The sequence below is a fragment of the Aplysia californica genome, unplaced genomic scaffold (genome assembly GCF_000002075.1).
Source record: "Aplysia californica isolate F4 #8 unplaced genomic scaffold, AplCal3.0 scaffold00060, whole genome shotgun sequence".
Lineage (NCBI taxonomy): Eukaryota > Metazoa > Mollusca > Gastropoda > Aplysiida > Aplysiidae > Aplysia > Aplysia californica.
In genome coordinates, this window is record NW_004797330.1 from 749,667 (window position 1) to 821,755 (window position 72,089).

At 39.8% G+C, this 72,089-nt stretch overlaps 4 protein-coding genes across 8 annotated transcripts in view; 3 read left to right on the top strand and 1 right to left on the bottom strand.

Annotated features, from left to right (window-relative positions):
• LOC101851713 (splicing factor 3B subunit 3) overlaps positions 1–12,997 on the top strand; it is a 36,532-nt gene extending 23,535 nt beyond the window's left edge. Inside the window, exons 20-28 of one of the 2 annotated variants that reach the window (XM_005093231.3) lie at positions 2,730–2,935; positions 3,173–3,290; positions 3,828–3,992; positions 5,912–6,124; positions 7,087–7,185; positions 8,940–9,083; positions 9,905–10,009; positions 10,391–10,489; positions 12,182–12,997. In XM_005093231.3, the coding sequence (XP_005093288.1) occupies positions 2,730–2,935; positions 3,173–3,290; positions 3,828–3,992; positions 5,912–6,124; positions 7,087–7,185; positions 8,940–9,083; positions 9,905–10,009; positions 10,391–10,489; positions 12,182–12,226 (1,194 nt within the window). In that variant the 3' untranslated portion in view covers positions 12,227–12,997. The remainder of the gene's footprint in view (positions 1–2,729; positions 2,936–3,172; positions 3,291–3,827; positions 3,993–5,911; positions 6,125–7,086; positions 7,186–8,939; positions 9,084–9,904; positions 10,010–10,390; positions 10,490–12,181) is intronic. The other variant, XM_035968449.1, reaches the window with a different exon arrangement.
• Positions 12,998–23,412: 10,415 nt separating this feature from the next.
• On the top strand, positions 23,413–28,916 carry LOC101851928 (histidine triad nucleotide-binding protein 1). Its single transcript, XM_005093232.3, has 3 exons — positions 23,413–23,549; positions 26,566–26,670; positions 27,977–28,916. Exons 1-3 carry the CDS (start codon positions 23,439–23,441, stop codon positions 28,139–28,141), a joined length of 381 nt encoding a protein of 126 aa, XP_005093289.1. The 5' UTR covers positions 23,413–23,438; the 3' UTR covers positions 28,142–28,916.
• A 10,139-nt stretch (positions 28,917–39,055) lies between these two features.
• On the top strand, positions 39,056–48,650 carry LOC101852158 (EKC/KEOPS complex subunit TP53RK). The gene is made up of 2 exons (XM_005093233.3): positions 39,056–39,502; positions 46,624–48,650. Exons 1-2 carry the CDS (start codon positions 39,316–39,318, stop codon positions 47,115–47,117), a joined length of 681 nt encoding a protein of 226 aa, XP_005093290.1. The 5' UTR covers positions 39,056–39,315; the 3' UTR covers positions 47,118–48,650.
• Positions 48,651–61,798: 13,148 nt separating this feature from the next.
• LOC101852390 overlaps positions 61,799–72,089 on the bottom strand; it is a 13,653-nt gene continuing 3,362 nt past the window's right edge. For 2 of the 4 annotated variants that reach the window (XM_005093236.3, XM_005093237.3), the window contains exons 2-4: positions 68,882–68,987; positions 66,039–66,179; positions 61,799–62,994 (exon numbers count right to left, since the gene is read on the bottom strand). In XM_005093236.3, the coding sequence (XP_005093293.1) occupies positions 62,723–62,994; positions 66,039–66,179; positions 68,882–68,948 (480 nt within the window). In that variant the 5' untranslated portion in view covers positions 68,949–68,987 and the 3' untranslated portion in view covers positions 61,799–62,722. Of the gene's footprint in view, positions 62,995–66,038; positions 66,180–68,881; positions 68,995–72,089 lie in introns of all 4 variants that reach the window. The other 2 variants (XM_005093234.3, XM_005093235.3) reach the window with 1 other exon arrangement.

Sequence of the window (72,089 nt, forward strand, 5' to 3'; positions counted from 1 at the left end):
TAAGGTTAGATTTTTGTGCAGTCATGGATGATGAACATTCTTTCTCTCATCTGAGTGAAGTATGAAGACACTGAATGGTACTACTTTCTGAGTGACTGCTCAATCTCTTTTCATTTATAAAATGACAATGCAACTGATGAGGATCAGTTTAGATAAACAAGGTTTCAACTTTTCCTTGCTTTTGTTTCTCCTCAACATTTGACAACAACGCAAATATGTTTTTCTTTCTTATATTCAGAGTAATTAAATTTTAAAAATTGTTCAATTTGCCTGTTGGGAATCCAATATACTGTCAATCAAATGATGGATATGAAACCAGATAATTTGATATCAGATTTTGTTGCTTTACAGTTTGTTTCAAAGTGGACTCCCCACAAAACTGTTGCAATTTCCTTATTGCACTGTCTGTTCTTGTACTGCGTTATCATAGCTGCCACTTTTCTGCTAAATAATGGAAACTCCGCTTCATCTAGCTTTTCCCGCTACTTTCCCCCTTCCTCGGCTGGATCGTTCTCTGTCGCAAATTGCAATACTTTTTTTTTTACACATCATGGAAAACACAACCTGGTGTGAGACGAAAATGCACCTTGCGCATGTCCGCCCGTAGCTTCTTCCGTTCTGTGCCTAGTGCTAATTTCACATTGTTTATTGCGGAGCAACAGTGTCGATCGAGTATCGGGACGATAGCGTGCGGAGTTGTCTTTGAAACTGCAGAAAATTAGAGAGAAATTGATGCAGAATTAAAAAATAAATGGAGTTGGATTGAGAAAGGAGCAGACGGTGTGGGACTTCAAAGGTTCATAAGAAAATGGAACAAGCTGGGTGCGGCACTTTGCATTTGGTGCGATATAAAGAAATCTCGTAGTAAAGTGGCAAAGGCGCCTCCTTAATCCAATACTGCTCTACATCGTTGCACAAGTCGAAAGTGAAAGAAATATTTGTATGAGACACTAGCTGGCAACAAACACTGGATTTTTAGTCAATAAACTGGGTCAAATTCTTGTTAGTGGACCTAGTGTCTCGGGGGGGGGGGGGGTGCTTTTTTTTTTTTTTTTTTTAAATACATTTTAATTCAGTATGGTTAACAGATATGACAGTTTTCCATTCCAAAAACATAGATGTTCCAATATATTGCCTCTGGATCTCACTAGTTTTACTCCGACCTTCGGAGAGGGCACGTACTCCTTCGCGTGAATTTCCTCCTTTTTTTAAATTCCTAAGTGGCAGCTATGATTATGATCTGAATTAAATAAAGCAAAGGAAGAATTGTGATCAATGAATTTTTCAAGTGTCATTTTTATTATTTTTTGTGCAGTCATGAATGATGAACATTCTTTCTCTCATCTGAGTGAAGTATGAAGACACTGTATGGTACTACTTTCTGAATGACTGCGTAATCTCTTTTCATTTATAAGAATAACAAGGCAGCTGACTTGGATCAGTTAAGATGAACTAGGTTTCAGCATTTCCTTGATTTTGCTTCTTCTCAACAAAAATGTTTTTTTCTATTTTTAGCATAATTACATATTTGTTCAATTTTCATTTTGAAAATCCAGTTTCCTTTTACAAGTTGCAATGAGCAATTTCCATAATTGCACTGTCTGTTCTTGTGCTACATTATGATCTGACGTAAATAAAGCTAAGGAAGAATTGTGGTCAATGAATTTTCCAAATGCCATTTTTATTATTTTTTGTGCAGTCATGGATGATGAACATTCTTTCTCTCATCTGAGTGAAGTATGAAGACACTCTATGGTACTAATTTCTGAATGACTGCTTAATCTCTTTTCATTTATAAGAATAACAAAGCAGCTGACTGGGATCAGTTAAGATGAACTGGGTTTCAACATTTCCTTGATTTTGCTTCTGCTCAACAATTTAAAAAAATTTTTTTTTGCTTATTTATATATTTGTTAAATTTTCCTTTTAAGAATCCAATATACTGTCAATCAAGTGGTGGAAATGAAATGAAAGAGTTAATTGTATTTTAAAATGTGCTTTTCTCTTTTGAACTGAACTGTTAATATCAAAGGAATGTTACTTACTACGTGTTGGGGAATAGTCAAGAAGTAATGATTTCATGTTATGGTGTGTTCACTATTTGTTTCAAATTAGAGAAATAACTGGCATTTTTTTTTTCTCATCATTTCTTTACAGCATTTCTATGAATAGAATGACAAACATGCTGTAAAGTCATTTTGTTTATGTGCAGTCATGAATGATGAACATTCTTTCTCTCATCTGAGTGATGTATGAAGACACTCTATGGTACTACTTTCTGAATGACTGCATGCATTCCTTTATGTTGAAACAAATCCCAGTTATATAGATAAAGATCAGTCAGTTTAACGAAATCATTTGAATGAGTTTATCAATATTCTGGACAGAAAAGAGGAAACTGACCCGATGCAGAGCTGTCGATTTGTGATCTTTAGTTCAATACTTTCTTGTGCCCAACAAAACCCCTTCAATTACATGTAGTTGTGTGTCTCTCTCTCACTCTCTTCTCCCCCCCCCCCCCCCCCCCCCGGAAGAAATATCGCAGTACAACCTTTTTTTGAATAGGTGCACCCAAATGGCAAGGTTAACACTCACATATTAACTACCCTGTCATCTCATTATTTTTTCTTCCTTCAGTGTTTTGTTTTGTATGTGCCTAGTGAAGTTCAAATGTTAATTGGATTTTTAAATATTTTGTTTCTAATTTTTTACTTTTATGATCTATGCAGGAATTGATTGAAGCTGCAGATGAAGATGAGAGAGAATTGGCAGCAGAAATGGCAGCACAGTTTTTGAATGAAGACCGACCAGAGACCATATTTGGGGCCCCTAAAGCAGGCCTGGGTATGTGGGCATCAGCTGTGAGAGTGTTGAACCCCATCACTGGGGAGAACTTGGAGAAGATTTCACTGGACCAGAACGAGGCAGCTCACAGGTAGGACATGGTTCCGCTTCTCTATCCTGTCATTTTATGTATTTTAGACTAACAACAGATTCTGCTTAATCAGTCAAAATATTTCTTGTCAGTGTAATATATTGGACTTGGTTCATTGAGTTTCTTCTGAAGAACTTGGTGCATAATAGAAAAATAAACTTTTAACTATTTAAGTTGAATGTGTAAAGGGTAATGGTGTGAAATATTTTAACACGTTTTCTTTTCTCTTTTTTTCAGTGTTGCCTTGATCAAATTCGCCAACAGACCAGATGACACATTCCTCATTGTTGGCATTGCCAAAGACTTGGTGCTTAACCCAAGGTCTATAAGTGGTGGTGAACTGCTCACATATCAAGTAAGTTTGCTTGTTTTATTGTTTGGAAGCTAAAATTTAGTGGAGAAAAATGTCCATCAGATCTAAAGCATGCAGTAAACAATAATGTAAATTTTGTTATGCAAACGCCAGAGATTTATTTCTTCAGTTGAGTATTTTTGTGCCCTTAATTAGCGTTTTCTGTAAAATTCACATATAAAAGTGTTTTTGAATGAACATACAAGAAAATAAGGTGTTGAGCCTAAAAACAATAATTCAAAAAAATGTCCGAACTGGCCGAAAATAGCTAATTTCTCTGATTTCATTATTTTGACGAGCGCTTGATTTCACTTTGATGTCTCACATATATTCTAACACTTTGCAAATTTGATGTGTGGTACCTAAAACAAGCAGCTTGAGAGTAGGCACATGTGCACACAACTTTTGATTAAACTGCTGTGGTGAAAAATTTGGGGGGTGTTCTTTGAATATCTATACAGTCCTATGGAAGGTGCACAAATAGAATATCTCTAATAATTGTGGAACTGTATCATGTGTGTGTGCATTTTTCTGTTGCAGGTGACTGAAGGTGGGAACAAACTAGAACTTCTTCATAAAACTCCAGTGGAGGATATCCCAGGAGCAATCACCCCGTTTCAAGGACGCGTACTTATTGGGGTTGGCAGATACCTCCGTATCTACGATTTGGGCAAGAAGAAACTGCTGCGCAAGTGTGAGAACAAAGTATGGGGTTGTTTATCATCAGTGACTGCTTGTTTTTCTATTTTAATTGTACTGGTTCCCTTTAACATTATTATGAAGTTTGACGTTATTTAGAGAGGTCCGGTGCAATGTGGGTTTTTTTATTTGAAAAATTAGTCTCATCAGCAGGTTTTTTCAGACGTTTATGTTCAAAATCATTGTATAGTTGCTTGGTGCTCTACCATTCTGTGCTTCCTGCTCAGAGAGGCTTGTGTATTTTAAAAACCAATAGCAGGGCTGGCTGCTGGTCTGTAAATTGTGTTCCTTCTTCATATGACATGCAGTTTACTGTAAACAATGCAGTTTTCATCTGGTATTTTCACATTGCTCTTTCAATACCGATTTTGAAAGTGTACCTTTAGTTCATTGTCACAAAAATATCCACTGTTGAATAGCTTAGTATGCTTGGAGATGATGTTTTTCCGTGTTTCACCTGAAAATTTTTGTGATTACACTTATTATAATGCCCTGATCCAAGCTCATAGCTTTTTAGTAACGAACTAGGTAAAAAGATGATCATTGATTGTACGAATATCATTTATAAGTGTCGTTAAACTTTTAATATGTTCATAGAACTTAATTTCTATGGCTTCGCGTTTTCAAATCTGTTGCAGCAGGGGGATGGCGATGTATGAAATACCACAATATGTGATATTTGGTGCCTGCATTACATCTTTACTAGTAATTAGTGAAAGGGAGGGGGGTATTTTCATTTTCTTTGTTATAAACTACTTTCACTCATGGGTAAGAAGTTTTAAATTACTTGCTGTGATGCCCATACTTCTTGAGAAAAGATATCTTCATGGGTAATCTGTCATTTTTATTTGTTGGTTGTAAATATTTGTTTATGACAAAGCATAGGCCGTGTGAAACCTGTTTAGTCTGTGAGACATAATTTGTAGACAAATGAATGTATAATTATATGTGACTATGAAAGGTTTCCTGAAGTTTGTCACCACCGAAAAAGTACATTTCTAAAGTATTGTCGGGGATGGAGATATTCTGTGGATATGATGTTTTTCCGTGTTTCACCTGATTTGTTATGATTACAGCGTGATATTTTCCTGATCCACATACCCAGAGAACAAGGCAGTTATTCAAACTAGCAGTGTTTGTTTCTAGGCTATAAAATGAAAACTCATCGTAGTATATTTTACATTAGTCTTCATCCTTTTCACAGGATACTGTCAGGTTTGGTCATTAGTATGTGTGCCTGTACAAAAGGATGGCATGGGCCTGGTAAACTCGCTTAACATTTACATGTACCCTAGTCCCTGGGATGTTGCCAGATTTTTTTTACTTTTTTTGTCCCCCGAAGCTGCCACAGGACTTGCTTGATTGGGGGGGGGGTTTTCTTAACTAAAATATTAAATATTTCACTCTTGGGAGTTGAACTTTGCTAGCAGTGACAAGGAAAATATTTTTTGTATTTCTAAGATCAGAGAGAGGTGTGGATATGATGTTTTCCGTGTTTCACCTGAATCATTGTGATTACACCATCATATTTTCTGATCCACAATTCCCAAAATCCTGATCATCTCAAACCATTGCTTATCACTAAAAGTTTTGATCACATGTGTTAAATGTTCATTATCCAGCTGAATTACCGAGGGGTAATCAGTTGACTGTTGAATGAGCTATAAATAGTGATGAAAGGTGTTTCATTTCATTGCTCTGTCCTTATCAGGAAGTTGTTTTTTCTATATATGGGAGGACATAGAATTGCAAAGTTATTGGGATGCTGGTAAAAGTCTGGAAACCTATGTTCGTGATTCTGTGGAGCTAATTAGATTTATTTCCCGAAGTTAAGTGATCAAAGGGAATGATGCCTTACATCAACTTTATGAAATATAGGCCCTGTGTTTGAAGCTTATGCAATACTCTGTTTTTATCACCACCAGCATATTCCCAACTTTATTGTGAGCGTCCACTGCTTGGGCCAGCGTGTTGTTGTTGGGGATGTACAGGAGAGCTTTCACTTCCTACGCTATAGGCGGCCGGAGAACCAACTGGTTATCTTTTGTGATGACACCAATCCACGCTGGGTCACCTGCTCTTGCCTGTTGGATTACAATACCGTTGCTGGTGCGGACAAATTTGGAAATATTTCCATTGTGAGTAAATTTTGTGATATTGCAAGTTAGTGCGGGTTACAGTAGTGGTACTGTTTAGAACATCTTCATTGTAAGTTTGTGGTTAAACACCATCTGAATTTTAAAACCCGAACATTTCTCATATTACCAGTCCAAAGAGGGACTTGTCATGTACCTGCCATGAAGTCGGAAAAATCATTTGACTTTTTAAAAATACCTTATAGGTTATGCATAGTATTTGTTCTCCGTCTTCCATCAAACTGTGTCATGTTTTCTCTTTAAAGGAAATGAAAATGCAAGCTGTAATGTATGCTTTGACTGTACCGGTTATTTTCCAAACTCTATTTACTTGTATGTGTTGTTGTTTTCAAATCCCTTTAGCTGCGAGCATTTCGCTCTATTTACTTGTACGTAAATCTACGGTTATGCCAGTGCAGTGTTTTTGCTTTTGCAGCAGTTAATGTGTTGTGTATGATTTATCTGGGGTCTGAAGTGAATGCTATTCTGTAGAAATTTTCAAGCAGCTCTTGAGTAGGTACGCTGCTAGTAATATGTACCGCTGGTGGCCAGTTCGCTGGCGGTACAGTTGGTAAAATTTAGTGGGTGGTTGGCGGGTGCTCTGGTGTGGTTTGCTTCTTCTTTCCTATCAAACATCTATCGTCCTTATCTCCCCTTCTTCTTTTTTATGTTTGTTACTCTCTTGTAACACCTCTAATCTTCTGGCGCTCATATGACCTTATGCAGTTGCGAACGCCGTAAAACCTCTACTAAAACTAAAAAGGTGAAATTTACATACCTGTCCTGTTCCTGGGAGGAAGACAAAAATAGTTTAAGCTACCCGATCTCATCTCTGGGGCTCATATTTCTGATAAAATGTAATGTTTTTCTGCTTAGTGCTAGCCATTATTTTTGTCAATTATTGAGTTAGTTCATTATCTGCAGTCAGTTGAATCATGTTCACGTCTTCATAATTTCATCTGCAGATCCGATTGCCTACTGAAGTAAGCGATGATGTGGATGAAGATCCCACTGGAAACAAAGCTCTGTGGGATAGGGGACTTCTCAATGGTGCCTCACAAAAGGTCAGAATTGTGATAAAAACATAACAACTTATAGACCTGCATGTTTGCCGACAATCGTCTGAAATCCGACAATCGCGACCCGACCCGCGAACCGGCCGATGCTATCGCTAGGCCCGCCTAGTATCAGTCAATGTGCGTAGTGCGAGGCCTGGCCGACTGCCAGCGACCCCTTTTTCTCCCGTCGGCTTCGTCGGCACTTTCGTTTTCGTGCCGACCGTCGACGCGCGCACTGCCGACGTCGGCGTTTCCGACATAATTGTCGGAACCTAAGTAGAAATGCGAATACGAAAAAGGACGACAACTTAAATTATCTACTTTCAGTTTCGTGCTCGAGCGGCCATTTTCAATTTCGTTTGTTGACTAATTCAATTGTTCAGATCGTGTGGGTTCATTCAAGTCCGACTCTCTTGTTCTAATAGAATCTAGATCTAGATTTATATAGAGATCATTATAGACCTCAATGGAGGATTCATAATCCAATTCTATTGTGTCAAACCCTATCATAGGTTGTGCTGTAATATTAATATTGGTAAAAATAAGCATTTCATCAGGTGCGTGAATTATTTATTATTATTATTATATTTAGATCTATAGTCTAGATTCTAGATCTAGATCTAGTTAGATATCTAGATATAGATCTAGATCTAGCTAGATCTAGATCTAGAATCTAGACTCAGCTGAGTCCCTCTGTTCGGAATCGGATGCGGATTTCTAGTTCAAAGCCTAGAATCTATTCCTATTCACTTGTTCTTCAGGATCTAGATCTAGATTTATTTTTTAGATTACTAGTCTAGTAGATCTAGATATCTAGATCTAGATCTATAGTCTATATGGAGGATTCATATTCCAATTCTATTGTGTTATTGTATCAAACCCTATAGCAATGTAGATGTAAGCCATATAGATAAAATTTAGATCTAGATCTAGATCTAGAATCTATATGCTCCTTGTTTGTTTTGGAGTGTGGTTTTTTAATTAAATATTTTTTTTCATTTAGTAGGCTACTTGTTTTGGCCTTTTTACATGCGAATCCCTTTAAGATGAGGCCCGATGCAGGTTCTTTTTGGGGTAGGGTTAGGGTTAGGTCTCTTCTTTATTGTGTTTGTTGGGGTGGTCGCTCGTTACTCGGATGTCCTTCCTTATGACACCCACTAAGGCTTTTGGGGGGGGGGGGGGGGGGTGCGCAAAATTTTCAGACAATCTGGTTGAGGCTCACATGCAGGTCTAAACTTAATATTCTTAACATTGGTGAATTGCTACCCTAAAAAGGGAGTTTGAAATGTATCTAAAGTAAATTTGTGTGGAAATGATGCTTTCCGTGTTTCACCTGAAATCTCTTGTGATTATATCATTATCACTCCTGATCCACATTTTTTTCTCTTTCTTTAGTCCTATGCTCAATGAGATACAAACATTTCATAGTTTATTGTAGTGTTCACCTAGAACTGGCTGGTATCATTTATTTTCATGAAGTGTCCAATTTAATTGTGAAATTAGTTTGTCTTTATGACCTTAGGAGCAGTAGTAGGCCTATCTTGTTTCTGCACAGCCATAGATTTTTTAAAAATATGCATACAGGAAAGAATGAAGTCTGGGTCACTATCCTGTGTCTTGTACCCATTTTTTTTTTTTTTCTTAATGAGAAGATTTGCAGGTTAGAACATAATTGCCAAATTGAAGATGAATGCTGTTTCAAGTCCCCTTCACCATTGTCAAGTATAGACATGATAACCTTAATTCTTATGTTTCACCAGGCTGATGTTGTCTCCAACTTCCATTTGGGTGAGGTTGTCACGTCTCTCCAGAAGGCCACATTGATTCCAGGTGGTTCCGAGTCCCTGGTGTACACAACCCTGTCCGGCAGTGTGGGCATGCTGGTCCCCTTTACTTCACATGAGGTAAAATTGTCAGCTGTTCTCTTACTTCCAGATAAACAAAGCAAACAGGATTTTTCAGTAGCATGTGCTGGTTTCATATGACCGATTTGCTTTAGCGATTCTTTGTTAAGTAGTTGCCTGTCGATTGTATACTCCTTATTAACGGAAATAAATTGCGCACTGCCCATGCTCAGACTGGCAACCGTTGTCTGTTGTGTAGCGGCTAGTCGCTTTGCTGAAGCACAAAGGAGGCTTGAGTTTGATTCCCAAATGGGAATAATCTCTTGGAGTATCTCAGTCTTTTTGCTTGGATGTTGCATCACTCTCAGCTAGGGTTTGCCGTGACAGGCAGGGTCAGAAGCTCTCGTTCTAAATTTTGTCAATGGGGGCATAAAAATGCCTACTTTTTTCTTCTTTTTTTAAAATTCAAACGCACTTATTGCATATTTTCAAAAGGATGTGGTACCTAAAAGTTCTTATGAGATAGACTTTTGCCCTGTGTGCACATATCGGTTGTGAAAAGCCAGGGCCATATATAGAAATATGAATTTCAAGATTTCTCAAATTTTGGCTTGTCCAAAGCAAAAGCAAAAATACTAATTTCAAAATTTCTCAAATTTTGGCTTTTCCAAAGCAATAGCACCCAGTAGGATGATCCTCTTCAATTCTATCTGTTATGGACCTGGTAACCGCACGTTTCCTTTAAAAAGTGGCAGTAGTAAGTGGCCTACTTTTATTTTAACTCAAAATTTTTTTACAAGGGTGTGAATCTGCTACACTTTAGACCAAGTTATGATTTCAGCCTTCTTAGCTGACATACAAATTGTTTTGTTTGTCTGCAGGACCAGGATTTCTTTCAGCATCTTGAGATGTACATGCGACAAGAGTATCCTTCCTTATGTGGCAGGGATCATTTGGCTTTCAGGTCATACTATTTCCCTATCAAGGTGAGAATCTCTTTTTGATAAAGGGTGTTGTATGCCTTTTAAAGTATTGTGTTTTCAGAACATGTGAATGAGATATTTTAAGTTATTCGTAATGCTGAGAACTCTTTTTTTCATCTTTTTTTTTTAATTTTTAATTAGGCAATGATTTAGCTCCAGGAATACGAAATGCAATTGAATTTCCCATGGTGCCTCACATGTCATAACTACCAGGTACTTTTTTTTTTTCTTGGAAATAAAAAGCAGTTGACGTTTGCACAAGACTGGACTGGGCTGGAACTTTCAGATGGGAGGGGGGGGTGTCTAGCTCAAATTTAATTGAAATTTAAATGCTTAGGGGTGGAAAATGTATCAATTTGTTGAGACTTGACTTTCATTTTCCAGAATGTGATTGATGGGGACCTGTGTGAGATGTTCAACTCTATGGAGTCAAGCAAGCAAAAGTCTATTGCAGAAGAACTGGAAGACAGAAGCGCTAATGAGGTATGGAAGATGTTTTCCTTTGAAGGGTTAAAGTATACAGAGTCTGTACTTTTTGTGTTTACTTTGGGGGAAGGATGTTATGATTTCACTTGGCTTAGTTTTGTTAGTTCTGTGCAAACATTTGCTGGTGATTAACTCTCCCACCTCTTTCAAGCTACCTGAAATTATACATTTTTTGTGTCTTGTAGTGAAAAATAGGATATGAGTTTACGGTCAAATTAAATGACAGCGCCTACAAGTGGATGGAAAATGTAGCTTAAAAATATTTGGTCTTGTGTTGTCCTTGAGGAAATAAAATGCAAGGGAACTTCCCTTCAGATAAGTTGATTCTGGTTGTATGAAATACAGAAAATAACCTCCGTGGTGTGACAACTAAGAAGTTGTGTGTTTAGAGATTCCAGGTATTCGGAATTCTGAATTATGGTCCATGTACCAATAGTGGATATATAGATTTGTTCTGATATGCACAAATTTCACTGCACATTCTATTATGTAATTCCAATAGTTTTTATTTCAATTTAAACTATTCGAAATTACATTCCAAATGCACAAACAAAAAGTTCAAATTCTTCCTATCATTCACTAATAATATTAGCTCGGAATGTATTCATAAAACATTTTTTGGCCTGGTTCTAACTAAAATTTGACTGGTTTTTAAACTTTAATTAGCTTACTCTCGTCGTGAAAATGTATTAGCACATGTAAAAAGTCTGCTGTCACCATGGGCTCTCTCTCCAGCTCACAAATAATTGAAAGGTTTTCTTAAATAATTTGGGGTGGAAGGAGGAGTCACATATATATATAGATCCACAAAGATAATTCTTTACTTTCTTGTGGTAGGTTTGAGTAAGTTTCTGCTTGGACTGAAAATACTGTGTGCCCCGGCTATAACAGGACTGCCGGAACTGATGGCATATCCCAAATCCTGTGATAGATGGAGAGTTTACATACACAATAACTTATGATTCACAAATTGGATTATTTTGATTACCTAGCTTTCCCATTGCCAATTTGTCAGTTATTTCTCTTTTCTTTTCCAGTAATATTTTTGCTCCTCAACTTTATCTTTCCCTTTCTGGTATCTTAATCTCATAGTGATTGACTAGACATCGTTTGGGAATCACAGTTAGCCTAATAAAAATGTTGCCTTTATTTAGTACATACCATGCTTTATAGCAGACGCTGTCTGCTTTACAATTAATCGTAACCAAATGGTTACTTGGGGGGGGGGGGGGGGCACAGATAGATTAATCTGTGATAGATGAAGTGCTAAGTGCTTACTTTTCATTGATTAAGTCTAAGTCACTGACTGGAAAATTTGCATCACTACCAAAGTGCATCCATCTTTCCACCTACCTCCGCTGCACAAATGGTATAACACGTTATAATTATTAAGCCTGCTGTCACCATCAAATTAGGCTTCCTGTTGATCATTAAGTGAATTTGCCATGTTGAATATTGTTTTGCTTTGTTTGCTTTTCTTTCTGCTTTCTTGGTTGTTTTAGGATTTTGTCAGTGGTTGGACCACTGTTATAGTCAAGCATACCTATATTCGAATGCTTGCTTTAAAAGAACTTTATTGCATTTTTTGAGAGATGGGACCTTGGGATTTATTGTAAGCCTGCTGTAGCCGAAATACTATTATTATGGGAGCCCACTGTAATGTGAAAAATGCCTTTTTCCCCCCCTCAGGTGTCCAAGAAACTAGAAGACATCCGCACCCGGTACGCCTTCTAATCTCCTGCTAAATGTGTACATAACTTGAACAGACAGACTTGGGTATCACATCGTCACCTCTTCATTGAACTGAAATATGTTGTCATTATGTAAATTTTAACATTTTTTAAACGCTTTATTGTGTTCTTTTGTGTGCGAAACTGACATTGGAGTTCCCGCTCCCTGTTTGCAGTATCTGAATAGAAGTTCCAAATTTTTAATCACTGATGTAGTTCTTCATTGTGCATTCTGTAAAAATGAAAGCTTCTGGTCTGTAAATGGTCTAGTGTAATGGATAAGTTTAGTAATGTTCGTTTACATTTCTTTTAATAATCTTTTGACATCATTCCAAAGGATTTTGCTGGAGGTGTAGAGAAAAAAATTGGAGGCATGAAACTTAATACCAAATCATTTGATGACTCCATGTAACTTGTGTTAATTGTTTACTCCTTAGGTTGGTCCATATTGCAAAGGAAAGGAATATTTGTTTGGGGGAATTATTAGTCTTATGTATACACGAATCCTGATTTTTTCATTCTCAACCTCTGCTCTTGAGCTAATTATTTCTCTGATGCCATATCAGATTGAGACTGAAAGATACAGAAATAACCTCAACTGTAACAACTGACTTAATATTTGGTCCTTATGTTAGCAAAGGGTTGCTTCTTCTGTCATTTTACTTTCATGTAGTGATGAGCTTAAATGTCTGAAATGTTTCTTAATGTGTTCATTGTATGTACTCCCATTTCATGTTTTGTTCCAGTAACTGAATAAACAAATGATGAAGAAAGTTTGTTTCATGCTACCTTTCCTTGCCTTAGAACTCGTTGTTTTTGTTTTTTGCTCTGAATTTACATCATCTCTCGTCACTGAAGTCTTCTTTAGATGTACATGTATTGAAAGATTGTGAAATTAAAAGAGTGGCACAGCTCTCGTGTTGTAGGGGTATGTTATTCACCTCTCTTCCAAAAAGTCTCGGGATCGAAACTTGACAGCTACAGGGAAAAAAATTATCTCCAAATTTTATTTTTTCACCTTTTTTCCTGTTCTCTACAGTGGGTGTCGCATTCAACGAGGTCACATTCAAGGAGAAGTCGGCTCCAACGAGGCAATCCTTAATCCCCGATTTTTTCCTCTATATATCTCTCTTTGTAAATGTATGTCAGCTCCAATGAGATTGCAAACAGGCCGAAGTCGCTTTCAACGAGGTCGCGATAACCAAGTAAAAGCAATCAGCTGCCCCAAAAGCGAAGAATTTTTCTCATGTGAAGCTCAAGGCTCATCGTCGATTCCTAACACATATTGTATTGCTAGATCTAGTGTTCCTCGTAATATAGGCCCCAAAGCCAAGAGGATGGGCGATGGTTGGCCTACGGTAGGGATGGGAATGGGAACGCGATGTCTGCTGTGAAACTGGGTGAACTCTGGATGGGTAGGTCTAGATACTAGATCGAGACCTCAAGTTTTTTATTTTTTATTTTCCTCCCCTGATCAGAAAATCCAAGCTCCCGCCATTACTTAAAACTTTATGTAGATCAAGGCCTAGATGTGAGAGGGTATGTTTCCACATGAGAAGTGTTCCGAAAAAAAATACTTAACAAATGTATTAAAAAATGCAGAAATGACGGTCAGAACACAGCTCAAACGCGCACACTGATGCTGTTTGAGATTTTCGTCTTCGGGGAGAACAACTGTTTTAATTATGTACTGGTGTTGGTACATCGTGTTATAATCTAATAACTTGTCTCCTTTCTTTTCTTTAGCCTTAGTCCCGTTCCACGAGAGGTTGGATCCGAGGACAACAAGCCGGTCCCGGCAACCTAGTTGAATGCGACACCCACTGAAGTCCTGTTGTCATTTGCTTTCATCTCCACATTTTCCCCCTCCCTCAACTTCCTATAGGCTCCTCTCTCTCCATTACTCACCACTCTATCTACTGCTACTCCTGGTTCCTTATTATTGCTGTCTCTTTCAGCAACAGCCCTTATCTTTGAGAAGGTAAGGTCAAATACCTAGCAGAGTAGCCTTCTCGAATAAGGGCAAAAAATCTTGGATGTTCCTGTGTGCAAGTTGCATTTGTAAGAGCCTTTGGTAGTTCTAAACTTGGTAATAGTAGTTGACTGCCACCCAAGCAAAAGTCTGTATCTATATATATATATAGTATTATACAATATAGAGTGCTGTCAAATTTGGAATGTCGCTGCCTGGAGACAAGGAGCCCTACGAAGTAGGAAAAAATGTCACATTATGTGATTCAGTTGTACTGCAGGTTGAAAAACCAGCTGTGGACTTCCCTGAGATCTAGTAGCAGGGGAACACACAAAAAGAAGAGTGGTGCTGGCTTTTAGTTCCAATTGTCTTGAGGGTACACCTAAAGGCCCGGTCACACTTTTTAAAATAATACATGTATACTGTTCAAAAATTGGACAATCTATCGTGCATAGTAGTTAGGACAAATCGTATGTGTAACAACAGCGGAACTGTTTTTAAAAATTGGGCGATGGAGGTGGGTTGGAGACTCGATCAAGAAATCAAGAGCTGCCTGATATTTTGCATGCAGTCTAAATAATAATAATAGATAGCATTTGTATAGCGCATATCCCCGCTCAACAGCAGGCTCTATGCGCTTTAGGTCATATTTCGGGGAGGTGAGCTGGGACACCGTCAGTATCTCTTTGAAATTTGCTGTTTTGAGTGTGAGAGCTGAAACATAGCTTGCAGAAAATTTTAATAGTTAATAATCACAGTTAAAAATAATTTCATTTTCAGAATCAACGTATTCAAATAAACTAAGGAGCTTGCATGGAACCGGATCTGATGCGACATTTACGCAATTTTTAATATTTTTTCTATTGATTGTCAATTGAATAATTGTGAACATAAAGTCATGTATTTTAACAATGTCACCCAGTGTGTTACGCATACCGCCACCCTTGGCGCAAGCATGAAGTTAATCAAATGGAACAGCGGTGTTCGCGGCTTAAGTTCAACGAGGTTTCTCTGTTGTAAAGCCCCAACTAACTAAAAGTCCTACGAAAGGAGCAGGTCACAGAAGAGGGAAATGCTCTAGAAGATGTCGAACCCTTCTGCTATCTTGGAGTATAACTGACAGAGAGGGAGGAACAGGCGCTGAAATAAAGTCACGGAAATGGATGTACAGAAAAGTGGGAAGACGTGGAGTGACATCAAACGACTCGCCCAGGATAGGGAAAGGTGGAAAGTGTGTTCGTGGCCTATACATGTATCCTGATCCAGGGTGAAAAAGGCATTGATGATGATGAAAGCCTCAACTGCTCAATGTCAAGGAACATGATTCCTCTATACTATTAATATTAATTTTGTGTTTGAAAAGTGTCGTTTTGTTGGTGTGTGTACCGCACTCGTATTCAGCAGAGCAAAGTCAAAGAGTCTTTTGTCTCTTTCTCATGGAAGCTCTCTCTATCGCTGTCTTTCTCATGGGGAAAAGGTTATCAAGTATGTGTAGTCAATTACATGTAGTAATGGGTGTTGTGCGCCGTCTACAGCGTGAACCTTAGACGATTAATTGGCTGGCGGTATGACGGGGCAAATTTACATAGTAGACTCTAAGGGCCGTTCAACTGCGACAGTTGGCGAATGGTAGTAGGCCCTATAATTACTATCATAGTGTGAAGGCGCAAATACCAGATGGTATAAGTTAGATAGTATAACAGGCGGGGGGAGAGGGGCAGTAGGCGCCTACAACGAGGTTTGACTGTCACGATGCAGTGTAGCGACTCGGTCATTGGAATGTTCTATATTATTCAGATCCATCCCATGAATGTCTGTGGACGATTAAAAAGCCAGAGATTATAGGCCTAGTGACAAATTAAGAGAGGGCAAACGAACTTGTCTTGTTTTTCAGTTTAATCTTTACAAGCCTTCGTGATATAAAAAGTACATGTACCCAGAACAACTGTGTGAGTATCCAGTCAAACCTCATTACACACCCCTCGCCCCCCCCCCATACTGCCAGACTGCCAGCCCTGCTTATCGCAAGAGTACGAAGAGTGATGCCTATTATAATATATTATAAATAAAAACTTTTTCCCCTTTATAATACCCTGTGCCCATGGATGGACAAACCGATCGCCTAATTCTCGGCCTGAAAACAAATGCGTTGTATCTGATTGAGGCTGCGATTCAGGCGATCGGTTTGTGCCACGATGCTTGCTTTGTGCCCTCAATCTGGTTAACCCCGCCTTCCAAACCCAACCCAACCGATCGTATTAATGGGCGCCTCCTATTACACCGCCATCCGCCAACTGTCTGAGTTGTAAGACGCTTCGCTTATTAAACTAAAGTAAATTTGCACTACTATTCCACCAGAAGTCTTCAATACACACGACACCCAATCAGTGGCTATTAAATAATATCCTCTTAGTTTAGTCTTTCCCACACACGTCTCTGCGAGCTCGGTCTATTTCGAGTGCTTGTCAATGATTTTAGCTGATTATGAAAAAGCTACCGGTACTTAGATTATTTCAAAGCTTTAGCCAATGTGTAAAAAAGAAATTGGAATTATCTTTTGAATTAAAGTCACCTGGAGAAATTTCAAAGCGACTGCATCACCTCAGCCTGCCGGTTAGATATCTGGGGCCTCCAGTTATCAGGCCGATGACCTAAAGGCTGGCGGGCGCCCGCGGGGCTTATATATTGAAAGCACTCACGCTCTCAAATCAACAGAATATGACTTCATGTCTAAGGTGAGTATTGGGTTTGATTTTTTTTTGAAACTACATTATACATTTAAATAAAAACGTATGTTTACAGGTTTCTTGGTACACGTGTATAGTCTAGCTTCTTTTCTTTTTATTGAAATGTACGTAACGTATAGTCGGAGCTGGACATGTAATAGGTTGCTATTCGGTTGTTTTTTTCCTCTTGCGCATGTCAGTCACGCAATTAGACAGATCAAGATGAGGCAAGACTGGCCACATAATTTTGTCTCTCTACCAGTCTACCGCTAGTCAGCAATCGGTGCGATCCTTTTCTACCGCCAGCCCCGCTCTACCGCCAACTTCATACTCGTCCAATTGTAGGCGGTATGATGGGGTTTGACTGCACTTCGCTTTAAACTTTAGTCTTTTGTCCAACTAAGCTTTTTTTTTCTCTTTAAAAAACAAAAAATATATAATATGGTAACAGTAACAGCACACGGTCAAAGCGGCTTTCTGGAGAAAGGATTAGGAGTCTTCCCAATCGTTGAATTGGAACGTGTAAACAGAGTACATGTACTGTACGCAGTTCGATAAAACTAACCTGACACTTCAACTTCTCGTTGACAAGTCTGATTGGCGGCCCTCTAAGCTGAGCGCGTGGTTTCGATGAAATCGGGGTAATTCAGATTAACTTTAAATACCCCACCATCTCCAGTAAAATCTGTCTCTATACGCATAAAGGCGGTTGAATCATGTGGCCATCAATACGATAGATTCTAAATGAATCAGCACCAGCTCCTCGTTGGTGACCCTGTCTGTCCAACTGGTCTTGGGTAACTTTCTCGGACTCTTGTTCAAGAAAACCTGAATCCTCTTTACGCAAGCCTGGGAGAGCAAGTCATGTTCCATGTCTCTTATCCATACAACAAGACTGACTGAGTTTGAAATACCTCAGCTTTGTTCGGAGTGAAATATAACTGGTCCTGTCTTATCAACGCAGGACTTAATTCCAACTCCTGTTCCTCCATCACTGTCACATCCCAAAAGAGCAGAGAAGGATTCAACGTCTTCTATTCGCATTAAATTCCTTCTATTGTGACTAGCTCCTTTCGTGGTGCTTCTTCTATCCATTTGACTAATGGACCTTTGAACTTTGACTTTTCAGCGTGGATCCTCAATACAACAAAATAACAGTTTATGCTGGATGTGTTTGTGTGACATGTATTTCAAACAAGGAATGTCTGTGACTACAGGGCCCCTTTTTACAACAACATTATTATGTTTCACAAATGAATCTCACAAGCCAAACCCCTCATCCATCGTCGCGGGGGGTGGAAACGGACAAAGTAGAGGATTGCTGGGTTTGGAAGATGTATGGCGTGGGTTTTACTCACATGACCGCTACGGTAACCATGAAGACTACCGTGGGTTACCCTGAAACATCCTGCTAACGGGGCTCTGGTGAAACCACGACAGGCCTAGCCAGCCGTGGCGGATTATTTATTGCTAAAGAAAATCATAGGAGAAAGTAACTGACGGACCAAAACGGAAAACGACCAGGAAACCGAAAAGGACGACGAGAAAGAACGAGCACTTGGAATGTATGTGGAATCAAAGACAAAGAGCCAGAAGTTGTTGACTTCAAAAAGAGATGGAGAATGCCGGTGGGCGGTGATGGGAACTTCAGACTGCAGACGGAAAGGAACTGGAATCAAACAGATCCATGGGGACTACGTCCTGATTTGGAGTTGCAGGGATGGGACAACTGGGGCAACACATGGTGTAGGTTTTATTCGACACCCGGGTACAGCAAAGAATGAGTTGAGAACAGAATTTATCTCGGAGAGGATCTTCAAAGCCCGAGTAAGGGGAGAACAAAAGATCTCAAACTTCATCCAAGCTCATGCACCTTGCAATGACTCCTACATCGAAGAATAAAAATAAGAATTCTTTGAGAAGATGGCAGACACCATAAGCACAGTCCCAGACAAGGAAGAACTTATTGTCATGGGAGATTTCAAAGGAAGAGTGGGCAAGAGAAGAACACCTAGGGACCAGTACCTTGGCCCAAACAGTGACATTAACACAGAGTGCAACTACAACGGGGAACAGCTATTAGCACTGTGTGCAGAACACGGACTGAGGATCACAAACACCTCTTACCAACACTGACCCTGCCAGAAACAAACTTGGTACATATGGAACGATCTGAATGTATCATCACAGATAGATTTCATCTTGACACGAATAGAAGAAAGGGGAAGAGTTACGGACGCGAGAACCATCCCTGATGCAGCCCTGGACACTGACCACCTTCCAGTTATCTTATTAACAAAGTAGCGGAGTGAAAGAACGAGGAAGAGGAAAGAAACAGACGGACAGATCAACTTAAGAAAACTCCAGAAGGGAGAAGTACAACAGGAAATGGAAACAAAAGTCACACAGAATCTGAAAGAAGTAGACAGCTCAGAAATGACAGCAGAAGAGACATGGTCAGTGTTTAAGACCACGCCGACAGAGACACGCCGTAAAGCCTGCGGTACAAATACACCGGAAGAGGGCAGGTAAAGCAGACAGCTTGGTGGACAGACAGAGTAAAGGAGGCCATCAAAGAAAAGAAGGAGTTGTACAAGGCGTGGGTAAAATCAAAGCTCGATGAGGACTACGTGAAATACAGACTAGAAAGAAGTCATAGCTAGAGGATAGTCAGAAGTTCCAAGGAACAGTCATGGAAGGAATTTGTCGAAATATTAAGTGAACTGTGCAAACACTCTCCACGACAATTCTACAAAAGTGTCAAAGCAAAGAGTCTACGAGACGAACGATACAATCCAACAACAGTAGTCAATGACAAAAGATGGGAACCCACTCAGTGAAGAAGACAGCATCAAAAACAGATGGCAGGAGTATTTCAGTAGGGAACTCCTTAACTCAAACAGCCAAGGAAACACACAGAGCCAATTTCAAACACGATACACAGAAAAAGAAGAACCAAGCATCTTAAATAAAACCAGAAGTACAGAAGAAGGCACTGAAGAATAGCCCAAGAAACAAAGCAGCAGACATTGATTGATGGCTTTACAACTGAAGCCATCCTGGCATGTGGAGAAACAGCAATCACCTGGCTTACCACAATATTCCAAAAAGCATGGAGGGAGAGGAAAGTCACAGAAGACTGGCAGCGTGCAGTTGTGATACCTATCTGGAAGAAGAACGGCAGCAAGAAAGACTGCAACACCCACCGAAGAATTTCCTTTCTGAGCTACACAGGCAAGATGTACGCAAAGATCTTGGAAAGGCGTAAGGTGGAACCATTACTGTCCTGAGTGAGGCGCAGATGGGCTTCAGAAAATGGAGAGGGTGCACAGACGCTATCTTCGCTCTTAGACAACTGAGTGAAAGGACAAATGCATACAACAAAGAACTAAATCTTGTGTTTGTAGACCAGGGAAAAAGCGTTTGATAGAGTAGATAGAAACAAACTGTGGCAAACTTGAAGAGTACAGCATTAGGGGACAACTGTTGAACAACATCAGAGCCATCTATACCTACAGTATGAGCACAGTCCGCACCCAAAACTGACTCACTGACTGGTTCGACGTGTCATCTGAAGTGAGACAAGGCTGTGTGTTATCTCTGCTACTATTTATAATATACATGGACCAAATTACTAAAGAAGCAAACCCCAACCCGATAGACCTGAGTGAGATGCTGTTTGCGAACGATCAAAGCTTGGCATATTAAGAGCAAGATCCGAAGAGTAACTTCAAGAGCTCACAGACAGGCTGAATGCACAATGTGAAAAACTCAACAATATGAAGATAAGTTAAAGCAAAACGGAGACGATGAAAATGAGCAGAACACCTGGCAACCTTAATACATGAATCACTATCGACGAAAATCCGCTGAAACAAGTCAGCGAGTTAAAGTATCTTAAGTAGCATCTTTTCGGAAGACAGGCGTCTCAACAGAGAAATTGAGACTAGAGTACAAAAGGCTAACAGTGTCAGCTACCAGCTTGCCCCACTCCTCAAACATCCTAACATCCCCATTGAGACCAAAGCCAAGCTCATTAACTCTATCTCCATCCCCAACTTGACCTACCAATGCCATACATGGACCCTGACCAAAAGTCTGGAACGTAAGTACGAGATGAGATGTTTAAGGAGAGCCGTCAACAAAACCAGACGGGACATGGTCAGAAACAACAAGATCAGAGAAATGGTGGGAACAACACCTGTCCTCCACTACATGCCACATGATTCGAAGGCAAACAATCAGGTGGTTTGGACATCTCACACGTATTGCACCTAACCAGCTTGCCAGTAAAGCCTACTACAGGAAAGTACATGTATCAGGGTACACGGCTAGAGGAAGACCAAGACAGACCTGGATCCCGGGTGTGGGGGGTACCCTGAGAACATACAATATCCCACCTAGCCAGGCCATCAAACTTACTAGACACAAGAAGCTCTCTCTCCCCTCGACGCCCTAGGGGTACAAGAGGACGGATAAAGTAAAATAAAGTAATTACATGTACATGTAAGTACGAGGGCTGTCCCACGGAAAACCGGAAAAGCTCCATAAAAGCAACAATATTTGTACTACACTATTATTTATTATAATAAAAATGTAACACATCATACATCAACATGTGCTTTATTTCGCAATGTAATCGCTATCCCGCTGGACGCATTTTCCCCATCGCTGGATCAGGGAGAAGATACCCTCCCAGAAGAATTTCTCGTCAAGGGATTTCAGTCAATCTTTCACGTCTTCCCCAAGGTCTTCGTCGTGGGTGAATCGATGTCCAGAAATATGGCGTTTCATTGGTCCAAAAGTGTGATAATCTGACGGGGCCAAGTTAGGACTGTGATGGGGGTGTGGCAGAACTTCCCAGCCGAACCTTTGGATCCAGTCTTTCGTAGCGTTTGTGGTGTGTGGCATAAATTGCGTTGTCATGCTGCAAAATGAACCCTCTGGACCACCGGCCTGGTTTTTTTCGGCGCACAACCCCTCTTAACTTATCAAAAGTCTTGTAGTATCTGTTAACTTTAACAGTTTGTCCTGGTTCCAGAATGTCAAGAAGCAGAACACCCTTACCATCCCAGAAAACCGTGGAGTCTTCACCGATGGCTGAACTTTATAAACTTTTTCGAGGGAGGTGAAGACGTGTGCTTCCAAACCGTTGAATCCCCCTTCGTCTCAGGGGTCATGTGGCGTATCCAAGTCTCATCACTTGTAATAATGCTTCTCAGGAATGCTTCATCGTATTGTTGGAGGTCTCCAGATGCGTTCACGACTCCCGTGACAGCTTGGCGACAGCGATTCAACAAGGTCTGAAACACTTCAACACGTTGCGTCTTGTGGTCAGCTGTCAGCTCTTTTGGGCCCATCTAGCACAGACTTTTCGATAGAGCAGCTCATCAAACACTATCCTATAGACTGTCGACTTTGAAATTTTTAGCGACTCGAAAATTTCGAGAATTTTTAGGCTCCTGTCAGTTTGAATGAATTCGTTAACGCGACTCTTGTTGTCCTCAGTCTTGGCATAAAAACAAGGTACTGGGTGAACTTTGTCATTAACATCCGTATGCCCGGCTTTGAACTTACTACACCACTCATATACCTGTGACTTTGTCATTACTTTCTCCCCTTAAACTTAAACTGAACTTTATTTCAGTGTGTATTTCTATAGGTTTGAGACCTTTTGCGGTCAGAAACCAAATGACAGACCCCACTTCTACCCTTGACCAATTTTCCAAGGGGGTAGCCATCTTTGGAGAACTGCAGTGTTCATTTGGTTTGTGCGATGCTCAATGGGGAAATTCCTACATGGTTGTTTTACAAGTGTGCGTTTACAAAATGTGAAAATATTGAATAGTTTTCAAATTACAGCCAAATTCCGGTTTTCCGTGGGACAGCCCTCGTACATGTAATGAATCACAGCTATCGATATGCCCATTGTTTATTAAATTATTACCCATGCTGATTACAAGAAAAGACAAAGTGAACTAACTGCGGATTTTGCAAAAGGAATTGTTTAGGTTTCACTTCCTTTGCAACACCGAGGTTATTTTAAAAGGTGAGACATCAGAATCCAAGGTATCACGTATCACCAAAAGAACTATAGGCCTAGCCTATCGGATTTGAATTGGGTCGACAAGTCATGACATGACAAAGAGAAGGTGAACGGTGGCTTGACATTCTAAAGACAGGTGTGTGTGTGTGTGTGTGTGTGTGTGTGTGTGTGTGTGTGTGTGTGTGTGTGTGTGTGTGTGTTTGTTATGCATGTGTATGAGAGAGAGAGAGAGAGAGAGAGAGAGAGAGAGAGAGAGAGAGAGAGAGAGACAGACAGACAGACAGACAGACAGAGAGAGAGAGAGAGAGAGGGGGGGGGGGGGGGGGAGAGACTGGGGGAAAAGCAAGGAGTTTACAGTTTACAACAAGTTGTTAGCTCCTTGGGGAAAAGAAACGTGTTTGAGGGGAGAGCACTCTCGCAGAACAATGTAATGATTTTGTACACTCGGCACTTATCCCCCATATTTAGAATCATGGCGTCGGAGGTGGAATTGGCACAGTCCGCGAAGCCGGGTGGCGACACTATCTTCGGCAAAATAATTCGAGGAGAAATTAAAACTGATTTCTTATATGAAGATGAGCAGGTAGGTCATGTGTTGCTGCGAAATTCATCTTGTGTAGATTTGTGTATTTATTTATTGGGGCACATCTGCACAAATGCAAGGAAGAGACCCAACCTTCGTCGCCTTGCTTTCGTCGACAGCCTAGCCTACGCCTACACGTCTCAAAAGATCATCTAGATCTAGATCTAGATCTAGATCTAGATCTAGATCTAGATCTATATATCTGTGGTTAGCTGTGTGATTCTCGGGAAAGTAGTCGAGTACGGTTGACATTGAAGAAACCAAGGACAGGCCGAGGCGTGAGCCACGGACTTTTGAAGACTGCGTGAGTAGCGGTCGAGGCGCAGCGCAGAGAGTTGCGACGAGTAAGTGCAAGTTGGATCGCTACATGAGGTGGGTGTGTGTAGTAAAACCGTATGCATGTATAGTTAAACTACAATATCTAGATCTAAATCTAGATCTAGTGTCGTGTCGACGTTGATTGATTGAAGCGGACTGAAAATACGGTCCGAAGAAAATTGATCTGCCCTGGCTAAGTCAAGAGTCTAGATCTAGATCTAGAGATAAATGTGTGTATGAGTATGTGGGTGTATGTTCGTCTATGTGTGTGCTTGAGAATGTATTATAATTATAATGTATTGAGAGTGTCTGGAATGGCTTAGCACACTCAAACACACGCACATGAACAAAGGAACGGGAAGATTCACACATGCACACACGAGCACGCTTGTAGATACACACGCATAAACACACACATCACACACACACACACACACACACACACACACACACACACACACATACACACACACACAAGGCAAAGATAGGAGATCACATAAACACCCTTTCCAGTTTATATTCATACTTTTAATAAAAGGTGATAGATCTAGAATCTAGTCAACTCACGAGGGAAACCCCGGAAGACGACAAAAATAAATTGTGGAAATGAGTCATCTATAATTTGGACCAGTCACAGAGATGTGCTAGGTGCTCTCTATAGCTTCATGTACCTAACCTAACCCTACCCCTCTATTCTACTCTGTCTCATAGTCATAGTGGTCACTTATTACGGAAGTCCTCCCTACCATAATAATTTGCTATTATAATGCCTGCCAACATTATAAGGGAAGGACTTCCGTAATGAGCGACCACTCTAACAAACACAATAAAGAAGAGACCTAACATATATTCATAAACCCTGACCCTACGCCTAACCCTAACCCGACCCATAACTCAAAACCTTACCCTAACCCTACCACCCTAACCCTAACCGTCTATTCTGTACTTCTATCTATTTCATAGTGGTCACTCGTTCCATTATGGAATTTTCCTACCATATTAAGACTTGTGTGTGTATAACTCTACAGTATTATTTTAATGATCTAGAAAGATATCTTGCACTCTTTTGAGGAATCTTGGTCCTGGGTTGTGTTTGGTTCACATCACTTGAATTTCTTGTGAAATCATATCACTTGAATTTCCCAAGAAATTCATATCGCTTGAATTTCTTGGGAAATTCATATCCCAGGAAATTGTAAGTTGCTGATGCAAGATTTGGAAAGTACGACATTGGTCAACACCTTGCATTATTTAATAGCTTGCTTGGGCTTGGATCTTGTTCTTGCTTGTTTAGGTATTCTTTTACTTTCCATCCCATCTTACACCTACCAGGTGTCTATTTTCTTCGTAGGCCTAGATATCTCTATTATATTGATGGGATGAACACGAATATCGACCTCATTTACATCGCAATTTAAAAGTTTTTGAAATATTCAATGGTTTTCAATCGAACTATATCACACAGAGCCTAATTGTATAGTACTTAGTATCCACACTTTGGACCAGTCGGGGGGTTTCAGGGGGACATGCCCCCCCTGTTTTAATCCATAATTTGATGTTTTGTAGAGGTAGATTTTAAATTTTCTTTAAAATTATTGATTTGCAAGTGTTTTAGTGAATACATATGATCTGCAGCAGAAAATACTGCTGTTTGATGCCCAAAGCCGTGCATCTGTGTGCGGAAGTGAAAGTAAAAATTATTTGAAACCTAGCTAGCTATTATTTTACTTTCACCCCCTTCACGTGTTCTTTTTGTTCATTTTTATGGATTGTGTGCGAATTTCGACTTTATATCCATTGCAAATTATTAGTCGTCTTTGAAATATTTGATAGAATTTAATTTTTAGTCAAACTTTTTACCTTATGATGACGCTAAGCCTAATCATGATATTTCTTGGAAGAGAGTTCAGGGGTGCATGCACCTATGAAATAAGGGGGGGGGGGGTATTCTTTTGTAATTTGGTTTGAAATTTCCTTGAAAATAATTGATTTGTGACAGGTTTAGTGGCCATGTTCTGCAGCCAAATCTTTGTTGGTCTGACCTTCTAAAGTAGTGCATATCTGCATGCAGGAGCGAAAGTAAAATTTCACTAAAACCTGCAATATAATGATGTGACATAATCACCCTTACTGTTGCCAACTGTGATTCCATGCGCTATTGGTCAATGATACTTACAACACCATTGAGAGCCATATTAATTATTTTACCGTTAATCACAAGAGGGAACATAGTAACATGGATATATCTCACTGACTTATTTTAACTTAAGTTTGCTGATATAAACTGGGGTGGGGGGCGGCGGGATTACACACAAAAAAAGTCTGCCTTTCATGTCATAGTTTATATGAAGAAATTTCGGTGTGAGTTTAGTTGAAGACAGTGCGGTTTCTGGTTTATTTGAAATTCTACTACTGGACTGGTCTGACAACTGGTTTGGTTAAATGTCAACCAGTGCAGGCTTTCGACTTCTTGTGACAAAGATTAGTTTACATTTTCCCTTTGTGTTTTGCTCAGAGTTTAAACTGTCATTTACCATATTAGCAGCAGTGCGCAGTGCTTTGGTGGTTGTAGTTTGTCACGAAGGGAGGGGGGAGATTATATTTGGGTGCAGAAGTTAAGTTAGAATAAAATTTTGCAGTATAAGTTGATACTATGATGTATCATAAAGTTCACTAATACTTTTCATCTTCTCCCCAGTGTGTTGCCTTCAATGATATTGCGGCTCAAGCCCCAACACATTTCTTAGTTGTGCCAAAGAAGCCGATTGTGCGTTTATCTGATGCAACTGAGTCTGATGAACAGGTATGTGTCAGACAAAAAAGTTATCGTCCGTCACTTCATGAAATAGTAGATGGTTTGTCTCAGAAAAGAAAGGCTCCTTTTATATGTTTTTTGCAAGGTTCCTTCGACCTTTTCCGAAATTTATAATGAAGAGGTTTTGAAATTTTCTGTGTACTTTTGCCCTTTTCAACATCCATACCTGGACAATACTGAAATCTGAAATCAGTTCTCAAAACATCTATTTCAAATATTTTTACTTAATTTCTAATATTTTCTGAGACCTGTAAAAAAAAATTTGAAATCATTTCCACACTTCAAGTGCTTATTATCCTTAATTTTTGTGTTAAAAAGTTAGGCTTTGAATGAATCTTTGGTGGAGTTACCTGACACAACAATATCTCGTTGAAATGCATAGATTCTCACTGTAGGGGCTCATTTATTTGTAGCAGGATTTATTTGTGTGCAATGACATTGACTTACTTAGTGTAATATATGCTCTCCTCTAGTGTCTCCATTAGCCTTAAGTTTTTAAAACTAACTTTTATTTGTTGGCAGTACTCATGTAGTCCTATTGTCAGACAACTTGCATTTTTATGCGCGGCATACCAAACATTTGGTATTCAATCATGTTGGTTGCAAATGAGAGACAGGAACAGACTTTTTCTGTTACTGAACTGTGTATGAAGGTTGTTCATATATATATATATCATACTACTATATATATATATATATATATGTATAACTCTGTGACTAGCCGATATATTTTATAATCGACGAAATGGATATATTGTTGTGGTGGAGCTCCAGATGATCCAAGGTCAAAAGGTGACCTGATTTTAATGGATCTATTAGATTGTGAAGACAAAAAAATCTAGGCTATCTGACGTAGAAACCTGGAAACCAATTAAGAGCACACAAATCAAAGAGGTATTTTGCTATAGCATTTTTTACCTTTTTATTGGGTTTAACACATTTTTTAGGATGATGTATGGTGTCTGTCGGTTTCTATTACACTGCTTTTGAAGTATTGAAGCAGTGTGGTCTGAGAAGGTATTTATCCCATATATATTATATATATCTAGTTAAAGCATTGAAAGGTTAAAGATACCGTGAACGTTGTTTCAGATTGAAAACTGGCCCAAGTTTAATACCTAATTTTTCAAGTTCCGTACTGATATATATTATTATGTTATATATATCTATATGATATATACACATACATGTAATTGTTATAATATATTATACATGTCATGTATATAATATTTTTATAATTGATATACACATACCTGTAATATAATATGCAATACAATTATATATTGCCCCACAGCTTCTGGGTCACCTCCTCGTCGTTGCAAAGAAAGTGGCCAAAGAAAAAGGTCTGGACAATGGCTACCGTGTGACCATCAACGACGGCCCTGATGGTGGGCAGTCCGTGTACCACATCCACATTCATGTGATGGGCGGCAGACAGATGGGCTGGCCTCCAGGCTAAGCTCACGGAGGCTTTCCATGTTCCTTTTGTTCTATAACGAGATGAATATTATTTCAGAAACTGTATTATTCCAGGCCTGTTTCCATGTAATTTTTTTTAAAGTTTGGCTCAGATTACCTTTTTTGAAAAAGAATTTTATTTGCATTACTTTTTATTTCTTTGGAAGAGGAATGTTTTCCGTCATGACTGGTAGTGGTTACATGGTTTTAATTTTAAACAAACTTTATTTGTTGAAAATTGGATTCATGCCAATATTATTGCTGATTGATGTAATTCACCCCTTTTGCTACCTAAAAAAAGGTAGGTCATTTAGTCAAGCCAGTAAATAAGAAGCATTTTTGCCAAACTGGCTGGAAAAGTTTACCTGACATGGTATTTGGTTTAAGATTATCATCCCTAGCTACGAAGTATAGAATGCATGGTGTTGGTTTCCAATGTTGTTTGTGTGATTTCCCTTTATCCTGTGAGTTGTTCAGCCATAATCACCACTGTCTTCACGCCTTTTCATTTAAGCTAATTTTTTTTTCCTTTATTTTAGAAGAGGATTTTTTTGCTCAATATTGAGACTCACTTTTTTTTCTTTACTCGCTTTACACCAGTTGGGAATCAGATATTTTTCAGCCATAAATGTCCGTTGAGGCAGGTTTTTAACTAAAGCTTTTTCTCACTCAGTAGATGCTTGATAACTTTAGTTGTTCTGTTCTCTAAAGACACTGAGGTGTTAATGACTGGGTGAAAGATTCATGCCATTAAACTTGTTTGTCCTCAGCTCTTACAGCTTATGTGTTTCATTTGTTTTCTTTTGGGTTTTTAGTCAGGTTTCTGTTGTCACAAAATGTGATTTAAAGAAAGTGGTCTGACCTGAGGTATTTTAATATCGATACTGATAATTTATAATATTAGTCTATACTCAACAAGACGGTTTAAAAATGACAAATGCTGCTTTGCATCAAGATCTTTTCAGATCTTTTATTTTTAAATTAAATTTTAAATCCTAGTGTATTTGGAACATGTATATGTCTGCATAAGTAACCAAGCAGCACACCAAAATGGAGGAAAAATTACTTGTAAAATCACTGTTGCCCTCTTTAGTTTTTGTACCAGTTTAACGGCTCTTCCAACACAAATAGGTCATATAAATTTATGTGTGTAAGATTGGTTCTCAGAGTAACAAAGGGGGCTCTTGTGGCCTAGAGTTTAAGGTGTTCGCCTTTCATTAATAATAATAATAAATAAATAAATAGAATTTGTATAGTGCAGTCTCCACTCGAAAGCAAGCTCTATGCGCTTTACACTATATTATTACCCCAGCAGACCATAGAACTCTCAGAAACATTCTCAGCTTTCCGGGAAGCATGCAGTGCAAGCAGCTGGTTAAGCCCTCAAACACTAACAAACTGACAGGATCTTTCACTGTTTATAGCTGGGTACCCATTCCCGCCTGGGTGAAGAAGCGAAAATTCGTGTAAAGTGTCTTTCCCAAGGATACAACCTCGGGCCCGCAGCTCGAACCCCCAAACCCACAACCTCATGATTACGAGTCCGGTAGCCTTACCACTAGACCACCAGGTTGGAGTCCAGGTAGTGACAGGAAACTTTTATTCTCTAAAAATTGTCTCCTTTCACCTCCTTTCCTGCTCTCTAGCAATGTTCTGTCATCTGTTTTCGTCTCCACTTTCTGCCCCACCCCTTCACTTCCTTTGCATCCTCCTGACTCGTTTCTGCAGCCTTTCTACTGCTACTCCTCCTTATCTCCTTCTTACTGCTGTCTTTCAGCCACACCCCTGATCTCATGGTAGGAAAGATCTACATAGGGTAGCTTTCTCGGACAAGGGCGAAAAATCTCAGAGGTCCCATGTGCAAATTGTGCTCGTTGAAGATCCCTTGGTGGTCCAAAATTGATAAGAGTAGGTTTCGGCCGCCACCTGGGCAAATTCAAAATTTCCTGCCAACTGAAAATGTTTAATATATCGTCAGCCTTGTGATAAAACCGGCTAACCCCAGCGAGGTAAATTTTACAGGAGAAGGAAAAAACTGTTTTATTTCAAAACAAAGGCGTCTAACGATAAATCAATGCTTTAAACACCTATAAAAACACTTAACCGAAAATCTATAGAATTTTTTTCCTTTAAAAATTGCTTTTAATGAAACTGTGTGGGTTAGACGGTTATGTCTCTCAAATTTTCCTGGATAAAACCGACCAACCCTCAATTTTGTGGGTTGACCGGTTTTATCAGGAAGCCACTGCTGGCCTTGAATTTGGTTGAGTGCAGCCAAGCCACACTTGACGGTAACGTATTTGATCACTTGCTTCAATCGTCAAGATCTTTTGTATAAGAAGAAGAAGGAGGAGGAGGAGGAGGAGAAAAAAGAAGGAGGAGGAGGAGAAAAAAGGAGGAGGAGGAAGAAGAAGAAGGAAGAGGAGGAGGACTATATTATTGCTACCAACATACTGTCAGCTGCTGCCATTTCAGTGCTGCGGAGTCAATTCGGGCAAAAACAGCAGTCACAAAGTTTAACCTTTAATAGAAGTAGAAGAAGCAGAACACAGCAATGGGTATATTAATTACATTTAAAGTAGAAGAATAGGAGGTTGCAAGGGTAAGGGAGAACAGCTACAGCAACAACTACAAAAACAACAATTACTACAACAACAAAAACAACAGTAGTAGCAGCAGCAGCAGTAGACCTTTAGAATTTATGACCGTGTCCGACACCGTACTATTGGCACTGGGTGGCCATTCAAAGGCCTGGAAAAAAGTAATACTAAGAAAGAAATGAAAGCAGAAAGCCACACAAAAGCTCTGCTACCTCAGCAATGGTTTGGGAGAAGTTGGTTACATAATGATATATCATTATTATACTAAAAGACTTTGTGAGTACCAAAGAATGCGCCAGCTTTCTCTAAGTGCGTGGCTTGACAACTACTACTTTATTGAGTTTTCCCGACGACAGAAGAGCATGTCTTTCTCACTCTGTGTCCTATGGCTACAACAAGGCAATACGACAAAAGTTACCATTGTTTTGAAAGACTCTACTATAATCGAATTTGGCTTGATCGCTTTCAAAACTTCTTAATGAGGCAACATTTCATGGTAATTGTGGTAGCATCGTGGTACGACGGCCTTCAACTCAAGTAGATGTTTATACTGGTTGGCAGTTATCTTCAATCTGTCTTTGCAGAGAGGTCCAGCAGTAACCGTCGTACACATGGTGTTCAGCTTTCTTGGTCCCTGCAGCGCCTGCCATCCATCATCAAAGTTCAGCTTGTACTGTATTTTAAAGACTGGAGTGTACTTTGATGCCTGCAAGCCAGTGACAGTAGGATCGCCTGCTTTTCTCCCTGTGCGAAATCTTTGAAAAAGCTGTGGTCCAGGTACATAACTTCATAGGGCCTGGGGATGCGTCTGGCTTTGAGCATGATGTTCATGTAGTCCATTGGGATGTACATCAGTGCGTTTTTTAGCGATCGCTCAATAGTGCCATGGACTGAATCCACTTCCATTTGGGTATGGCCCTTGGGAAGAATTTCTGCTCAACTGTGATGTCAAGCTCTTTGGTCAGCGAGGCCATTGCACTCACCAGGGTGGCTTTCTGTTTTAGTAGTTGCGCCAATCACTGCAGATGATGAAGTGGTTGAAGTCAGTCACTTGCAATATCAGTTAGTGAGTCAGACGTGATGAAAACTGTTGAAGCCCAGACCAACTTCACTTTCATACCAGACATATCATCTGGCGTCTCTGGTGGCAAGATCCTAAGTCGTAACACTGTGTACAGCCAATTTTGTTTATATAATGTGGAAGTCTTTAGTGATGATGCCAGAAGGACGCACTGGATCTCCATACAAAGGACACACACAGCCTCCCTGTCCTTCTCCTTCTCTGGTCTAGCGGCAGCTTTCCTCATATTCATATTTGAGCTGTGTGTTCTGTTTCTGTGAGGTTTCCAGATTTGAATTTTGTACAAATGTCGCACTGGTCTTTCTTGGTTGAAAGTAAACCCAAATTGTTTTTCTTGAACTTTTGGCAGAACACTTGATAGCTCAATGTGGCTTTCACCCTCTCTGCAAAGCTCTCCATGTATACTTGATGCAGATCTGACGTGTTCTGGATTGTCATCTGTAGACAGGAGGATATCTTCGAAAGTTTGTCAAAAAATTCCTCTTTATGGAACAACTTGTCATCCTTGGCTCTCTCATCGTGGGCGTGATGTGTTCTAGGTGGGTGGACCTCTTTTTTCGGAGAAGACACTTTAAATAAACCAGTGGGTCAGGCCTGTGGTGTTCTTGAAGATTGTTTTACAAACAGGTGTTCTTTGACCATTGACTCTTGTAAGTGGCTGTAATTTCTCCTTGGGTTTTCGCTTGCTGTGTAAGATCTCTTTTTGTCTATCATGTTTATCGTGTGATAAACGTAGGCTCTCTTTTTTTTCCAAAAGAGTGACCAGTGATATCATTGCATTTTGTACCAACCAGTTTACAACTGCCAAGGACGTCAAGTTCACATCCTGCTCCCTTCGTGCCTTGACATGGGTAGAGGCATCCCCAGTTCTTTCAACCTCTTCCTTTTGTTACCCTTCCAATCTTTTTCATGCCGTGTCCTTTTCGCAGAGATCAAAGGTAACATAACTATTGTACAATCAACTGATGTGACATTAGCCTGGTCATGTTGATCACTTTCCACTGCGCTGAGGGTAAGAGGTGACGCAGCAAGAGTGGCATCATCTTATTGAATGTTATAGCGTTATGTAAACTAAGGTTTGATATAAAGATATAGCATTAGGTTATGACACTGAGAAAATAATCTACTCAAAACACAAACGAACTGAACTTTCAAAGAAAGTCGAACGATGTTTCGGAAGGTAATGACTGCAATAAACACAGCAAATGAAAAAAAAAGAAAAAGCACTTTAAAAAACAACGATCGTTGGGGGCAGACAGTGTGCTGGACAGGTCACACAATTTTTTTTTTGGGAGTGAGTTAGTAAAGGAGGAAATGCTATCTACTTCGTCCATTCAATTGTGAAGGAAAAATGATTAGGAGAAGAGACAGTAGTCCGAATAGAGGAAAATGCCTTCACAATCGGTAAATTTCGAGTACAAAGACAAAGAAAAACACGTGGACAGAAAACATAGTTTCATATAAAGCAAAATCCATAAAGATGCATTTCAAATACCGGAATTGTCACGAGATAAACAGTTCTGTGGGAACAGTGGGGAGTTTTAGTCATTAATAACGTTATCAGCAGCATTAAAACGAAGAAAAAGGAGGAAACAACCAGATCTATATAACTCCCCAGTGAAATCAACAAGAAATATTACACAAATATTCCTGTTTGGAGAGCTCCCACGGTTATGTGAGCAAATTCTGGACTATTACAGGTCTGAATCTGATGTCAAACTAAGTCCAGAGAGGAGTCGAAGCCGGGGTTAGTCGGTAACGTAGCAAGTGGCCCCTCATTGTTAGCGCGATAAAAACAGCCAACCCTCATTCCGTCCCTCGCAGGTGGGATAGTCGGAATTATCGGGCTAAAATCCGATGGGTGCCGGGTTATACGGTTTTATTTCTAATGTTTTAAAGACATTTCTAGACAAAATTCAGATCTGTCTTTGAGTGAGCATATGAAATGGACAATTTACTATCGATAGGGCCAATAAAAAGTTTTTTTTATATTTTGTGGGTTAGACGGTTTTATCACCAGGCCGACGATATGTATCAGTATCAGTATATCCTGCGCACTCATAATATGACCTTTAGCAGTTACGAGCGCCGGAAAACACTTACAAAACAAAAAGTAACATAAGAGGGAAAAAAGCATGAATGGGTTTGTTTTTTTCGGGTACGATAAGTGTTTTACGGCGCTCGCAACTGAATAAGGTCATACGTATGAGCGCGTGGGACACACCTAACATTTTCAGTTGGTAGGAAATTTTTAATTTTGTCCGGGTGACTTGCACACGGGCCCTCCGAGATTTTTCGCCCTTGTCCGAGAAGGCTAGGTGTAGATCTTTCCTACCAGAAGATCAGGGGTGTGGTTGAAAGACAGCAGTAAGAATGAGCCAAGGAGTAGCAGAAGAAGAAAGGCTGCAGAAAGAGTCATGAGTCCAGAGGAGGGGAGAAAGGAGGTGAGGGAGTGGGGACAGAAAGGAATTGAGATGACTGCGTCCCTTCCTCCCCTTGTATAATAGGTTCATGCAGTGGCAGGGCGCCATTGGTGCAATTGGTGCAAGCGCTCCACCTAACCCTGGCCTTCAACCTACCCCCCCCCCCTTTTTTTCCTAAGTTTTCTAAACCAGTCAGCGGTCTAGATGTACATGATCCTTGCGATTCGTCACCCGCTTGCTGCGCCAGTGAAGAGACAGACAGCGAGGATGGTTTATGCTCGTCGCACTGCTTGCGGTAGTGTCTGCTGGGAGCAAGCAAAATCTGTGCACCAAAGTTATATTTGTACTGTAGAGAAATCTAGGCATCGTTCTTCCGCACAAGAAGAAAGGTGCATGGAACTGTTCTTCGCAGCACCAATTTGGTGCAAGCTAAAAATTTGATCCAAGTTTCCGCGAGCCTATCTACTACACTAGATCTAGATCTAGTAGAGCCAACGGTAACTCAATGAAGAATGGGTATCGAAACTGTTGTTCCCCCTTTAGTATGTAGCAAGTCCTGGTGCTGCACGAAGTAATTAAAAATCTTTAATCTTCTCAGATTGTGAGCATAGTGAGCCGTTAGTATTGTTTCACTTTATTGCAGATTTTATGCGGTTTCATCTAACCCCCCCCCCCCCCCAAAAAAAAACCCCCCCCCCAAAAAAAAAAAAAAAAAACAAAAAAAAAAAAAACAAAAAAAAAAAAAAAAAAACAGTTGTAAATATCGATAGGTGTAGTTTACGGGATATCCTGCAGATTCTAATTGACTTTCTCTAGAAATCTTAATAGTAGCTGCTGAGCCTATTGCCCATTTGCTCACTTTCTTATTATGCACCACCTTGTCTGCAACCCACGCGACGCCACTGGGTTCATGTAAACGCACGCTCCGTATAAACACACGCTAAGGAGCCCTCCCGAGCACCGTGCGTTTAGGCGGAGACTACTGTACCACCAGAATAGGGCTCAAGACAGAATATAATAATATATAATTAATATATAGGCTGTCAAGCCCCGTTAATACTAATAATACAAACTTTTATATTGTTTTACCGCCTGCATTGGGACAGATAAGTTGGTGGTTGAGTGGGGCTGGCAGTATACAGTGGAACTCGGATTCAACCTTCTTTAAAAATCAATAAAAAGTAACTCGGATTCAGCGAGCACTTACAGCGAGCTCAGATTCAGCTAGGTCGCTTCCAGGGTGAACAGCCCCCTAAGACGTGGCTTCACTAATTTTTCTCCCAGAACGAACTTTATCTATTCCCGGAAACCACCCAGTGCACCTGTATCATGAACCATTATGCACTTAGCCGATTGCATGCGACCAATCGGCGGCCTTTTTTCATACCAACACATGCTTTGTTGGCACGCGCACGTGTCTACTCTGGCGTGTGTTGGGGACGGATGGGCGGCCTGCACACGTGTGCCTGTGGTTGCGTGTCGGGGAGGGGGGGGGGGGGGCACTAACGGTCCGGGCGTTGAACGTCGCAGATACAAACGCGTCACTGTCTTTTTCCCCCCTCGGCAACTGACCATTACATGTGATTACAATGATAAGCTAGTCTTGACGTAGGTCTACGTAATGAAGTGTGCGCTGGTCTATGGAATCAAAAGTTGCCGTTTGCTAGGCTCTACACAGCAACACAACTTTTTGGTAAACTATCGAGATGACACAGGCGTGTGCATTTGAACGAATCGGTCTTTTTTTTTTACAGCTTATAATTTGCTGGTATTTCAGGTACTACTGGTGACTTCTCTTTATACATTATTGCTCAGTAATTATGTACACAAAACCTTGTGTTTGCTATGCTATACTACAACTATAACGAACACTCGGATTCAACGAGATTTTAGGTCAGGCCCGGCGACCTCGTTGAATCCGAGTTCCACTGTAACAGGATAGCACAGATTGTCGTTAGAGACTGAAAACCAGACATCTGTCTTGCGCTATTGCCATGGACAGGGGAAAGACGAGAAGTAACCAATTTGAACTAAGCTATATGCACTGTACAGCTCCAGCTGAACTAAACTACTTTACAGGTACATGATGTGTATGTAAATATTCAAATTGAAAATTTTTGCCAAATCAGAATCTAGTTTATATGTGTCAAGAACCCTGGACTGTCTGTAGGCGGTCTGTTTTTCCTTTGTACCGGATAATCATCAGTCCTCGGGCTGCATCAGATCTGTCATGTGTACCGGTACACTTGATGTTGAGGGTAAGTCCTCACCAAAGAAAAGCTCCACGGGCGCCCACCAGATGTTTTGACGACTGGCCAATATGGTGCAATTCCTTTAAAGTTTCTCCCGGCGACTGAAGAATTAAATTTTTAAAAATACATGTATTGGCCAAAGCCTAATAGTAGCTTTTCTGCATAATCAGTGCAAATATGGAGCAAATGTCAAAGAAGCAAACAGATCAGAACAAAACGAAATAAAAGACGATAGAGATTTAAAAGCCAAACTCTCCAATCCTCAAAGACTTGTGTACGACAGAGATTTTCCATCAGCCACCAGGTCGTGTGTGCCCCTGTAGGCTATTACATCTCAGATAGTTGGCGGATAGTGGTGTAGTATGGTATAAAGTATATATCTGTCCCCGTGGTTTTATGCACCCGACATAATTTAGCAAAATTTGATAATTTTTTGTTTTGTTCAGTCTCTGATTATTTTCCTTTGTTAAAATTAACAGAATCGCATAATTTCACATTTTTGGGCTCAGTTTGCATAATTTCAGAATTTTTCTTGCATAAAACGATGGGGACAGTCTGTCCCCGGGGTTTTATGCATCCCGCATAATTTAGCAAAATTTTATCATTTGTTGGCATGATGTCTGATTATTTTCCTTTATCCTTCTTTGTTAAAATTAACAGAATTGCATAATTTCACATTTTGGGCTCAGTTTGCATAGTTTCATTATTTTTTTGTGAGTATAAAACCGCGGGGGACAGGATTATCAAGCGGCCACCGATTGAATTTGATTGTCATGTGTCGTGTGTACCTCTGGTGGCCGATTAGTTGACGGTTTATCTGGGCAAATTTACATTAGTTTAATGATAGGCTACTGATTAGGACAGTGTAAAACTCAGACAGTTGGCGGATGGCTGTGTAAAGGCGCGAATACTCTGTTTATAGAATAGAAGCGTTCCTTTTCGTACATTGACAAAACCTGGCGGTAATTTTAAGCGGGGCAGGCTGTAGTATAACCGGGGGTGGGGTGGTGGGGGTGGTTACAACGAGGTTTGACTGTATCATTACTATCATTATTAATATTACCCCCCCCCAAAAAAAAAAAAGCCCAAACCCGATGGAGATACTTAGTCAAATCTCATTATTGTACCTCCCACCGGTAAAAATAACTCATTTACAGTCTGATCCTCACATCGAAAAGATTATTATGTGACGGAGAAAAAATCTGCGGCCACAGGAAAGCAATAAAGTCAGTTTTTAGACAAATGCAACGTACATGTTTTTTTAAAAACTGAACAGTTGACATGTATTTGAGCCTCATCTATTTTCCCACACGTCTCTTCGAGTTTGGCCAATGTCTAGATCTAGCGTTCGTCGCCGATTCTCCGGAGTTGTGCTGATTATGAGAATACATACTTTAATTTGTAGGCTTTTTGTCTTTAATGAGAAAAGGGAATGTGATTCTTATGTCGCCTGGAGAGTCTTCAAAAATCAAAGGAACTGCACCACCTCGGTCTATTGACAAAATAAATGGTGTCCCAAGATATCAGCCAGATGACCAATAGAGGGCGCCATTGGACTCTCGCCCAAGTCTACGTTAAGTCTAAGGTCTTAGACGGCCTGAGGGGACCGTGTCTATGTTCCCCGCCTCTGTTCCCCCTGTCAAGTTACATGAATTGTCATGTTAAAGTGACCAGTGGTAAAGCAGTGGTCAGACTGACCAGTGGTCAAGATATACATTGTATCTGTGTTTTTAACAGTCTTGTCATCGGAGGCTCTGTTTTTCCACACCAGAGGATCCACGAGGCTACTTGGGTATCACCGGATGGAGTGACGGAGAACCAGATCGATCATTTTTGTATCTCTCGTAGGTTCAGGTGTTCACTGGAAGATGTCAAAGTACAGAGAGGGGCAGACGTTGGATCGGATCATCATCTGCTGTTACTGTTAGCAAAACTCAAGCTTCGTCTAAAAAAGCACGGAACCAGAACAGGTACCAAAAGAATGAAGTTCCAAGTAAGTCTTTTAGATGGACACAAAAAAACCCAGGAGTTTCAAGTGCAGTTGAGAAACAGATTTCAACCCTAGGCGGACCTTGGCGAAGAGAACATGGAGATGGAGATGCACTGGACCAAGGTCAAAGAAGTCTTTACTTCAACATGTCAAGAAATACTCGATGAGAAGAAAATTGGAGTTTATAAGGAATGGATTAGCCAACGATCATTGGATTTGATTAGCATTAGAAGACAATTGAAAGCAGAGACAAATGCAAGTAGAGCAAGGGGGTCAAAGCGGATGCATTAGAGCAGTACAGGACAACAGCTAAAGATGTAAAGAGATCACTGAGAAAAGACAAGGAGGAATTCATGAACAGGCTTGCAGAGAGGGCAGAGGAGGCAGCAGCAGGGGGGGGGGGCTTGCGAATCCTTTACCAGACTACAAGACTCTGGAAAAAAAGACTACAAAAAGAGGTTGTCGGCAGAAGCAAAAGAAATATACACATGTATTGTTTAGAAATATATTAAAACATTATTAATTGATAATTTAAAAAATGATAAACTGAATAATTAAAATCCCGAATAGTTGGTTCTTTTTTAAGCCGACTGCGAGTCAAAATTCAACTGCTGAAAACTGCAATGCTGCGCAATGCTCAATAAGATCTACCACTGAGTTTTCTTGTGCAATGTTCTAGGAATCTGGCAGGCCTGCACTCACTAGTATTATCATCGACGTCGCTAACGCACAATTGACATAAAATATATAGATCTACCTAGATATTGAGTCTCTATAGAATTGAAACTTGCTTCAATTTGTTTTGTAATTCTCTACCTGAATCAGAGACATGAATAACAAAACGTTGCTCAAGCAAGGTGCCGAGGCAAGGCTCTTCAAGGCTGACTTTTATGGTCGTCCATGCATCGTAAAGGAGCGTTTCAAAAAGAATTACCGACACCCAACTCTGGATAATACTTTAACTGCACAAAGGCTTAAATCTGAGGTTAGAGCCAACCTCAGGTGTCGAATGGCTGGTAAGGCCTTTTGATTTCAAACTGTTGTCTTATAGCTAGGCCTACTTCAGATTTTATGAAGGACTTCCGTAAGGAGCAACCACCCCAACAAGCACAAAATAAAGAAGCGACCTAGCTCTAACCTCTACCCCCTACCCCTACCCCAAACCCTAACCCTAACCCTCTATTATACTCTATATTTCATAATGCTTGCTCGTTGTCGTTACGGAATTCCTCCCAGATTTTAATTTTCAGTTTCCAGACCCACAGCCACAGCTTTTAGAAGTTTGCAAGGAATTCCAAGGAATTAGTGGCATACCACTATTACCACTGAGATGATACAATCAGGGGGACTACTTGCCCAGTGTGGTCCCCTCTCCTTTGTTTTCGAGGCAGCCATATTGGATAGCCTACCGATTTGAAACGAGAATTGGCGAATCATGTGAGATTTTGGTTTAGGTTGGGCGGTTTGGCCGAGTCTAAAAGGAGCCAAAACCCAAGCTACAAAAAAAAGGTGGTGCTACTATTTAGATAGAATTTAGTAGATGGCTCTTATTTAAATGCCGGTGTAAACTTTAAAAACTTTGTAGAATAATTGCCAAATACATATACCTCTACATTTTCTGTAACATCTTTATCTGGAATTAGAAGTGCCAAAACATCTGTGTGTACTTTGGAGCCACATTTTTTCATTCACATTTTTAATCATTCACATAATATATAAAATGTTTAAATATCTGGCCATCTCAAGCCCCTGTGCCAATAACACTCGCGTGATCTGGACCCCCCCCCCCCCCCCCAGGTATCCAATATGGCCGCCTCTTAAACAAAAGAGACGGGACTGCCCTTGGTAAGTAGTCCCCAGTCAGGCACAGAAAACATGATGAACACGCAAATCTCGAAATCATACGCCATTCTCTGACTGAACTGCTATATATATATATATAGCTTCTTTGTACTGACTTCTTTTCTTAAACAGAAACACCTGTGCAGATTTGTAGAACAGCTCGTCCCAAATAAACCTGATCAAATTTTTCCCCCACTTCTGTCTCAAATTCAAATCTCCCCTGAGCACATGATGGAAAACAACACACCCATAGCATCGAGTGCATCAGGTTGGATGAGCCCGCCATACTCACCCCTGCGCTACGTGATTCCACTTAAAACCAGTAGTCCTATAGTATAATAGCCGACTGCGAGTATGTACAAGGCTCTAGAACTGCTTTGAATCTTATTATTATTAATATTGAAAGGGTGGGTAGGGACTAAAACAGACATTGGGCTGTATGATCAGGGCTCCCCTTTTCAGGTCAACTTAAGAGGTTCCTTGACCCTTTGGTTTTCTATCTAAGGGGTATTTAAACCCTTGTTTTAGAAACATAAAGGGATGTTGTTTTTTTGTTTATAATCTGACAAACTCATCCTTAAAAGTGAATTATCTCCTAATTTTATTGTAGTAAGAATTTTGCATGTTAACATTTAACTCATACACGCACATTCACACAGACACACACAGAGTGACCATGACTATGATTGAATTCTAACGATTTTTAATTCACTGTAAGGTTTCAATAAAAATAACGAAAAATAAATGAGTAACAACTATTGACTAGAGTTAAAGTTGTGTTCACTGGGAGGGGGGGGGGGAAGGGTGGTGGTAGTTAGGCCAATCAAAAGTAAAATAAAGTTGACAAACCAATAGGGGTCGATTCCGACTGTAATACACGAAGAAAATAAACTGATTAATTATTCTTCAGAGCCATCCCAGGGCTCACATTCCAGTCTTTCCAGACTTTCGATTTTTGTAAAAAAATAATGGCGGACAATTCATGTTCACTAGTGTTAAAGAAGGATGGGGCAGACCTTCCACTATATGAAATCTAAAAATCAGGATATCAGGAGGGGAAAAATTGGAATCAACGACAAATCACCAGGGTGACTGCCGTCTGACTTTCAAAATTTTCCCCAGGTGTCCATGAATAATATATCCATGTATGACCTCTGCTCTGTGTGTGTGTGCGAGTTATTGCTATAATTTTTTTTAAAATCCTGAAGTATCATGCCAAGGACTCCAAGGACGCGCGAATGAAACAGTTTTACTGACGGGTCTTGATGACGGGCCCGACTAACCAGCATTTGGACATAGCTTGTTTTGAAAAGTAACAGCGGAACTATGATTAATAAATAGATCATTTGTACGTTGCTATTGAAACATTTATCAAGCCATCTACAGAGAATTCTGAGTGAAAACAAAAGCAAAAGTAGATCTTGAGAATGCCCCAAGTCGGAATGCCAAATCGATACTACTTCCATTAGGAATAGTGGAAATAACACGTGTGAGCAAAGATCCAACACAACTTGGGGTGAGTCAACTACTAGTAAATCCGGGATCGATATTTCGGGAAATAGTGCTCCGAGTTCCTGCTGACAAAAAGTTTAGCGGGTGCTTCCTGCGACAGAGAAGAAGGCAGATAAGTTTTTAGAAAAATCCAGCCCAACAGAAGGCACAAAAAACAAAACAAAAAATCGGGATACATGCAATCGGAATCAAATCGGGAAAATTGGGATGCTTGAGATTTGAGGCAAAAAATCGGGATACAAATCGGGATGAGTAGCCAGGTCTGTTGGGATAATTTCACTGCAAGGGTAAACTCAAGACACAACACCGGCACATGCGAACGACCAGAGTGTGGGCGGAGCTTCACGGCTGAAGCAAACCTGTGTTGCCGGAAACTGCACGCAGCTGAAGTAGGTCGACTACTTCTGACACAAAGTCACAAAAGGTGACTGCCATGCCGTGTTTATATGTGGGTGTGTTGTCAATTGTCAAATCATAATCATTGACTCGGCTTCGGGATGGAGAAGGAGGGCAATGATGCTTGCCAGACACACACCACCTATGTTTTAAAGGTATGCAAACCTCCAAACCAAAATTTTAAAGAGGAATAGGCCTACTCACGCACCATCAAAACTTAAAGGGGGTAATCTGCTGGTTTATTGCGTAATATACGCACACCTGTGCATAATGGGGAGCCCTGATGATGTGTGAATAAATTTTTGTGTTGGTGTGCATATAGCCTATATCTGTGTCGGTTCAACATGAAGGTGTGGATTGGGAAGTGGTTAAACACAAGTTGCATAAGAGGGATGAGTGGCATGCTCTGACTAGTGTTGGTTACAGTGAAACACTGATGATATAAAGAAGGGTGACCTTATTTAGGCCACATATGGCCTAAATAAGCTAAACCCCCCTCCCTTACCTTATTTGGGCCACAGGTGGCCTAAATAAGCTAAACCCCCCTCCTTTACCTTATTTAGGCCACACCTGTGGCCTAAATAAGCTAAACCCCCGTAAAGCATTGTTTTCTTTGCAAGTTACGTTATTATCTCTTTAAAACTCTTCACATCCATTTTCCTTCACAGCCGTACATATGTAGTCAAAATAACCAAACCAATGTAAAGCATTGTTTTCTTTGCAAGTTACGTTATTATCTCTTTAAAACTCTTCACATCCATTTTCCTTCACAGCCGTATCGTACATGACAAGTGATGTAGAATCAATTTAAGGTCCTTGGAAAGGTGACCAGAAAATAACAAAATTATTTTATGATCTTCACTTGCACTTGCAATTTTTTGGACAAATTAAAGTCTACCTAATTATATTTTTTCCCCTCATTTTTCTTCACTATAAATGACAACTGGCATGTATTGTTTTCAGTTATTATCAAGAAAGTGGATAGGCGGACTACGGGGTCTATCTAGCCAAAAGGATAGGTGGACCCCGGGGTCTACCTAACAAAATGTTAGGTTTTAGGATGTGAACCCCGGAGTCAGCGTAGTGAAATAAGTAGATCTAGGTTTAACTAAGGATCGGTGGACCCCGGGGTTAACATAATGAAATAAGTAGATCTAAGTTTATTTTATAATAGGACTGGCGGAGCCCGTAGTCAAAGTAGTGAAATTATAAGTAGATATAGGTTTAATTAAGGATTGGAGGACCACGGGGTCAATGTAGTGAAATCAGTAGATCTAGGTTTAATTAAGGATTGGTGGACCCTGGGGTCAATGTAGTGAAATAAGTACATGTAGATAGATCTAGGTTTAATTTTAAGGATTGGTGGACCCTGGAGTCAACGTAGTGAAATAGGTAGGTTTAAGGTGAACCCCAGGGTCTACCTAACGAAACACTAGTTAAGTTTTAGAATAGGTGGATCCTGCGGTCACCGTAGTAAAATAAGTAGGTTTAATCAAGGTGTCCCGGGGGTCCACCAATCCTTAATTAAACCTTCTTAATCCTCTATGGCCTTGGTGACTCCGGGTTCCACCAATCTTTAAAGAAACCTACTTATTTCACTGCGGTGACCCCAGGGTCCACCTGTCCTAAAACCTAGTACCAATCCTTACTTAAACCAAACCTTATTTCACTACGGTGACTCTGGGGTCCACATCCTAAAACCTAGTATTTCGCTATGCAGACCCCGGAGTCCACCTATCCTCTACAGGACTATACTATTATTATCAATTTGCAATTTTCATTGATTAGCATTTTTGTTTAAATATAATATTGAATCAGAGTGCAGGGGAGACCGAGGCGCCCGGTCGATTCGGTGGTCGGCTTTTGTAGATCTATGCATTTTTTACGGAAAGCCGTATTACCTAACCCTATTACTAGATCTATTAGTGTTGTGAAAACTTCAACCTCTACAGCTCAGGCGTCAAAAGATGCTGGTAAATAATAATAGATCTACGTCCTGAAGTTTCATAATTTATTTTTATACAGAATAACACAGTACACAGTCAGTAGTTTTTATTTCATCGAGTTATAAAAATGGCCTTCGTATAAAAATTGCCTTGTTTTCAGAAGCAAGTTTTAATAGTTCTAGTTCTACCTAATCGATTTTCATGCGAATTCAACCATTTTGATGATCTTTCTTTTCCTTTTAAAAATATGTAGATCTAGGCCTGTCGGATGTGGCAGTGCGAATAGCATTGAGTTGTTTAGATCTAGATCTAGACCTAGACCCATCAAAACACGAGGCTTCGTGGCCGATCACAAAAGTCTACGGGGCTTATCGAGGCCGATTCGCCCTGCCGCGAGCACGTTCACTAAACTGCCTACTAGATAGAATCTACTACCAAATATTCTCTACACGATCTTTGCTACTACTACTACTAGGCCTACTAGCCTACATGTACTACTACGAGACAGTACGAGAGAGTGTCACTCAGGCAAAGATAGTGTAACTTTGACTCAGTCACATAGTATACACACTTTTTATACCCCAAATTTAACCCGAAAGTCCATTCGGAGGATTTGACCTTTTCACTTGACCAAAGTGTGCCAAAATGGTAGCCTAGCTTTTGCCCCTCCATGAAGGAAAAATCCGGCCCTCATTCAAACCATTGGAATTGAGCAAAATTTTGCGTTTTGTGCTTTGTTCTTTACAATATTCATTATGGTTATGATTTATAAGTTGTACACTGAGGCAAAACCATACTAAATGAGAAAAGGGCACCATTATGAAAGTGGAATGAACTCAGTTGCCTGAAAAGGGTAGTCTGAACATGTGTGGCCTAAATAAGCTAAACCCCCCTCCCTTACCTTATTTAGGCCACAGTCCACTGTGGCCTAAATAAGCTAAACCCCCCTCCCTTACCTTATTTAGGCCATATGTGGCCTAAATAAGCACTCCCTATAAAGAAAAAGCTTGGGCAGTAAAAATAGTTCTTTATATCAGCAGTTCTTTATTTCAGTCAACACACACACACAAATATACTTTTTCTCACATAGTCCTTTTCAGTCATAGTAATCTCTAAGGAATAGTAAACATGGTACATATGTACAGTAACTTCATTCTTCCCAAGAGAAGGAAAAAAAGGAAGTTATGGATGTTTGCTGCTTCTCTCTTTCTCCTACATGACATCCGTGACAAATTTTTGCATGTCCCCAAGAACATCATAAAATTGCATGTCCCCAAGAACATCATTGGTTTTGCCTCCGCGAAACTCACTGTCACAGTTATCTGCTCATGGTCTTCGGTTTATTTGAGAAGTAGAAGCTTCCTTCACTTGCTCCACAATTTCAGCATCGAAAAGCACTGCTGATGTTTGCACACTAGTGTCAATGTCTGTGTAAGCAGACTCAGGTGGCAGTTGGGCAACTCTTGGTTTGGTCAACTCATAGGGATGGGCTAGTTCGTTACTTCAGTCGTCAAAAAGGAAAAAGACTTGTTGGGCAAGAAAATTGGTTCGTTACAGCTGTCAGTTCGTTATGTTCGCTAAATGCGTCAAAATATAAATATGATCCAAAGAGAGAAAACAAACGGGGCAAAGAAATGTGTTCTTTATTTCCAAGAGTGTTCTTTAGGTGTGCTCTGCTGTACATCGTAATGATCATGATCTGATGCAAGAGTAGTTTTATTCCTAAAGCAACACTCTCTTCCTTTTTCTTGCTTTGTTGACACTGAACAAGGCGCATGCTCTATCCATGCTCCTGGCCTTTTATGGGTACAGGGTACTTTTCATGATGGCAGAGAAGAGAAAACTTAATTGTATGACTATAGAAACCGAGCATCAGCTTTTAGCACAGGTTGAAAGAAGTCCTGCACTAAGGTGGAAATTTGTAAGAAATTTGACAGCTCCAAATCAATTATCTCCACATTTAAAAAAATCTGACATAAAATTGAAAAAGCCAGTATTGGACGTCAACCTGACAGAAAGCGAGCACGCTTTGCCAAATTTGTGTTCTCACTTTTGTTCAGTCTATGCGTTCTTAGAGATGCAATCAATTCTCATGCAGTACCTCATTCTACCACCGGTCATCAAATAGGCTATTTTTTTTTAAAATTTGAACTTTCAAAGCCGGATTTGCAAATGATACTATGTAATGAGAATGAAGCTGAAAGGTCAGTTGAAGGTGTGTCCATGATCATATTGTGCTACTGATTATGAATTTATTGAATGCAGAAAAATGTGCGTAAAGGGTTTGGAGGTGGGTTACTTGACCCAATGCCGACCTTCTTGATCCCTGTTGTAGGTAAAGTATCCTTTTTTTGGTTTTGAAAAGTCGGCAGCTGTTTGAAGTTGAAATTACATGCTTTTTTTCTGACAAAATTATGATGCCTCCTTTTGATATTTTTCAGGAATACTCACCCCAACTGTTTATATGGTCAACTTTGAAAACAGCAGCATCTACATGGAGCTCGTTGATGATGCCATCACGGTGCGAGAACACATTGCTGGTGTTCAAGAGCAAGACAGATCCACAGCTAATGATGTACTGAAGCCGCTTGCTGTGAAAATTGGACAAACTCTTAGTAAAATGCATGAAAATAACATAATTCATGGGGATCTAACCACATCTAATATGTTGCTCAAAGGCGAACCCTCTGACGTGAAGCTGTTACTTATCGACTTTGGTCTGAGCTCCTTTGAAGCTTCTGCAGAGGACAAAGGGGTGGATCTGTATGTCTTGGAACGTGCTTTCCTCAGCTCTCATCCAAATACCCAGCAGCTGTTTGACTGTATCTTAAAATCTTACAGAGAGTCAACCAAGAATAAGAAGTCGTGTGCTGAAATTATTTCAAAGTTAGATGAAGTTAGGTTGAGAGGTCGAAAGCGAACAATGGTTGGATAATTTGTTTACCTAACATTTCTGTTATTGCCTTTTGCTTTTTTGTTGAGCTTAAGCTGAAGTTTTATCATATTCATGTCATCAATTCGAAGTTATATCATATTCATGTCATCAATTCGAAGTTATATCATATTCATGTCATCAATTCGAAGTTATATCATATTCACGTCATCAATTCTCATTCTGTATTTTATTGACACTGAATGCTGGTACAATGTACCTATGTATTGTTTATGTCACTTTTTCCTCACCATGTGTACAGTACAGTCTTTATGCTGTGGTCAGCTTGTCCATTACTGGTACTATACCACAGTGGTCCCTGTCCATAACTCAGGAATGATGCGATATCTCTGTTATAGCTGGACCCTCTCATAGACGGGGATCAAGTTTACATACACTATACCCCTCAGAGACAGTGGAACATCATCTGTTCTTCTGTAGAAAACTAACTGATTTAAGGGGATGTTTTCTTCCCAAGCTACCCCACACATCTAATTGCCTTTACTCCTCAAGAAAACAATTAGAACAAACATGCAGCTATTACCGAATGGCATCATACAGAAGAGTTAACGCTCAGATGCTACTGGATCGCTAACAGCAACAACAACATACACTATACCTAATGATTAACAACCGGTACCAAACTTCTCTGACAGACTAACATAGATTAGGTTCTACTGAATTATCAATAATTGTTACTTTCTTTTTAAGTGATAATTTTTTTCTCCTCATCTTTATCTTCCTTTTTTCCCATAGTATCTTTTATTCTTAGTGTAGTCTCATGGAGGTTGAGTCGACTTATCTAGAGATGACAGGTAACAATAATGATTGCATTTTTATGTCCGTGCTCTCTAGAGTCTGCAACATGCTGTGTACACTTTACAACTTTAAAAAATCGAATAGTTACCACAGTTAGGGAAAGGACCACATATATGCGGTAGATCCAGTGCCCAGTGCCTACTTTTCATTCAGTCATTTATTCCGGCTACAAGTACAAGTCTCACCTCCCAATGGGGAGACAATATGATGATGTGGTGCCAGACCAAGGCCACACTAAGTCACGGACTGAATACACCAAAGTGCATTTGGTTTCCCCCCTCCCTCCCCAGAACACACACTACGATACATTATAAAATGTACACAATCAACTTCTAAGACCTACTGTGGGTCATGCAAAAATCCAATTTGCTATTATTGTGAATATAATTTTTGCTTCATTTGTTTTTTTTTCTGCTGTCTTGTCTGTTTGTTTTCAATAGCATTTTCCGATGGTTGGACCGCTGTTATAGTATAGCTGATCATGTCTGTCAGAATGCCTGCTTTGAAAGAACTTTTGTTTACTGTGCATTATGAAATGAAAGACTGGACTTGGGGATTTATTACAGGCCTGCTGTTGCCAGAATCCTGTTATAACAGTGCCTGTTATAAATGGGGCCCACTGCAAATCTCTTGAAAATTTATCTCTCCTAATTTTAGAGCCCTCTTGAGATATCAAAGTAAAATTCATTAAAAGTAATAAAAGTTGAACAAAAGGCATTGCTTTGTCTGTAATTATTAATCTATTCCAACCTGAATTGTTTTGTACTTCAGTGTTTAAACTGCACTGTCAAAACTAAAAAGCTGTACTTTCACATTTTAGAGGAAATCACACTTACACTTCTAATTCTAAATTAAGTACATTGTATATCAACTAATGCCCTTATTCCATCTGTCTGGTTTGCAAGATAATTATAAGTTGGAGCTCAGTGCTGCATTCATTTCTTTCTAGGAGCAAACTTGTAAACATAATTTGTTAGTCATGTGACTTTCATTATGAATTCCTGAGCAAACTCTTTGTGGAGAGTGAGACTGAGATGGGAATTTAGCACACACAGAGAGAAGCTGAGAAAATAGTTGAGAAAGGAAGGGAGAAGTAAGCCATTGTTGTATTTAAATCTATTTTTTTCCCACCATATCCTTCTACTTCTTCAAATAATGTGATGTATTTAGATACATGAAACAGTGAAGATTAACTTACAGCAAAGTAAGGTGAAAATAGTTGTAAGAGGTAGAGGTAAATGGAGTCATACATATTTTTATGGAAAGGAATGAATCCCACGCAAAATTTTCTACGAACATGTTGTGTATGCTGAAAACATACGAACTGAAATATGTGTACATGTACATGAATGATGTTATCGAGAGGGAGGGGACTGGTACGAAATGTTTGTTATAGCAGGATTCTCGTTATAAGGGAACCAGTAATAAATTCAAAGGAAATAATAAAGTAGGCCTGATCTATGAGTTTGGTGTTCTGTTTATTTCTTTTTGTTATCACCCCTGGTGATGATTTTGCCCAACATGACCTCTTGGTCTTTCTTGATCAAAATTCGAACCAGGCTTCTTTCTTTCTCTAGCGCAAGCGATGTTGACAGCTCGGCGCTGGCGATCAGAAAGAAAGTTCGCTAGGCTAACTCGCCCGCTGTGTTATCCCCCACCCCACCACACCCTGTGGTGCAATCCACGTCACACATTCACTCCATCCATCACAGTACTGTGACCTCTCCATCCCCACATCGGAGAAGTGAGAGGCATGGTAGGGCTAGATAATCTAGACAAGGCTGGCCTATCACGTGATGCGTTCTGCTTCACAACTGCTTGTCTGTGTATACCACACCCTCCCCACTCATTCGCTCCGGCCTTCATTGTTGGCACACGTGGGCCCTACAATTCTTTGTTTTGCTAGATCACCAACACGTTTCTCAACTGGCGAGGTTTTACATTTATGTATAATTGGCCTATGCGCTGTGCACAGCAGCAGCAATATTCCGCTATGACCGACTCGTGTTGCTATAGCAGTACAGTGGAGTCCACTTATAACGAGTTCGGAAAAAACGAGAAGTGTGTTATAAAGGCACTATTCTAAATCCCCGTTTTTTTTCTCCTCTTTACCTTTGTAAACAAAATACTACTATAGCACTATCAGACACTCTTGCGAGTCGGTTATAGCGGAGTATTGCTGCTGCTGTACACATGGCATAGGCCAGTTATACATAATGCAAGACCTCGCCAGTTGAGAAACTTGTTGCTGATCTTGCGAAACAAAGAATAGGAGAGCCCATGTGCGTCAATAATGAAGGCCGGAGCTACTGAGTAGGGAGGGTGTAGCATGCGCAGACACGCTGGACGCATCGTGTTATTGGCCAGTTTAGATTATCAAGGCCTGCCATGCCTCTCACTTCTCCGATGCGGGGATGGAGAGGTCACAGCAATGTGATGGATGGAGCGAATGTGTGACGTGCGCAAGCATACGGAATGCACCACATGGTGGGGTGGGGTGGGGGAAAACACAGCGGGGGAGTTAGCCCAGAGCCCTTTCTTTCTGATTGCCAACGCCGAACTGTCAGTCCACATCGCTAGATCTAGCGCTAGAGAAACAAACCTGATTCGATTTTTGATCAAGTAAGACCTAGAGGTCATGTTGAAGCAAAATCATCATCAGGGGAGATAGCAAAAGGAAAAACAGAACACCAAACTCATAGATTAGGCCTACTTTACAGTTTCCCTTGAATTTGTTACTGGATTCCTTATAGCGAGAATCCTGCTATAACGGACATTTTGCTTCGGTCCCCTCCCTCTCGTTATAACAGGATTCCACTGTAGGCCTATTTCATTTACAAAGATAAAGAAGGTAAAAAAACAAGGTTTTAGAATAGTGTCTTTTTAACAGACTTCTCGTTATTTCAGGACTCGTTGTAAGTGGACTCTACTGTATTTTGTTTAATGCAGGAAGGACACATGGTGGAAGGTTAGCCACGTGCAGAGCATCTGTAAATTTTTTAATGAGAAGTCAGCATCCAGTGCGTCGATGTACTTATTCATGAAGACAGGTGGCTGAAAATACAAACCTTTCGAAATTTTTATCTTGAAATAAAATTGTGTAAGAGTAAGAGCAGCAGCAGTGGGTGGTTGGTGGGTGCCCTGGTGTGGTTTGCTCCTCTTTTCTTATAAAACTAAAACATCTATCATCATTAGCTTTCCTTCTTTTTTTTTTTGTACGTTACTTTCTTCTAGTAACACCTCTAATCTTTGCCTACCCCCCATTTCTCGTTCATGCACAGTAGAATTGTAAATGGGCTGATTCATCTATGTCGCGCTCATGAGTCATAACTGTGCCTGAACTGCAACAGGGAACTGCTGCTTTTTCTTTCCTAATCCTTACTATTGTCATTTTTCCTCTACTTCTTTTGTATGGTTGTCACACTCTTGTGACCCGCTATTTCCGGGGTGCCTTGAAAGTCGAAGTAGACTTTGTGCTGTTAAAGCTAGAGAGGCGAGCAGAGTAAGCCTGATTCCCTGTAAAGACTTTTCTGTTGACATCCACCCTTTGGCGCTCATATGACCTTCCTTATGCAGTTGCGAGTGCCGTAAAACCTCTCCTAAATTTAAAAAAAATCTTTGCCGCTTATGTGTTATTTGACGTACAGTGGAGTCCACTTATAACGAGTCTGGAAAAAACGAGAAGTGTGTTATAAAGGCACTATTCAAAAACCCAGTTTTTTTTCTCCTCTTTACCTTTGTAAATAAAATACTGCTATAGCGCTATCAGACAAACATGCGAGTCGGTTATAGCAGAATATTGCTGCTGCTGTGCACAGTGCATAGGCCAATTATACCTGCAAAACCTCGCCAGTTGAGAAACAGAACGCATCGCGTGATAGGCCAGCGTAAGCCAAGTTTAAATTATCAAGGCCTACCATGCCTCTCACTTCTCCGATGTGGGGTTGGGGAGGTCACAGCAATGGGAAGGATGGAGCGAATGAGTGACGTGCGCAAGCAGACAGAATGTGCCACAGGGTGTGGTGGGATGGGGGCAAGGAGCTTAGAACTAATTCGATTTTTGATCAAGTAAGACCTAGAGGTCATGTTGAAACAAAATCATCATCAGGGGAGATAGCAAAAGGAAATAAACAGAACACTAAACTCATAGATTAGGTCTACTTTACAGTTTCTCTTGAATTTATTACTGGATCCCTTATACTTATAGTATAGCGAGAATCCTGCTATAACGGACATTTTGCTTCGGTCCCCTCCCTCTCGTTATACCAGGATTCCATGTGTATTGTGTTGCAAGTGCCATAAAACTTTTCTTACTAAAACTAAGACCAGCTGGGGCATTGAAAAATGTTGGCTTGAAGGTTCCCAAAGCCAAAACAACTTACCAAAAGACCTGGACTACTGAGAGAGGGCATTATTCTCCAAAATTACAAAATGACTTGCACAATGAATGAGACTGAAGGCAGACCCTCTACCCCCAGCACTTGGGTATTGCCCCATACACCACATAGTGTGATGAGTCATAGTACATCATGTCATATATGTCTCCTGACCTTGATCCATCAGACTTTCTTTTTATTGTGTTTTTACGCTCTCATTGACTAAAGTTAGATCACTTCGGAGGCAGGTCTCAATTCTGCATGTCGGGCTGAGAGGGATACAACATTCCAGCAGAAAGACCGAGATTAAGTGGTCAACTTGATAACAAATCTCCCTACTCGGGAATCGAACTCGAGTCTCCTGTGTGCACTGGTGAAGCACCTAACTTTGACACCATAGATGTCAGTATTCGACTTTGATCTTTTCAGGTCCCAGAGCGAGGCAAGAGGTTCACAGAAGGTGATGATCTTTGCAGAGATCTGAGATGGGCTGCATTCTCTTGACCAGATTTTTAAAGGAGGGATAATTTATTTATGCTCTCTGATGAGATGCTGGAAAAAATGCATCAGTCTTCATGAGGACTACCCGAATTATATTGGTGTTCGAAGCAGAATGATTTTTCAATTTATTATCCAGATAGATCAGCGGCCATTTTCGCCTAGATTTCTGGACAGACCTCATTATGTATAAATGAGACATGCTTTATTCCATTACATGGTAAATCTGGTATCATCACCCGATTTGGAAAAAAAATTATGGGGTGACTTCTGCCAGTTCTGCGGTACTGTGCACACATGTTCGCACAAATTTATTCACAATTCAATTATTTCAAAGGTACAAAAATTACAATGCTTTTCACAAGTCAATTTTAAGGGAAGCAAAAATTAGAAATTCAAATTACACCCAGCGAGACAATGCTAATAATATGGCAAATTGCCGATACCGGTAGTTCTTTTTCCTTACTGTAATCATCAACACTAGGTCTAACCTATACTATAATGTACAACAATTTATCCTCAATCTTTTATTCAAACAAAAACATTCACTAGGTAATTTAAATCAGTCTTTGCAAAACGTGAGATATAAACTTTATAAAAAAGTTTCTCAATATCAGTAGCTAAACTAAACGTACCACGATTGACCATGCATCTAATCTGAATTGGCTTTGGGCATGACGTGTAGACCTACAAGTGCAAGTATAGTATGTGACTTTTCTCTGTTTTATCAACATTATTTCCATCTTCTCCTTTACTCTTCTGTTGGAATGAGAAAATTTAACAGAGCCTGTACTTCCAATTACTTCCATTTGCACAGACTTTAAAAAAGGTGGCAGTCCATACTGAAAATGAACAAAATTTGGAATTCTTTTTTAAAAATTGACTTTTCTATTATGTTCTTCTTTTCTATTATGTTCTTTATTGATTGAACTTTTGCACAGCAATTTTAAAGTGTTTATTTTTTCTCCAAACAATTTGTTTTCTTGTGTCTACTGAACTGTGATGTGAGCCAAAAAACATGTTTGGACCATTATTTGGGTTTGAGGTATTTACTCGTTTAAATATTTTTTTGTTTGTCTAACAGACTCAGTTCACTCAGTTGAGTTCAACACAACCATAAAAACGCTGGAGTTGAAGTGCTTTTTTACCCTGACTTCAAGTAATTTAAAGAAAAACCCCCAAGGAAGCAACCCGCCATACAAATACATTGTACAACTTACTAAGACAGTAGGCCCTATATATGAGTATACTTCAAACATTTCATTTGTTTGACAGGGTTTTAAAACTGTAAAATGCAAGAGTATAAAGGTAATTTTCAAGGCACAGCTCTTGGAACAATGTACATGTTCAGAAAAGTATAGTGTACACGTAGTTAGAGTAAAATAAAAGGAAGCATAATAGAAGGGTTTTGCACACGCACACATACAGTTTATCACAGATAATAGACATGTGTACAAAATAAAATTTTTAAAAATTTTTAAAAATTTGAGTTTTAAAGAAAAATCTCTCTCTAAAAAAGTAGATCTACATGTACATGTATTATGTACAGTCGAACCTGCCATGACGGCCACCTGTATAATACTACCACCTGCCCCCCCCCTCCTTGCATTTTATCTACATAATTTAACTGTGTAAAAGGGTCACCTGTCCAACGCGGCTGCAGCCACCTTATTTTATTAACCCATGGTCAAATTTAGCTACCCCAGGCGGACAGCATGATCACTCATTGCAAATTTTGAATCGGCCTCTCAGGGTGTGGACGGGCCGTCATAACTAATTCACCTGTCGATATTGTTGGTCCCTGCTGTGAATGTTTACCCAAGTTGACCAATGCATAGGCCTAAGAATAAATTTTCAAATGCTGGTGAGGGAAGTGTGATCCGTCATAACCTATAAACCCCGCCTACAACTCATGCACAAACCGTGCGAGGTGACTTCTCACTGTTTTGTTTACCTAATCTGTAACAAAGTAACAATGGACGTCGACGTGAGCTTGCGATAGAAGCGTCGCTCATTCTCCAAGTGGTGGCGACCCGTGCGTTTGTTTTACCAGTATTACCACTTCACTCTGTCTTCATCATCTTACTTAAGTTATTTAATATTTCATTTATTTTACCCTGGCACAAAAACAGCAACAAAAAGAATGCTTACCAAAAAAACAAACCAACAAAAAAAAAGCCACCCCTTTTACCCCCACCCCCACTTCTTTACAGTGAATCTCATAACCAATGAATAGGTTGGGTTCTTAAGGTTCGCTGAAAAGTCAGAATGACAACCACAATCATTTCAATTCGATACTTCTGTGCAGGTGTTGTGATGCAGCGCTGCGCCCGTGATGGATCAACTGTATTTTAATTTTTGTAGGCCTACTGCTTTTTTATTTTTCTATTCAAACATTGTTACAGTGGAAACCTGATATAAAAGGTATGGTGGGACCAGAGAAAAAGTCCTGTTAAATCAGAAATGTAAGGGAATTGTGGACTAATCCAGCTGTATTTGTTCATGGGTAGTTTCCCATGGCCTGCGCACAACACATTACGCGTGCGTGTAGCTAGACTTAGGGCTAGATCGAAATCAGCAGCACACCGCAGCCCTCTCTCGCTTCACCCACTCTTACTTTTTACACATTGTTAACGAGTCTTTGTCCCTGCTATAAATCGATTGGGCTCCGATGAGGCCCTGTTATTTCCGATAACTTTTAATAGAGACAAAGAGTAGGAAAAAACAGGGATTTTTTCCCCTGTTATTACCGGATGCCTGTTATTACCGGGCCTGTAAATACTGTTATAATATTATATGGTTTCCACTGTAATCAATTTAAAAAGAGGAGCATTTTGTTTTTCTTGAAACCATAGCAGACGAGCACATGTACATGTACAACAAGCCTGGATTTAGACTGATGTTGCGAAGCGGACCGGCTGTATTAGACGCTAGCATTCAACAGACACATTTTGTTTTAATTACTCTCTTGCAGGGTTTAGGTCTCGATTGTGAGCAGTCAACTCTAAAATAAAAATTATAGACAACCTTGGGCTCAGCAAAGAGGCAATGGAGAGTTCAACTATAGCAGAGAAAAAGAGAGCAAAGTCAGTTACTTCCCATCCACCCTTCCGACACCCACCAATATACTCCCTGCTGTACTGTGGCAGAAATGTGGCTCTCAATCTAGCTTAACAGCATAATGATAGGATCCACCATTTTGTACTAGTACTTGACAAGTGAAGCCAGAAAACATCATCATCATTGCCCTTTTCACCCTGGTTCAGGGTACAGGCTACGAACAAACACTTTCCACAATTCCATATCTTGGGCTAAGCTCTTGATGTTATTCCATGTCTTCACACTTTTCTGCACATCCATTTCTGAGACTCTTCTCCAGGTTCCATGTGGTCTTCCCCTTGATTTTATTAGCTTGTGGTTCCAATCCAACTCTTTCCTTGTTGTGCAGCTGCCTGACTTCCTGAGAGTATGTCCAATTCATCACCCCCGCCTTCTTCCCACCTCGTCTCTGACTGGGCCTGTCTTTTTCTCCTTGACTCACTTGAGCCTTTTTCTGTATATTTTTATGGGACGTGCCGCTGGCCCAGTGTATTTATGAGGTGTACTTTATCGATCGATATCGCCAGTATTTTTCGGTTACAAGCTATGGGAAGCGGCAAGCCAATAATTGACCCACTTGTTTCGTTTCTTTAAAAATTTGGTGAAATTATATGCGATACTTTTTTTAGCTGTAATGTACTAAGTCAGTCACCCCTGCATAGCGATAGATGATTTTCATTTGAAATTGGGCACCCAAAAAAAATTGCTTGACCCCCCAGACATTGCCATTTCAAAATATTCATAAAATAAATATTATTCTGACAAATTAAGATGCAATTTCTTTTTCTGTGAGAGCATTTCTAATTTTCTCTTTTTGCATTAAACATTTTTTAAATGATAGCTTTCACAGTCTTTTGTGATTAATGCTTCAATATACCCCAAAAGTGTCCGGCTGCAATAGTTGTTACTTGAAAAATAGCTCTGGCTCAAATGAGTTAACACTTCCTCATCACTGGTGATGATCTGATTCTCAGTAATTTCCTTAGACAAGTCTGAGAAGCATTCCATGTCTCATAGAAGTTAGAAATAGAGGGAGAGAAAACATTGTACATTATGTGCAAAGGTGGATCAATACTGCTGTTTGAAATTGAACGAAAAGCTATATAGTGCAGCGCATGCCTTAACTCAATCCAATCAAGCACAAATTTGGCAGAGAACACCCTGTGGCTTCTATTTAGACTATCTTTGCAATAATATACATATATAACCGAAACTGATCCTTTCAAAATGTAACAAACCTGAGCATTTTTGTAAATGAAAATGAGAGGCGTGTTGACAAAACGAATTAGATCTACTGCTTGAAATGATCCAAAAGTGACAAATGGTGATATTGGCTGAAAATCGACATAGAGGCCAAGTTTATTGATCTTCAGCTCATGCAATTTTCTTCAAGCTTAACATGACTTTTATCATCTCAAACTAATATTGTACAAATTCAACCTATATGTTTGACCTATCCATGTCCATAGGGCTACAATCTGAGAATTACTCATTTTGTCAACATGTTTCACAAATGGTATTATTATGCTTACAGGCGTAAAGGAAAAAACTTGCAAAGCATTTACCTATTTTTGTAATACTAGTACTAGTGATAGTGCAACAAAGGCTGTCAAGACAGTTTGACATTTGATGCCGCAGACCTGTGCATAATCTGTCCCCATCACGGGGCACCACCTGAGATCACAAATATATAACTCTTCTGCTAAGCATGCCTACCCATCTTTAGTTAGTTCCAAGGCTGCTCATTAGTAAGGGTTTGGTTAATAATAATTAAATATAAAGCTATTTTATTGATTTCAATTTTAAAAAATAGGGATTCCTTTTCATTTTCGCAAGTCCAAGGTTTCATTGATTCTTACATCAGGGAATGCAAAGTTTACGGAATATAAATATATAGGCCTATATATCTATCTACACTACCCTTCAAAAAAACATTTCAATCCAGCATAATGTTGATGAAATGAAAAATGTACCACATGAGAATAAAACAATTTAAAAATCAAAAAGAGAAACATTAATAACTTTCATTTGAAAGAAATTACAAAAAATAGAGAAAAGAAGTACAAAAAGGTGGGTGAATATTGCCAATAATAATACTTTACAATTCGTTATAAATGACAACTCATCAATCAACAACAATATCTGAAAGTATCAAATAACAACAATGTCAAAGGCGTTATGCTCTCATCATGTAATTGGAAGAATTAGGTCAACTCCTTTTTTCCTTTTAAAACCATTGCTGGGGTCAATCTGTGGGTCCTCAATAACAATCAAAAGTCAACATGCACGTTACATACAGTCAAGCACAGATAACATAAATTAAATTTCTCGCTGTCCGTTTACCCAAATTATGTAAGCGTCAAACATTTGCCAATCCTTGATGTGTTTCAGTTAACCGTGACCAAAAGTGCTGTGAGCTAATATTATTAAAATATTATTAGTGTCTTTTCTCATCATATAAATCAGGAAGGTTTTTTTTTTCTTTGATGAGCTGAACAATTTCATAAAACCAATTACACGATTAGATCAAGGTACCAAGAATGTGGTGAGCAAGAAACAGACAGCCGAGCTCCATATAACAGTGAGTTAATACAGTGTTATTTGATTCTTTTGCACAGTATAAAATATAACAACATGACCCCGAAGACTTTAGAACGGCCGAAGGGGATTAGTACCATACTGACTGAACATAACAGTATCATCGTTTCATTTACTAAAAATACATTTACTACACGGGTCGTTCAAAAAGTTTTGCCTCCAAGTTCATAATTTCGTTATTACTGATGCTACATACTAAAGTTATACACCAAATGAAAGCTTAGGATGTCTGCTACATGAGAGAACCTTTACTTTTCAACATAGTCGCCTTCTTTGTTGATGCAGATGCGCCAACGTCGAATAAGTCGTTTCATGCTGTTGGCAAAAAATTCATGTGGTTTTCCTCTGAACTAGCGACGCACATCTTCTTGAACTTCATTGTCATCTGCATAACGTTTTCCTTTCAGGTATTCCTTCAACTTAGGAAAAAGATAAAAATCAGACGGAGCATGGTCGGGACTGTATGATGGGTACGGTAAGGTCTCTTGAAATCTGAGACTTTTCATGCCATCTTGAGTTTGTCGACTCGTGTGTGGACGGGCGTTGTTGTGGTGCAAAATTGCATTTTTACCAGGCCGAACTCGTGACAGCCGTGCTCTAAGTTTTCTCAGGGTATCAATATATCGTTCAGAGTTGAACCCTGTTCCAAAAATTCCATATATGAATCAGACCATCACAGTCCCAAAACACTGTCATAAGCATTTTCTTTGCAGATGAAACAACTTTGAACTTCTTGGGGCCAGTGTGCCTGTATTCTTTCGTCTTTTGTTCTCTGGGTCATAATGGTGTACCTAAGTCTTGTCTCCGCAAGAAAGCTTCACCTTCATCGGTATAACGAGCCAGGAGTTCATCACTAACTTGACTTCGGTTCAATTTCAGTTCGGGTGACAACATGTGGGGAACCCATCGTGCACTCACTTTCCAGTAACCCAATACATCATGGATAATATACTGAGCACTCCCTACAGAAATCCCTAGCATTTCACTGACATCTCTTACTTTGATCCGCCGGTTTGCTTGGATGATCTCATCCACTCTCTCCTGGTGTTAAACATCACTGGCAGAGTTTGGACAACCACAACGAGCTTCGTCATGCAAATCTGTCTCTGCTGGACTGGTTTCAGCGAACTCCTTTGCCCATCTTCGAACAGTACTTACATTTACACATGCTTCACCATAGATAAGCTTCATTCGCCTCTATGGATATCAATGAGTGCAGCTCCCTCTCCAGTAAGGAACTCAATAACAGCTCTTTGCTTTAAGCGCACATTCATAGGTTTGCTGGACGTCATTTTCTCGGCGACAATGTACCCTAGCTTCCATGATATAAACAGCAATAGCATATAGGTGTGACATCATAGCATAATTCTATTTTCTGGGTTTGAGAGTATACCTATTGAAAGTCAATTGTGTACACATTTCAGGAAGATATCTTGAATAGTTTAGAAGATATTGCAGAGAAGGCAAAACTTTTTGAACGATCTTCGTATTTGTATAGTATCCAGAACAATGCCCCCCCCCCTCCCCATGGTGTAATACGACTGAGGGGGTCAACAAAATCATGAAATGAAAACAGCCTGATTGAATAGTCAGTCCATGTTTCATAAATTAAGTCATAAAATCAGACCTACAATCATAACTTTTCAGTCAGTGTAAAAAATGGGAATCACGAGTGTTACAATTGTACATAAAATTAAAAGAAAAAAAAATGTCTTCAGATAATGATAATAATGAATGGCTGTTTTGTAACTCAATACAAATTTACAAATTATCTTGAAAATTTTTTAAAATTCTCATCCACTGTTTAAGTATTAAGGATTGGAGAGAACAACAAGATCAAACAACGTTTCCTTTTTAGTTTTAGCAAGTGTTTTACGGCACTTGCAACACAATTAGGTCATATAAGTGCCGAAGATTAGAGGTGTTACAAACACAAAATAGAAGGAGGGGAGATAAGGACGATAGACGTTTGATAAGAAAGAAGGAGCAAACCACACCAGAGCACCTGCCAACCACCCACATCAAAATCAAACAAAGTAACTGTAAAAACTGAAACAACAGACACAAGGGACCCCAACCACATCACAGAGCTGTCAGTGTCATGGAAGACTTGAGAAGTGCACTACAGTAGTGATTCCTACACATAGAGTACTCTCTAAACCAGGACTTGTCAATCTTTCGCAGACTAGTGTTTCCATCTTGTGAAATCAGGCGCTCGTCAAAATAATAAAATCGAAAAAAAACCCAGGCATTTTTCAGTCAGTTTGGCAATTTTTATCCAATTTTCATTTTATGGCTCAACACCTTTTATATTCATAGGAAAAACACATTTCCATGTGAATGTTACCGAACAGAAAAACGTAAGGCACAAAATATGTAATTTTTAAGTTTTCAAGGACTCTCAAGCTATTGAAGTTATCAAACTTTGGTGGCCATTTTCTCAGTAATTTTACCGTTGAAACCTAGTGACCCCACCTCCTTCAATCGAAAATATCTAGACTTCTATTTGAGATAGAAGGGTATATTTTTCATCGAAAGCAAGGCAAATGAATTTATAAGTATTCAGACGATATCAATAACTCAACATGCTCAAAAACTGACGAGCGCCTGATTCCACCACATCCTGACACACACACATTATATATACAGTGAAAATTGTCCAAGAGACGGCCACCTTTTTGCGGGGAGAGAAGAGGTTGTCTTAGTTAGGTGAAGTCTTGGACAGTATCAATACTTCTTTCCTCAACAGAAGGTGGCTGCAATGTAAAAAAAAAAATGCAAAGGGTGAAGAGGGAAGTGACCATTTGTAACGGTGGCTGTTAGAACAGGCTCGACTGTTTATAAATATTCACATAATATTTATAAAACAACAATGAAACACATTTGTACTATTCTTATATCATACTTGATACCAATCTTTAAAGCAAAAAAATCATGTGGAGAGTAGAATATTAACCCTAACTTAAAAAAAGATGTACTTAAAATGTTTCTTTTACAAGACTATTATGCCATTGTTCCATATAGATGAAATGATATTTTATGGAAAGAATGGAAAGGAGTAAAGTGGTTAACACATTTTCAAGAACCATAGGAACAAAACAATATTATCTGGCACTACTAACGATAAATTTATTTTTCTTAGTTGAAAAAGATAAGTATCCTTTATCTGACACAAACAGCACTTGCCACAATAAAGCCTGCAGCTGTGGTCAGTATTCAAAAGTCAAAGGTTTCTTAGAAAGTTAGATCAGCCCTTTGAGGTCAAGCTTGCTTTCCATGATATTTTTCTTTTTATCGTAGGTGACACAATGTTCCTACAGAAAGACTCAAGATACTTTATAAAAATTTTCCCCACACACGCAAATAGAACTCAGGTCTTTTGTGTGCAAGGCGAAGCGCGTAACTGCTACACCAGACACCGGTCCCCCATGTTCACAGAGAAGGGAGTACTAGTATTGTAAAAAACGAACCGGACATTATCAAACAAATCATTGTCTTCACCAAGGCAATGACCATGTCTTTGTCAACTTTCAGTTTCCTTTCAGTCACAGATTCATTCTAATCAAGAATACAAAAACTAAGATCTGAACGAGAACCATTTTGAAAATTGATTCGTCACATGTATTCATTGTATAATTGTCCAACCACTTTATTTCTTAAACTCGTTTCAGTTCCGAAATGAATCTACAACATGTATTACATTAATTACATGTCATAACAAAGAACTGAATCATTGCTGCCAATTTAAATCAGTCATAATGACATATATGGAGGAAGTACAATGAGCAAATTTTTTTATGTGTAGACCAGGACATCGTGGTCTGTAGATTTCAAGTTCTTTTCTTCACTTCTCGCCAGTATGTACAACCCAAAATGTTCAGCCTTCAAATATATTTGGCATGTGAATTGGGATGTAAGTTGTAATTTGTTTAAGTGAAAAATTGAAAGTAATTTTAAATGACCCTCCCACACCCCTTATACCTATCCCATTGTTTTAAAAACAATTTTTGAAAATTCTGCCTTGATATAAAAAAAGATAAACAGTTAAAAGAAGTTAGACTAAATGGAATAAATGCCAATTTTTTAATATGTAAAATTTTACTTCTAAAACTGGTTGGACGGTAAAGAACTACAGCAAAAATAAATCATGTACTGTTGTAAGTATCATGAGGCTTTTGACAGGTGTTTAACATGCAGCATTAGGTCTATCTCGGTTCCTCAATCTGCTAATAAGTCAGCTAAATCTCCACGGCCTAGCTTTTTATACAGGATTTCAGCTAAAGTTGCACATGTAGCTTCCCTGTCCTTTTCTTGTTCCCAATTTGTTATTATATGATAGTTCAGCTCTGTATAGTCTGGTTTCTTTTCAAGTTCCCACTGTTCAAGAAGCGCATTATCAAATCCTAAACGACGACCCAGTCTCTTCCAGTCATCTCCAACTCGCTTAGAGATTCCCTCTTTCTGGTCTTGATTCAGTGGCTTTGTTGATTCTGAGAACAAATTTAGAATAATAATACAATGAAGGACAAAATAAACGGAGGAACATTGAAAAACAAACTTCAGTTATCATACACTATGAACACAAAAGGAAGTCAAAATACCAGCAACATTCAAGAACTCTAACAAACAAATATTTTTTAAAGCACGGTCGAGGAAAAAGCATAAGCGTGCTTAATGCCGAAGCATGCTTGAGTGCGAAGAGGACATTGTCATAATCCAGAGATTTTTACGTTGAAAATTTTGTAAGTTATTACCCTTTGTTCGTAAGTAGTGGTCGCGCAAAAGTGAGCGCTCTCATTTTTACCTGCCAGGGTAGTTTTCGTTTCTTTCATTTTGTGGTCGAATGGGAAAGGAAAACTTAATATAGACGGCCAGTCACACGATACAGCCCACAAGGCCTACACACTACCTGTGCGTACCATTGTCTGCTGTGCCACATTCATACCACTGCCTTCATCCCACCTCACGTGCGATACATAATCAGGATACACATGTAATCGGATAGCGAGGGGCAAAGGTGAAACCGCAGCCAGCCTCCTTTTCTCGTCTCCCCGACTCTTTTTGTATTTTTTTTTCTGAGTGAAGCTTTGCCAAAGGCTAGATTCTAGGTCCACGTGTGTGGCTGTGTGCATCTCTCTGCCTTCCTCTCAGCCCATGTGAGCGTGTGTCTCCCTCACCTGCGTTCTTTATGTTTCTCTTACACACTCACTGCTGCGGTGTAGACTGTGTTCGAACTTCGAAGGGTCATCATGCAAGTATTTGCTGTCTTGTAAATGTAGCGTGCCTGAAGCTTAAGTTACCGTGCTTAAAGGCGTGTGATTATATAGCAAAAATTCGGTAAGAGCCGTTTAGCGGGCTTGAGTCCGAAACGTCCTTCATGCCGGCGAGCTTAAAGCCGGCACGGACTGTGACAGAAATATACATCTGTATAATAATGAGAACCGGTACTGGAACCAAGATAATATAATGAGTTGACTAACCTTAACATTTTAAGCTCAACATTTTTAAGGGGCAAAAATCCCAGTCGAATATATATATATATATTTCATGTGGGGCATATGGCAGAACCAGCTACTTGTATTGAGTGCCCGCAAATTTTCGTGCTTTGAGTATTATGCGTATTAAAGTCTTCACAACACTGAGTTTGAAGAAAGAGAATGAATAGGGAATTGGGGAAAAAAACCTAGAAGAAACTAAAGTTTACTTGCCCACCCCAGAGATGCCAACCACAGAAAACCGAAATGAGTATTGGGAAATATGAAAATGTGTATTTTCAGGGGGAAATGTGCATTCCCCACGACCGACCAACTAATAATAGTAAAATGTTCAGGGTGTTCAGCAATATTTCCTGAAAAAAAATTACTAGCTCACCAGCTCGAAAAAGGGAGGACACACGCGTACAATATACACGTATCCAGTCAACCACATGTCAGTGTTAAATGTCGTACTGTGGTCTGGTTTGACTTCAGTATTTCAGTCTATTATATACCGGTAACATTTTCCTCTCATTATTATATAAAAAATCAATCCTGCTTTGAGAGTTCGGAAGGGCCTTGAACAAGAATTTTGACTATCAGGAACCAGTCTGGGCGTCATGATTCATAATATGAAGTGACAGACTCAAATTATTGTTCAAACTCAGAGAAAAGCAATAACTTGAATGGCTCAATTAAGTAGACCCACGCACTGTGAAAGTTGTAACAACTGTGACCGGGCAAGATGCAGTGACACTGAAAATCCGTCAGTCTTGAACAGAAAGCTACAATTACATCACTGTAGGTATAATTTACTATTACCCATCCAATGAAATGCGAACACTTTATTTCAATAACACAGACTTGCAAAGTATGAAGGGTCCCGACTCCGCACACGGTCTGCACCAACGCGCGCTTTGCAGAAAGCTCTAATCAAAATTCTGAAATGTGCTTCCAAGTTTTTGTCCTCTGGTGTTGCCTTAAAATTAACCCCCCCCCCCCCCCCAATCAATAATCTCCTCCCCTATTCCGTAGTCCTATACTTCGCAACGCCGTTACTCCCACCAAAGACAGTGTTTACTCACTACGATGCCGTATTTATTTATGACGCGAATGCGCGCAGGTTCAGTGACCGGTCACGATGGCGAGCCAGACAATCTAAAAATCGGACGAGGCTTGCATTTTCTTTTCTTTTCCACAAGTGACAGCACAGAGACGAGTCCCGAGCATTGATTAAATTTTATTTGCACGGCGACATTGCATTTATACTGCACAACCTGCACGTCACAAATGTTGCATTATCAGACAACTGCTGGCAAACTTCTCGGTGGTAACGAAAGCGAAAGTATATCTTAATTTTCCCGATCGCTTCCGCCTGCCGCCATAGCTGCCTATTCGCGTGAAAGTGAAAGGTACTCTCCGGACGGGGAAAAGCTGAACAAATATAATATCACGATCGCGACCGGCAAAAATGAACTTAATGACCATATCGGACTTGGTTTTCAAATTCCAGTTCTGCGATACTGATACTATTTTGACAAAAGATGGGACTTCAGATAATTAGGTTAACTCGCATTCCATGATGCGTATTTTTTCATGAAAAGTCGTATTCGCGTATTTTCGGCAAAAAATCCTACTAAATTACGTTAAGTTGTACTGGTTGGCATCCCTGCCACCCCTTCTCTCCCCACACATCCTCATAAGGTCTCTCACACATGTGTCTTATTGGAGGAGATAACAAGTTATTAGACAAGCAGAATATTATGAAAAAATTCTAACACTTAGCAAAAGCAGGTTTTTATGCAGACAATATTTGAGGCAGTGGCTGTTGTATCCACAAAGACTCAGGTTCTAGGAACTGTGAACAGTAAATAAGTCAGGGCTCAATTCGTCAATAATTATAATTAAAGATTATTGAAAGAAAAAACACGTCTCTCAAACTATAATAAAATATACTCTGCACTCAACAAAAACTAAAATCTTTCATTTTAAAAAAACCTTTATTTCATTTGTGAAAGTCATTTTTGTATACAGACAATAAACCATGTAATTTTTCTTACCTGTAATAGGCTTTTTGGGCTTCCTTTCTCTACGAGGACGCTGCTTTTGCTGGGATCTGGGTTCTCCATGTATCACAGTCAAGTTGCCTTGCACAACGTTCGTAGCATGCTGAATTACCACATAGTTCTTGTCTTCTAGATCTGCAAACACAAATATATATGCAATTAAAAGTCTTTGTAAGACAAGTCCCTCCCTCCTTTCCACAATAAACTTCAACTCTTATGCTATGTCCAGCAAAGCACCTTGATGAAGCCCTCTCTAGCAAAGCTGACCAGTTGGTTATTTATTGAGAATATAAAGATATTGAGTAGTGTTCAAGACAGCTGAAGGTGTGCTCTTTTAGTTCAAATAAAAGCAAGCTTAATCATACACATATATTAGACAGTTAACACCAGCGTTGTGCCCATTCAATTTTACTGTTCAACATCATGGCAGAGCCATTTAAATGACAGGCGTTTTTTTTTAAATAAAGGATTTTTTCAACGCGTCATAAAATTAAAGCATATTATAATATCTAAAATCATATAAGAAAACACAACAAACATATTTCTCAAAGAAGTATTCACTACATTTCAATTTTCACTAGTCATACCATGAATAAATCAAGGGATCATGATTTTGAAGCACAGTGGATGTTTTGCATAGGCTGGCGCACCAAACTCTTCCCTGCCCTATTCGAAATTCAAAGCATTATGAATGTTCATGTGGCCTCATCGTATCACAGCTAGTAATGAGGAGTTAGGGGCCATACATACATGCAATCATGTTTTGTAGAAAAAAAACGCCATTAGCTGCCACACTCGTGAGGTCTGTCAGGCCAGCACATTGGTTGAACGGGTGTGGTGGGGGAGATAACAAGGACCATTGAATTTAGAGACGATGAAGAATGTGAGCTGTGCTGCTCAAGCTGGGGCTGGTTTACTTGAAGAGTAGTGGTGTAGCGAGTGCTCCATACCGATTCATTACCAGGGAGCACAGAGGGGGCGCCGAACAATGAGAAGAACCACTTTGCAGATAGTGGGTTAAACGAATAACCCTGAGTTCAGCACATAGGACACAGATAGGATCAAAATTCATAGACAAGAAGTAGCTAGGACTTAAGAATAATGGGCCAAGATCTAAAATAACTGATTCATTACAGTACTAAAAAACAAGCAAATGGGTTGCGGACATCAGACGCCAGGGTGATAGAATCAACGTGTACTCGAACAATGCCTTGTTCCTTGAAGGTCAACTCCCATCGCGCTGACGGGACTGCATCGACATTGTGACTGTGACGTCATGAATGAGCCAACCAAGATAAACATCGCAGGCTCAGCAGGCTTGCTTTTCCATGATGTTACAAATGAGTAGCGTCTTGCTCGAGCAACAAATAATGAATCTTTGCAGTGTAGTGATCAATTCTGCCTGCCTGCAGTCTGATACAGCAAGTGATTTGTTTATTTGTTCATTATTTGCGGACATTAAAAACGAGTGCTTGTTTATTTGCAAATAAAAATTTTGGTGGGCAAAAAATGAGTGAAGAGGCAGACCAACAAACACTGAGCCGAGAATCACTGTTGGACTTTAAAAAAACCCATTCCCAAACAGTGCAGGAATAGCACAAATAGTGACTCCATACTTCGAAGTTTTGACCATGTTTCATTTCCTCAAAATCGTAGAGCAGTTTTTAACACAAACCTGTGTTTGACAGTAGTTGTAGCTGGGAAATTTTACTTGTATGTTTGACAGCCATCTCATGCTATGAAGAAAAACTACAACGTGAAAAATCGTAGGAAACCTTTGAAATCTTATATCATTATTCCTGTCAATAATCATTATTCTGCTACAGAACTCCTTGTTAAGTGGCACTATACTTCATTCATTTATCAAGTCTAAGGCAGAAATTCCCTTCATATATTGAAAAAAAAATCATCACCTGCAAACTAAACATTCTGATCAAATATAATACAGTGGAACTCGGATTCAACGAGGTCGCCGGGCCTGACCTAAAATCTCGTTGAATACGAGTGTTCGTTATAGCAAACACAAGGTTTTGTGTAGATAATTACAGGCACTGAGCAAGTAGGCCCTAATGTACAAAGAGAAGTGACAAGTAGTGCCTGAAATGCCTGCAAATTATGAGCTGTGTAAAAAATAAAGACCGATTCTTCAAATGCACACGCCTGTGTCATCTCGATTGTTCGCCAAAAAGTTGAGATGCTGTGTAGAGCTTACCATACGGCAACTTTTGATTCCATAGACCAGTGCACAATTCATTACATAGATCTACGTCAAGACTAGCTTATCATTGTAATTATAATGATCAGTAGACGAGGGAAAAAAAAGACTGATGCGTTTGCCGTTTGTATATGTAACGTCCAACGCGCGGACCGCTAGTGCGCCCCCTCTCCGACACGCACACACAGCCACACGTGTGCAAGCCGCCCATCCGACCCCGACACACACCAGAGTAGACACGTGCGCGTGCCAACAACGCATGTGTTGGTATACATGGTATGAAAAAAGGCCGCTGATTGGTCGCATGCAATCGGTTAAGTGAATAATGGTTCACGATGCTGGTGCAATGGATGATTTCTGGGAATAGATAAAGTTCGTTTTGGGAGAAAAATGGGCGAAGCCACGTCTGCGGGGGCTGTTCACTCTGGAAGCAACCTCGTTGAATCCGAGCACGCTGATTTAAGTGCTCGTTAAATACGGGTTATTTTTATTGATTTTAAAGAAGAAAAAAAACCGGGGAATCTATCTCTTCTTGTTGAATCCGAGTTCTCGTTGAATCCGAGTTCTCGTTGAATCCGAGCTAGTTAAATCCGAGTTCCACTGCATATCAACAGCCACTTGCCTTGGGATGACATAGGAGAGGCATCAGGACTTATGTCATTGGGATAGGGCCAGCGTCCATGCGCCATTTGTTATCACTGCAACCTTAGGGAAGGTCCCTGGACACACTGTGATCTGAAAAGTTGTATAAAAACAGGAATTTCCACATACACGTTATGTACAGTACGTGTATAAAAATAGCACACCTAAAATGAAGGGAAAAAAAGTAAATTGTTAGTAATATGAGTCATCACTCAGTAGAAGAAAGCGCTCGTCAATTTTTAGACATATCGAGTTAATGGTATAATCTTGAATCCTCTTTATTTGCTTTGCTTTCGATGAAAAAGTAGACGTCTATTTTAAACAGAAGTTGAGATTTTTGCGATTGAAGGAGGGGGCGGGGGCGCCTTGTTTCAGAGGTAAAATTACCGAGAAAATGGCCGTCAAAGTTTAGTGACTTCCAAAGTTTGAGAATCCTTGGAAATTTCAAATTTATATTTTTTTGTGCCTATAATAGCTTCTGAAAGTCTAACTTTTCGTCCCTGTTGGGGGAGATGGAAACAGGACAAAGTAGGGGATAGCTGGGTCTGGCTGAAGTATGGTGTGACTTCATATCACAGAGGCGTTAGGCTGGCAATGAAGGCCAACCCGGGTCACCCCAAAACGTTGCTGGCTAAAGGGGCTCCGGTGAAACCTTGACAGGCCTAGCAAGCCGACAGCAGATAAATTATGCAACGAGAAGAACAAAGGAGAAAGCAGCATGCGGGTAAGGAAAGATCGATACAACCTGACATGCATTATAAAAGATAAAGAAAGTAATGCCATTCTCAGCAAGCATGCCATTAAGAAAAGATGGGAAAATTACTTCCAAGAACTACTCAACCCAGACGCTTGCCACAGACAACAAGAAGAGTTCCAACCATCATATGGAGAGCAAACAGAACCACCCATACTTCTCAGTGAAATCGAAACGGCACTCGAAACCAGCCCCAAGAACAAAGCCCCGGGACCAGACGACATCACAGCGGAAGCCATAAGAGCTTGTGGAAACACCGGTGTACTGTGGCTGAGGCGAATTTTTCATAAAGCCTGGGAGCAAAGGAAATGCCCATAAGACTGGTAGAAAGCCACAGTGGTTCCATTATGGAAAAAGAAAGGCAACAATCGCGACTACACAATATACAGAGGCATCTATTAAGCCACGCAGGGAAAACATACGCAAAGATATTAGAACTGCGGATCAGACCTATTGCAGAGAGAAATGTGACCAAGCTCAGTTTGGATTCCGAAAGGGAAGAGGATGTACGGATGCTGTATTCGCATTACAATAGATAAGTGAGAAAACCATCGAACACAACAAAGAATCCAACATCGTCTTTATAGAAAAGGAGAATGCTTTTGACAGAGTAAACCATGCAAAACTCTGGAAGACACTCGAAAAGTATGGCGTCAGAGGACTGCTGTTAGATAATGTCAGAGCTCTATATAATATACCAACAGCAGAAGCTCAGTAAGAGGGAAGGAATGCAATACAGACTGGTTCAAAGTAAGATCTGGAGTACGACAGGGATGTGCTCTGTATCCGCTCATTTTTATAACATACATGGACACAATAACGCAAGACGCAAACCAAAGCCCAGAAAGCCTAAATGAACTTCTATTTGCAGGCAACCAATGTCTTATTCATCCAAACCAACAAAGATCACATTACCAAACTGAACAACAGCTGTGAGAAATTTAACATGAAAATTAGCACATCAAAAACAGAAGTTATGAAAGTGAGCCGAAACCATAGTCCCCTGAACATCCATGTCAATACTAAAAGACTGAAACAGGTGAAGGAGTTTAAATATCTTGGCAGCACTTTTTCTGAAAACAGGTCCATAGACAGAGAAATAGAAATGCGAACTCAAAAAGCCAACACTGTCACCTACCAGCACGTACCCCTCCTATCTCATCCAAAAATCTCCATGGATACAAAGAGACAGCTTATCACTTCAATATTCATAAAAACATTATGCTACCAGTGCCAGACCTGGACATTATCTTTAAGTAAAACTCATGAAAGCAAAACCACTGCATGCGGAATGAAATGTCTCCGCAAAACCCTTAACATCACAAGACGAGACAGGCAGAGAACAGAAGTAAGAGCAGGTATTGGCACTAAGTCAAGCTTGCATTTCATAGAAAAAAAGAGAATAAAATGGTCTGGCCACCTATTGCTACGTAGGTCACATGGCCAGTCAGCCTCGAGAGCCTACAACACCAAGCACTCAGGCTATAAAGGAAGAGGAAGGCCACGCAAAAGGAGGATTGAGAGAGTCAAGGAAACCCTGAGAAAACATAATAAAATTATCAAATCTGAAAGAGCTGCGGAGCTGGCCTACCATAGAAAACTGCATCTCCCCTGACGCTTAACGGCAACAGAGGATGAAAAAGTGAAAGTTAAAGTACAGTATCAATATTTTCCAGTACCATCCACACAGGAATGTGGATTTATTGGGACATAATAAAAGGTGTGGAGACAAAAATGAAAAATTGTGTAAAAATTGCCAAAGGGGTAGGGAGATAAGATACATCTTTATTGTCCAGATCCTGGGACATTGATATGATGTTTCACCATGTACACACACACACACACACACACTTAAGAAGTGAATGTATTGTGGCGACACAATGCAGTCTCGTTTCACAATTTCTTTAAGACTTGATATTACAATCTTATATAACAAATCAGGCAGATTCAAACTGTCCTTGTCTCTTCTTACTGATATCAAACAACAAAGTTCAAGCTGTTTCCCCATCATCTGGTTCCTTGAAATACGACGACTGGTGCCGTGTAAAGAGAGTCACATTACTTCGAGAGAGAGGGAGCGTTTTCGATATATTAGTCTTGTCAGATTGTTACATTTCTTACATGAAAGTGACCCAGTGACGCTGATGCTTGCATCACATCAAACAATTGACAGCTATTCAGATGACTGGATACACGTCTATACATACAACTCAGCATTCAAAGGCACAAGAACCAAAGCCGGATATGGAATACTAATACAGTACCCAGATGGAAGTTCCAATGAGATCTCTGCAGCCTGTGGAGAGAAATGCAGCAACTACGATGCAGAAATGATGGCAATTGAAACAGCACTGTACCATCTCCGCACAGTTTTTGACACTCATCCTGGAAAAGCACTGAGTATTGTGATTTTCACTGACTCACTATCATCAGT

Coding starts and splice junctions, on each gene's coding strand:
- LOC101851928 (XM_005093232.3), top strand. CDS start 23,439: ATGGCGTCGGAGGTGGAATTGGCACAGTCCGCGAAGCCGGGTGGCGAC. Junction 23,550..26,565: donor TCTTATATGAAGATGAGCAG/GTAGGTCATGTG, acceptor TCTTCTCCCCAG/TGTGTTGCCTTCAATGATAT. Junction 26,671..27,976: donor CAACTGAGTCTGATGAACAG/GTATGTGTCAGA, acceptor ATTGCCCCACAG/CTTCTGGGTCACCTCCTCGT.
- LOC101852158 (XM_005093233.3), top strand. CDS start 39,316: ATGAATAACAAAACGTTGCTCAAGCAAGGTGCCGAGGCAAGGCTCTTC. Junction 39,503..46,623: donor CCTCAGGTGTCGAATGGCTG/GTAAGGCCTTTT, acceptor GATATTTTTCAG/GAATACTCACCCCAACTGTT.